Here is a 62500-nt window from a genome sequence, read left to right on the forward strand (position 1 = left end):
CACAGCTAAATCCACAAACACTTAAAGTCCTCCATCTGTAATGCAGCCAAAGAGTCTTCATTAGAGCCCTCGGCTGCTGTTCCCTGGCACTGTAGCCTCTGGTCTCAGACCAGGCCTCACACTTTCTTCCAGGCCTCTGTCACAAGATGATAAGAAGCAAAACTGCTGTCCAGGAGACATTGTGGCAAATGTGGCCTCAGGTGCATTTAAAATAACATGACAAAGGTTGAGTGGCAGGAGAAGGGAGACTAGGTACATACAAGTTATCAGTGTGAAAGCAGAGCAAACTAAAGTCTTATTGGGAACAGAGCACTCTGGGCTATAATTATTGGTCTGAAAGTCCATCAAAGCTAACACACACACACACACACACACACACACACGCGCGTGCACACACACACACAAACACACACACTCAACTTCTGCCATAGTTTCAGACTCTCCGATTTCTTTTGAATCAATACTTTCATTAGTTCTTGATTGTTTTCTATTATTTTTTTTAGAGAAATGTCAAACAAAAAGTCTTTCTAATCATTCTGGGTGTCTCTTAAATGCACATAATTAAAATGAACAAAGCAATTGAACAAAAAATGGCTTTTATATGCACTGCTGTGGAATAGAGTCTTTTACAAAAAGGTTATACAAAATAATTGCCTGAGACAGCATATTATATTTATGTAATATATCTGAAAGCACTGTCTGATTAGCTATTAGCTAGGTTAATTCAATGCTGACAGACACTTGTCAAACCAACATATCTCTACACACACACAACACACACACACACATAGAAAGAGAGAGAGAGAATAATATGTTTTCTGACAGGAGTAGAAGGATTAAATCTATTAGAGTCAGAATGGAGTCAGTCTACCACAGTATTTCCATTGTATGAGGTCATTCAATCAGGCAGCTGTCTGGATTTTGCTACACTGACTATGACCCCATCAACCTCTTGCGACAACCAATATCCCATATGATTCATCAACAGACATTCGAATGCAGTCTGCCATACATGCAGACACATACACACACAGTGTCTCACACACAGTGTCTCACACACAGTGTCTCACACACAGTGTCTCACACACAGCTTAAGTTGCCACTCTATACCCAAATCCTCTTAAAAGAATGTAAAACCCTCATTACGCCCAGATCACAGATCTGAACATCATAAGGATAAAGAAAAGCAGGAGGAAACAAAGAAAGTGAAAGACAGAAATAGGAAGAGACAGAGAGACCGGAAGAGACAGAGAGACCGGAAGAGACAGTGAGACAGAGGAAAGAGAGGGAGACAGAGGAAAGAGAGGGAGAGAGGGAAAAGTACAGAAGGACAGAGGCAGATAGAGAAGAGAGAGAGAGAGAGAGAGTCATAGTGCTAGCACATGAGCCTGAAGTGGGGTCCAAGTGGCCACTGTCACAGTGTAATAACACGGCTCCTGTTTAATCACTGAGGAAGTACAGGCAGCACGGCCATTATGCTCCTCACATCCTGCTGTCTGGGAGGAGAGAGAGAGAGCGCAATATGTACCCTGCCAATAAGTGATGCGCGCGAGTGTGTGTGTGTGTGTGTGTGCATGTGTGTGTGTGCCAGTCCCTGAATTTGTCCCTGTATTTCTTCTCCCTAGAGGTCTAAGCTTAATGTGCTCCACATGACCGACCTTTACTGTCAACAGAGTGCCACAGCATCCAAAGTAGACTAACCTCACACACACACACACACACACACACACACACACACACACACACACACACACACACACACACACACACACACCAACACACACACCAACACACACACAAATGTACACTCACACACAGATAAGCACACACAGTGTGCAAACTCACAGAAACATGTACACACACATATGCTCACACCCACAGTGCATAAACACACACATTTGCACATACACACTCTCTCTTTCTTTCTCTCATACACACACACACACACACACACGCACACACACACACACACCTCATAGGCTTAGAAAAGATTACCCTATGCAGTGTGAATTTCGAACCACTGAGAAACATGGAGAGCACCTGGGCCCTCACAACCTATTACATGAGCCTGGAAGGTCACCTACGTCTGCTGTGTTAAAGTCTCTCTCCATCTTCCTCTGCCTCATCTCCCTCCGTCATCCCTCTCTCTTCTGCTTTCTCAATCACTTACTGTATTCTTTTTTCTCACTTCATCATTCTATTTCTCCAGAGCTCAGCTCTTTTCCTCATCCCTCCCTCCATTTATCTTTCTCCACTGATCATGTTCTTTTTCCTCTTTATTTCTCTTTCATTTTCTCTTTATTGACTCTTTGTTATTTCTAATTTTTTCTTTATTGACTCTTTATTGGCTGTTTTGTAACAATATTGCTGTGAAAATGTCTATAATAGGCAGCAATAATGGCAACTTGAACAGTACTACAAGAGCAACACAATGGTGAAACCAACCAGGCCTAACAGTTAGCCTAAGGAACATGCTAGTGAGGTTTAACAGCATTGTGAGGTTTGCTCCATGGTCCTTGAGAATGCCACGGGACCTCTTTTGACATATTTTAACATTCAACATACCAACTTTCAGATGTTTTAGCCTCTGCCTTGCATTTATTTTCTATTACTTTCCTTTAGGCATTTATATGTTCCTACCAGCCTTTGCAAGCCAAGCCTCTCCTGAATACTTACTGATTTTAATTCTATTCCATTGCTACCTGCCACTCTCACCCACAGACAAGTGACCAGTAAGACCTTACGGAGCATTACAGAGCTGAAGTTGGATATATGGGATTATTTTTAATGAATTCAGAAATGTCAAGCCTAAATGAATTACTTGCTTTTATCAAGGACTTTTTGAGTAGTGAGGATTAGTCGAGTCAGAGGCTACAGCATGCAACATACCTAAATTGCTTGTTTCCAGGAGTAACGGGCTGATTTCTATAGGGCTTACTTTGATGTGTCATGTGGGACAATGACAGGGCTTAACCCCTCCCATCCCCTGGAAGTCTAATATGAAGGCTCATTCTGTACGTGGTTGACAGAGGTTTCTGCCTCTCACACAGGGCCATCAACCTAAAATGTCTGCACTTTTTAATAAGACCATTGGCTCAGGAGGATGGGATAGAATTAGAGGAAGACGTCTCCTCAACCCCCCGATTTCCCCGGGGTGAGACTCACCCTGAGCTAGGAAGTACTGGTAACCGTCTACAGGAGTTTCAATGTCTAAAATACATGGTGGATTTGCTGGTTGTCAAGGCTAAGGTATTATATTAAGGTTGTTAAAGTTTTGGATACAACTGTGTGGAATTGTAAAACTTATATAGTGTAGACGGAGACTAGAGACAACAGAACAAAGGCTGTTGCGAGGATGAATGAGGCACAACTCAATCAGCTTCACTGCTGAATGGGGACAAACTTCCTCAGGCTCTGCGTCAGCTAGAAAAATGCATATCATAACAAGAAAGTAAAGTTTGTAAACAAACTTTGAGATGAATTGACAAAGCATGTAACAGCATGAAAGCTATGGCTATGGTTAACTTAAAATCAGCATAGTAGCTCCCGGTAGTAGTTCAATAAGTACACAGCAAATGTAATTGCTCTGTCTTTACACCTGAAGCTTTTATAACATCAGTGGGTTCATATGGGAGGAAGGAGGGATGAATAAAAGGAAAGTTGGGTGAAAGATGAATGGCATCAATATGAAGTGTGTTTTGGTGCTCGGGTTCAGCTGTTGAATCCTCTAACCGAGTTTGATGTCTATGATTCTAAAATTGAGTTATAAAATCAAGGGGTTCTTATGGGTGGATGGAGGGATGAATAATAGTATAGAAGGGGCGAATAAAGGAGTGGCATCAATATGAAGTGCAGTAAGGTCAGTGACTGGGTCTGGTAGTTCAATCAGTATAGCAAATGTGCTTGTTCTTTCTATACACACGAAGGAGTTACAAAATTAATGAATTTCTATGGGAGGATGGAGGGAGGAATGAAAGGATAGCAGAGATAGATGAGTACAGTCCATATGAAACACAGTTTTGTGCTTGGTGTCGAGCTGCCGAGTCCACTCACCAAGTTTGATGGCTATAACTTGAAAATAAAGGGAATCACTAAATCAGTGGGTTCATATGGGAGGATGGAGGGATGAATGAAAATATAGAAGTGGATCGACAAACAGCATCGATATGACATGTAGTTTGAAACTTGGCCTCAGACGTTGAGTCCTTTCACCAAGTTTGATGGCTACTACTTGAAAATGAAGGGACTTGTGAAATCAATGGGTTCTTATGGGAGGATGGAGAGATGAATGGAAAGACAGAATGGGTTGATAGATGAATGCATTTAGTATGACGTGCACTTCTCCTGCCACAGAGGGCAAATAGACTCTTCAGCAGAACGCCGCACTCGTGTCCATGTGTGTTGTCGTTGTTTCTTTTATCTGACCTGCGCTGTGGTTGCTCCCATGTTGCTGTTGACGGATGAAAAGCTCCATGCTTGAATAAATGAGGATGCAATTTAAGATTCAATCCTCTCTTTTCCCAAGACCTTGAACGTGATCCTCCGCTTCACTCACTCTAAACATGTAAAAGACATTTCTTAGCGAGGAGACGGTGGAGAACTCCCTCAGGACTGAATGGTAAAAGGCAGGAAGCCCTGGGGAGATGCTGCTCACACTGTGGCTTCGGAGTGGGACTCTAAGCTCTTCTGTTCCAGGCTCAAGAACACTGAGAAGGCAGAACTCTGTACCATCTAATCCTCAGCTAGCTCATTTAAAATATGTAACACTATATATATATATAGCCAAAAATATTCGCTCACCCATCCAAATTATGAGAATCAGGTGTTCCAATCACTTCCATGGACACAGGTGTATATAAAAAAAAACCCTAAGCACCCAGGCATGCAGACAAACATTAGTGAAAGAACGGGTCACTCTCAGGAGCTCAGTGAATTCCAGCATTGAACTGTGATAGGATGCCACCTGTGCAACAAATCCAGTCGTGAAATTTCCTGACTCCTAAATATTCCAGTCAGCTGTATTATAAGAAAGTGGAAGTGTTTGGAAACAACAGCAGCTCAGCCATGAAGTGGTAGGACACGTAACTGACGGAGCGGGTCAGCGGATGCTGAAGCGCATAGTGTGAAGAGGTCACCAACTTTCTGCAGAGTCAATCACTACAGACATCTATACAACTTCATACAACTTCATGTGGCCTTCAGGTTAGCTCAAGAACAGTGCGCAGAGAGCTTCATGGAATGGGTTTCCATGGTTGAGCAGCTGCATCAAAGCCATACATCACCAAAAGTGTCGTATGCAGTGGTGTAAAGCATGCCGCCACTGGACTGTAGAGCGTTCACTGGAGTGACGAATCACACTTCTCCATCTGGCAATCTGATGGACGAGTCTAGGTTTGGCGGTTGCCAGGAGAATGGTACTTGTCTGACTGCATTGTGCCAAGTGTAACGTTTGGTGGAGGGGGGATTATGGTCCATATTGTGCACGTCTGGTTTTAATACACTTCTGGATCTTGTGAGTCCACAAAATGATAATCATGATGATACTGTTGTCACAGACGACAATCACAAATCATGACTGAATTCTTTGGTCATGACTTAAAACATGTTATCTTTGAATGTGTATTGTGTCATGCTTTAAGGATGCGACAGCCTACGGTTATCTTCCAGCAGTGTTAGAAATGTTTCTCCAAAAGCTTACAGTGTGTCCCATGCAACACACATCTAAAGACTGCCAGTGGGGAGCCCAGAATTACACAAGTGCTGACTGCATGTGTCTGATACAAATACATATCAGTATAACAGAAGTGGACATATGGAGTCAAAAGGAAAAAAAAATTAAAAACGTTTTGTAGGACTGTGGCTGCAGCAAGCACGTTTTTGTGAACTCGTCTTTTGGCAAGAAGTGACACACGAATGACATAAGCAGAATGTGGTATTTCAGGCATGGATAGTTCAGCAGTGAAGGTGTCAAACTGGTAAACAGAAGGTTGCCAGTTCAACCCCCACGTCGGGTCCCTGAGAAAGGTGCTTCACCCTCAATTAATTGAAATAGTTTGTTCATAATTGTAAGTTGCTTTGGATAAAAGTGTCTGCTAAATGCCACTTGTGCAATTTTCTAGAAATGTGGGTTTTTCACCAGAAATTGTTTATTGTATTGTCTGACTGGCTCAATCTGTCATGGAGGTTCAGGGTTTCAAAATCCTGTCCAGTGTGTCATGCAGCAAACGCGTGAGAGTGCTGAACTCCCTCAAGGCTAAGCCAGCTGAGTGCGAGTCATCACTTCAATCAATAAAACTTCATTTTATGTCACTTCATTATCTAAATATGACTTTTATTAATCCAACGGTAGAGAAAATCTACAGAAAATCTGATCATCTACAGATGTGAGATGTCTAATAGAAAATGTGTGTCTTTTCTTCAACCCCTGAATGGAATAAGCTGCCAAGTTATATCAGGCTGAAGGCTTACTATGTTAAAAATAAAGAGATATCTAAAAGGCAAGACCCCGAGGAGTGTTATTGGGAATCTGTTCAACATTTCTAAAGCCAGAATTGGTCTTGTCATCTGCCTGAATGGTCTTATGTATTTTTCTTAAATAAAGCAAATAATCTATGCAGAAGCAGCAGAAAAATTGTAAAGGTGACATGGCAGCTGAAATATTTTCTTCTTTCTTATGGCCAGATTGTTTCATCTTATGCAAAATAGGGGCTTTTTGTGGACGTAACACTGCTAGAGTCTTAGAGGGAAGCTTGTGATTCTTTTCCCTGATTCATGTTTGATGAAGTCTTCACTGATGGTTCGTTCCTTCTGGCTACCGGAGTAAAGTAGGCTACCACATCGCAATGACTGAACGCGCTTTATGTTAGGAGCTGCTACGCAGATTCACGCGTGTGACGGTGCCCGTGTGAATAGACAGGGCAGACGGGTCCATGCCAATCTGAGATGGCACAGGAGCCCTAGAGTAAACTGAACATTTGCATTTTGCAAATCACAGGGACTGTTTCCGTGACACTCGGGTAACTTATCAACAAGCATGAGTGGTGTGCACCGAATTTGCAAATTGCCAGAATCGTGTAAAACGTTCACAGCATTTCTGCATTTAGACGAAATTTAGTGTGAAACGTGGGCATGCTGTGGCCCCAGGCAAGACGATCATCAGCACACACCACGGCGGAGACAGCAGCAAGCCCAACGTTAAGGAGACAGACATGTACATGCAAAACCATTTCCCAGTTAGGAAGGAAGTGAGATACATTTAATATATTTTTTTCCCCACATCATTTAAATGTAGCTGCTGACAGAGGCACAATGCTCACCTCATTTAACAGGCCATATCTTAGTGAAAAGAGTCATAGCTATGTTAAAGGCTTGTTCTGAAGAAATGACATGAGGTTCCCTCTATGAAGGTTTTATGACATCCAACAAATTGCCAAATACTTCAGTGATGTCTTAGTGAAGCGAATTAAGGGAGAAATGTTAGAAACTGCATACTCACTGGTCCTTCTCTTCACCGTCTCTCCACCTGTCTCCTCTATGTCCCTAGTCTTCTCTGTTCGTCAGACCTGAAGGTACACTGCGGTGGAGGCTTGGCTTCCTCCTTCACCTCAGACAGTCCAGCAGGTTACACAACTGCTGCTGTGGGAACCTTGGGACGGAGCTGTCTCTCCAGACCTCACACCTAAGCTGTCCTTCTCTGCTTGAGACCCACGGTTTCCCTGGAGCCAGGCCTTTGACAAGCTAGAGATAAGAAGGGAGAGAGAGAAAGAGAGTGTCAGAGGCAGAGCGGGGAGAGAGAAGTTCCTGCACTATTAATGTTATTCGCAGTACCAAATGCAGCAAAACCCAGTTGGCTTGTTTAATTAGACTGATTGTAAATATGGCGACATGCTTGGGCCCTCAGGCAGAGGATAGAGGTAAAAATCAAACAAACTGCTGACTGTCAGACAGACAGAGAAAGAAAAAGGGAGAGAGGGAGAGAAAGAAAGAAGAATGAAAGGGAGGGGTGGCAAAAAGGAAGGACAAAAGAAAAGAGAGGGATGAAGAAAAAGCCAGCAGAGAGATACTGACACAGAGAAAATGGCAGAGAGGAGCCCAGATAAAGAGTTGGAGAGAGAGAGAGAGGAGTGTGACGAACAAGCCAGAGGAAATCTGTGTGTTGGCTGGCTAGCGCATGCGGTAATTTGACATAAATAAGAGTGCTGGCGTGGGTAGTGTATGTGTGTGTGTGTGTGTGTGTGTGTAAGAGAGAGAGAGAGAGAGAGAGAGAGAGAGAGAGAGAGAGAGAGAGAAGCAGAGAGCCAGATTTCCCATCACTCAGGGACTAATCACAGAGGCAGCTGTGACTGTAGAAGAGAGGAGAATGTGAAGGAAAAGACAGAAGACGTGGACCAAAACACGGGGGGGAGGAGTGAAGGAGCACACAGGCAGAGGGAGAGGCGCTCCAGAGACACACATGACCTGAGGGAGGCGAAAGGAAGGAACGATAGAATCAAGAGCGAGTGGAGGAGGAGAAAAAAATAAGGCCAAGATTGTGTAGGAGGGTTTGTGCTCGCCATAATGTTGTTGTCCCTGGCAACAGCCACTTTCTCCCTCTCTCTCTCTCCCTCCCTCTCTTTCTTTCTCTCTCTCTCACTCTTCATCTTTCTTCTCTTCTTCCTCCACACTCCACATGTGCTGTATTGTACAGTATCTACTGTAGTTTGCTGTGAATACGCCCTTACTTTCAACCTGCTAATGGGTTTCAAACTGTCCCCATCTCACGCGGACAACCCCCCCCCGCCCTCACCCGCCCCCACCCGCCCACACCTGCCTCCACCCGCCCCTCCACCAGCACCCACCCGCCCCCACCCGCCTCCACCCGCCTCGCCCTCTGTGACCGGCTTTCAAAACGCGGCACCTCTCACGCTCCAATAAGAACTTAATGGCCACCATGTCAAGTGTTATTCGAAATCTCAAGTATGAAAATAGACTTGAATTTGTTGTGCTATATTCTTCTGGGTGCTCTGGAGAGAATGCATGCTAGTGCTTGAAATTCAAATATGCATTTTGAAAAATGTGTCAGGTCTCTCTTTCTCTTTCACACTCTCTGTCTCTCTCTGTCTTTTTTCGATGTCTCTTTCTCATTCTCTCTTTTGCTCCCTTTACTCTCTCTCTTAGAACAGCGGGAGTAATGAGGTCTCAGTTGTCCATCAATAACAATGTGAAGATGAATAAGTATCAATCAGTGAGAATCCTGCACATGTACACTGAGTCAGAAAGTCAGTGAACAGCTCAAGAGAAGTATTGCGGTGACTTTCTCTCTCACACACACTCTCTCTCTCTCACACACACACAGACTTTGTCTCTCTCACACACAGTCAAGACAAACACACACACTTCTCTCTGCAGTCCACAGTGTCAGCTACCCTACAGCAGGTGACACTATATATTACAATAATAGGCATCTTATGCGTCTGGTCACAGAAACACTAACATGCTCAATAAACCGCAAATGAAAACCCAGCTAGGGGCCTGGAACTCGTCTGATATGCTGACCAAGACCATAATTACAAAGACACTTCTCTATGCCTGCTCTTCCTCCCACATCCGTGCCCTGTGTCATCTAGGAGAGGAATTCCATCAGACACCCTAAAGCTTCCTGGCGAAGGATTGTCTCTCGTATGTTGATCTTGTGTGGAAGTGAGCGGTTCATTGGCTCTCTGGTTAAGGGCCCCCAGCTTGCTCGGAGCTTGACAGCTTGGGTATTTTCTCGCCGTTCTCGCATGGGTGTGCGGTAGGGAGCGATCCGACTGCACTCGTACATCAGTAGCCATGACCCGGGTGTCTCGTTGCCCTGGCGACTCCGAGAGTGTCCGGGTTGGAACAGATCAAAGGGCAGCTGGACGAACGGTGCGGGGAAGTGGGATCTCACCATGACCTGCTAGTGCTGGCTTCAAGCCACAGGTTCACCACGGCTTTCATGGGCTGATCTCATTTATTATTGCCACATTTTGTCCGTTATGTGTGCTGAGACAAACAGACAAAGAAAGGGAGAGAGAGAGAGAGAGAGAGAGAGAGGAAGGAAAAAAATGCCCTGCCTCATAACAAAAACAACACATAGTATGTTTTTGCAATTCTTTTCACACACACACACACACACACACACACACACAAAGTGGCTGTGGTCAGTCTCCACATTAGTCTCTTAAAAGGCTCTTTATTCCGATCCACAACAGTCCTCATCAAGCTCAGGTCTCAGGATGGTGGGCCGTGTCTCCTGTAATTACATCAGCTCTGGTTTCCTTCGCACCTCCGCTGTTCGCTGTTTGAACTCTGTTCTCCATTCATCCACTACACTCCTTCCCGCTTGCTGTTTGCAACAAGTCTGTTTCTGCAAAACGCCGTGCCTCTGCAGTTTTGTTGGTGTTTCGAAGGTCTTGCAAGGCACAGGATTATGACATGAGCTTATCACACACACACACACAGTGAGAGAGAGAGAGAGAGAGAGAGAGAGAGAGAGAGAGAGAGAGAGAGAGAGAGAGAGAGAGAGAGAGAGAGAGAGAGAGAGAAGCTAATCAGAGCAGACTAAGTTCTCTCATCACTCACTATTTCCACTGCAGGCTGGAAACATACTTTTGACTATGAGGATCCAGCACAAATTTTTGGCTATTATTCACCAAACTCTCCATAGTGTGATATGAAAGTGCAATAAGTCATGGCACTCATCAACAATAGCGTCACTGGAGTTTCTAGCGTAGCAGACGCTAGTTGCTACAAACCAGTCTCTTGTGTAACAACCCCTAGCGTACCAATCAGTAGCGATATGTACCAGTTACAAGTAGATTAGTTACTACTTGTTACAGCAGCTAGTATACCAGTCACTAGCATAGCAAGCCCTAGAGTACCAGTTACTAGCGTAGTCTACCCGTCATTATCGTAACGCTAGTGTAACCTACAAGCAATGACTGGACTACAGAGATGTTGCTCGGACACTGCCAGTGCCCTTCACTTAAACTGCCCCTTTTCAACCACTGACTCAATGACCGGATGCAGTGTGTGTGCTTTGATTGACCCTGCCATAAATCTGCCACTCAGGTGTCATCAGGCGTTACATTTTCTTTGGTCATGGTGGTCAGTTGCCTGCACACTGCTCCAGAAGGTTGACGTGAGGAACCCCACAGAAGTCCCAAAAGGAGAGCAAACATGAAACATGAAACTTGAAATGGAAGGACCGTTTAGCATTTAAACCAAGTAAGTCATGATGAGTGGCTATTAAACCTGAAGAAACACTTAGAAAGGCAAGCTCTAAACGAACGGCGCTCATGAGATTTAACCATGCTCGTGACATCGGCTGCTGCAAAAGGCGCCACGTGAATCTGCGATTCCCTTGACAGATATTTTTTCCAGTCCTTGGTCATTCATTCATTTCTTCACCTTCAACCAGGGCAGCTTAATTAATCATGAATTTGACCTAAACCACCACTCTAGATGTTCGGGGAGTATGCCTACTGCATCTCAGTCAGGAAGGACTTTTCTATGTGGGCTGCCTACAGCTGCCTACAGTGGCATCACTTGTGGGTGTTCTGACAAATCATATCAAAGGCATTTCCACAGAGAGAAGCGTGACTACTGAAATTCAGTATCAGGTTGTTAATCCACAATGCACATACTAATCAGGATTTGTCTCTTAACTCCTGCAGTTCAGAAAGAACATTGTTTTTGTCAAGATAGATCACCATTATAGGAAAATGTCTTCCGAATGCCAGTGACATGTTTTCATCATTTAGACAGATGAAAAAATCTGTGTGTGTGTGTGTGTGTGTGTGTGTGTGTGTGTGGCGTGCGTGCGTGTATCCTCAAAATCATTTCAAACATCTCTATTTGCTAAGTAGCACCACTCTTCAAGTTGTCGCGTTTATTTCATAGTGCGCCCACTGTCACCCATTTCTGTGAGGTAGGAAACACTGTTTTGCTGTCTCACTTTCACTTTGCAGCCATACCAACAGAGCTCAAAGCATTTAGCTTCAGGGAATTAGATCTTCCACTCAGAGGCACAGCATGCTCACGAATTTTATAAGCGCACACACCAAGACAGGAAGTGACAGAGAGTGATAGTCACAGAGATAGTGAGAGAGGGGAGTGAAAAGGGAGGAGAGAGAGAGAGAGGGAGAGCAGGGTTTGTAGCAGTGGGCCCACTGTGAGGCCTGCAAGTGGAAGAGAGGTACTCAAACACGTCAGCTGTCTTTATACCTGCCACACACACACACACACACACACACACACACACACACACACACACACACACACACACACACACACACACACACACACACACACACACACACATACATACACACATGCATACATACACACTCGCATGCACACACTATGACAAAAATATTAGAAGCTGTTTCAAAGGGATGTATGCCAACTCTTTTAGTCATTGTTTTTTCCAACCGGCTCACACCCCCCCCACAACCACCACCTCCACCCCACTCTGACGCCTTATGCTCTTACAGTGACTCACTCCCTACCTGCAGAATTAACCTTGCCTGTCATCTTGACAGATAGTGAACCACAGACGAAGGTAAAAGAGGGGAAATAGAAGGAACGGGGGAAATGTAGACCACAAAGAGGCTCCCGTGAGATCCACACCTCATTACACCCAGAGGAGAGTAGCGCCATCACCTGGCATTGACCCTGTATTCTGTGTGTGTGTGTGTGTGTGTGTGTGTGTGTGTGTGTGTGTGTGTGTGTGTGTGTGTGTGTGTGTGTGTGTGTGAGAGAGAGAGAGAGGGAGGGAGAGATACAAGATGGAGAGAGATTTGAAAGAGAGAAACCTGGGATTTGAGGAGATATCATTTACGATCAATTCAAATTAATTAAAAAGAATGTAGTTTCAATCTGGGTCCAGGTGTAGGAGTAGCGTATTCAGGGGTTTTCTCTTGGTAACAACGGATAGACATTGTAACATTTCACTTGTGCGATTTTTTTTATACCAACAATGCATAAAAGGGGGGAAGCGAACTGTGTCCTACGGCTGCCTCCCTTTTCCTCGGTGTGATTTTCTTGACGTGTCCCTCCCGGGGCGTTTCAGAGGTCGTAAAGCCTCCAGGGTGCGTAAGAGTGAGTTAGTGGGCTGTAAGGTGACATCCCCTGCTGGCTCCCCCGTCACTTTATGAATCCTCGTTCTTTTAAGAAGCGTATTTCTGTCATTCAGATTCTCTGCTCGTATTTCGCAAGAACCAGCCACCATTAAATAATTTGTTATGTAACAACGAGTGCACGCCCGGAATACTAATTGGTCCGTGCAAGTAACGAACAGCGTTTGTTGAACCGTCAAATAAAAGTACAGCGCCCGCGGAGAGTAAAGGCATATTTACGCGGCACTTTCAACAACTGCTCACCATCTGGGGATGCGTGGAGTGCGGCCCTACCAAGCGAAAACCAGCGCATGTTCTCCCAAATGCATCTTTACGCAGAGGAGCGCGCACACTGCACTTTTACAGTCAGCCGATGGCTTTGCGCATCCATGGCACTGGAATACAGCCCTCCCCTTGCTTACTGCGGAACTGATTGGCAGTTTTCTATCAAATTAACCTTTAGTTTTTTTTTCTTCGTATGTACAGTAAGGGCATGGCGGTGTTATTCGGCGATTGTATACAGTTTTACCTACATATAATGGATTTCCATTATAGCACATCTTCCTGCTCTCCCATGTAGGCCCTGCAAAGCACCACAGCAAAGAGATTCAAAGCTGCACGCAACAGAGCTTCGTCAGTACCACGTGACTCGTGCAGGATAAATTAGGCACGCGTCCTGCACACTGACCATGGGGCGTGGTCATCAAGCAGAAATAAGTGTGTGCGCGCTTGTGTGTGCGCGCGTGCCTGTGTGTGCGTGTTTGAGCATAAAGGAGAAAGATATAGCATGGCTGCCTCCGGGTCTGCCTGGTTTCACTGTCCTCCATGTATATTTCAGAGTGAGGGGAACTCAGCAGAGTCACCTAAGGCTGAGATGCCGCTAGGACTCACAAACGCACGCGCCGTGTCAAAATTCAGCAGCTTGCGTGTCATCCGACGCTAAATGTGAGGATATTTCCTGTCAGACAGAGGGCAGGAGCCCAGGAAGCAGTGCCCTGCTGTAAAATCCCCTACCCATGAAACACAGAGACAACGGAGACCCATAAAGCAGGGAGTCGATCACAGAGTCCAAAAGCCCGGAAGAGAGCTGGCAGCAGGGAGCAAGGACACAGCAGTGATGCCCAGGGAGGAGAGGGGCTTTAGTACAGACACTCTAACCATGTCCACACACTGCTGCGCCCAGCTGATCACACTGTGTTGGGACCCAACACCTTGAAATAATGAACAGTCATCACCTTGAGAGATGATAATTAAAAACATAATCAGGGTTGAAAGCTCTATCAAATTTAGGTTGGTCTAAACAGAAATTCTGCTCCTCCATGATGTGGTTAAGGTTACATTGGGAAAAACTGTATACAGGCAATATGAGAGGAGGCTATATGGACAGCTTAGAATATTAATTTTGTTTTAAGTCAAAGATTTGCATTTCCTGTCAGGGTAATGCGTCACCAAACATTCAGTTTCAAATCATTCTAGTGAGACATCGTTTAAGGCCGGAGAGAGAAACCCAAGCAGCTGGGTGATGAGAGTTTATTATAGGTAGCTTTAAAAAAATTAACACCAAAGAGTGAGATGAAAGGAAAGACAGAAAGCACACAGATGATTACTCAGACAGGAAACAAATACCCAATAGGTTGGAGTGAACAGGTTGGAGTGAACAGTAGTGGAGTGGCATTAATCTGTTTGGCAGGCTGATACAAAGCACTGACAGAATAGTTCTGTGGGTTTATACGGCCCAACAGTGATTACAAACAGGTGTGTGTGTGTGTGTGTGTGTGTGTGTGTGTGTGTGTGTGTAGTATTCTGGTGATGGGAACAGTAACGTGTGAAGGGAAAAAGAGAGTGTGGTGAACTCGGTCTGTGAATGATACTGTGCTGGGGGTGTGAACACACTGCGTGTAACTGGGTGTCAGTTGGGATGGGTGGTGACTGGCAGACGCAGTTGGCTGGAATGTCACAGATCTCTTGGACAGGAGATGACAGCATTCACAGATCCAGACATCCAAAGACTGGCTGTCTGAGGCCTCTTTTGCATGATGCTAAATATCAAGATCTAAATTTGCATTCAGAGCCTAAAAACATCTTTATATTTATAAGTATCTCAAATGTTCTACTCCCACTTCTTCTCTTTCTTCCATTGATTTTCTCCTTTTTTTTACCCTACTTTGCGTTTAGCATAAATATGGCAGGTTCTTCCAGGCTTTTCTGCTCTTTATATTCCGCCACAGTCAGAAGAAGTCACAGTCAGAAGAAGTCACAGTCGACCCCGAGGCGAGAGAGCCTACATTAGGCCAGACTGCTTGGAGCCTAATTTTCTCGGGGGGGCATCCATACTGCAGTTATTGAACAGGAGTCTGTTAAACAGGTTATTCGCTTTCTATTGATGTGATTTTCGTTGTTGTTGTTCTGTTTTGGTTCATATTATTTACACGTGCCTGCGAGAAGCTGGCGCTGTGTGAGGTTAGCTGATTGACTCTGGGGTTATAACCAACTGTCAGGAAAATACACAGTGTGTTTGAATCTCAAGAAAAATTAACAGATTGAACATGCAGTGAAGCAGCAGTAATATTCCTCTAATTATGTGAATAAAAAACATCAATTAGAATTTTATGTCAAATTCTGTTCCTTAGATATGTCTTTATCTGTTTATGTATCATCTCTGTCTCCCCACACTTTGTGTTTTTCCAGCCCGACTCCTTATACTGTGTTGTATGGGTCATGGAAGAGAGTGGGTGGGTGGTGGAGAGCAGCCTGCTGTGGTCTGGAGAAGGAGAAACACACGTCCTGGTTCCAGTCCTGCGAGGCAGTATGAACTGGAGCTGGAGACGCTCCACTGGGAGGGAGGAGTTGGACCAGGAGGTCACATTACAGCTGCACCCCTCACAGACACGAAGTGCTGGAGTGAAAACGTTAAAAACGTTAGTCTGATGAGGTCTGGAGAGAGGACTGGACAAACGACTCTCTCCTTTATTCGCCCAGGTAGGCACATGTACACACACACACAAATGCCACCGTGAACACATTCACTGCCTACAGAGACATGTATGCACACTGCATCCCGTCATTCCCAACCTTCTCACTCCGCTCTCTGTGAGTCAGGATCTCACCATTGCGGTGCACTCTACGTCAGTGCTGAATCAGTATTATTGTCACAGGACATTGTTTATTTCCCTCAGTCTACCACTCTAGTCAATGTCTCCGCTTCGCTCCCTCTATAAAGCATTAGCTTTGATTTTCAGCCCACGGCGTTAGCCGGGCGGGGGCTTCCTGAGTTGTCGCAGCTGTGCGTGTTTCCGAGGACGGGTGAGAGGGCTTCAGCAGAAGCTCGGTGTTTTCTAGCTAGTTGCGTGACTACAGTGGTGGGAGGACGTGGGATTTACCGACGTCGGCCAAAAAGTCAAAATCAACACAACCAATGAACTTGCAGTCAAGTTCCTAGCTCACTTTGTCCCATCTAGATATTCTTCAGCTTTAGACTTACAAGACATAAACAGAGCTTCACCATAACCATAAGTGCTTGACTGTGAACATAGATGTTGAAGTCCATTTTTCAGCATGTGGAAACCTGAAAAGTCGTGCCACTGTTTATCGTTGTCTAGAGCACCTTCTAGAATGTTCAGCAGACCAGTCTATTTACATTTTACAGCAAACCCACAGGCCACAGATTGCAGTCAAACCCAAACTGACTGCCAACTGAAAAGACCAAGGACTATGACAACAACCACAACAATAAAACACTGATAGACCGTGAGGAAGAAGTGGGTTCTCCATAGAACCTTTGGCCAGCTCCTTCTCCACCTACCTTATAATGAAGTCACACATCTCCACCTCCTTTTAAGAGGGCTATCACATGAACTCTTCCATTGTTGAGTGACCCTCTTCTTCTCCAGCCCAGCAGTAGCTGGTACTGATCACCCACACCTCTACCTCTCGTGTGCAACCGACACGACAAAACCAAACTAAAGGCTTTGGGGTGACACCATTCATTCCAGAACCACAATAGATGAATAGTGAGAGCTTGGGATTGTGATTACAGCTTTGCCTGCCACTACCTGCTCTCCCTGTTTGTAAGACCTTCCTGCATCGACACAATTCCCCCGGAATACTCCAAACAGGCTCTCATCGCACGGGAGTCCTGTCGTCGGTGCGCGGCCCGTTTGTTAAAGTGCAAACGAGTGGGGGGGCGCTTACATCAATCCGGACGATCCTTTACAAGCTCGAGGCAGGCCGCCTTTGGCTCTTTTGTGCACCAAAAAGCAAGAGTCAAGCGATGTACTTATTAGGAGGCCCGGCGCTGGTTCGGCAGAGAATTCATTCCGGCTTCCCAACGCTGCATTTATTACGGGCCTCTCACCTGTGTTGTGCAGTGTGCCAGCCCAAGGCTCCCTCGGGAATTCATTACAGCGTGGGTAATGAAAAATCCCACCAAGCCGCCCAGCTCCAGGGAGGATGGGTGGGCCGATCCTTTTTCTTCTTTCTTCGTCTTCTCCTTGCACGTCTGCGCTTCCACCTTTATAAAAGCTCCATTAGATGTAGCAGACAGAAAATGCCCAATTACCGTTTAATAAAGGTGAGCCTTTACCAGAGTGGGACTTTAATAGCCTGGACATCCTGGATCTGAGCCTGGGACCAAGAACCACAACCGCGAGGAACACCTGGAGATCAGGCTCAGATGCAAACAGAAGACAGACGGAGTGCAGAGTGGCCTGTTTATCTTATCTCTTCTAGTGCAGCCTTGACTGAGTAGAACCCATGAGGCTATATTTAGGCTTGATGTGATCATCTGATAAGTGTTTCAGTGAGCATTCTGTTGATGGGAAGTGCATTCAGAATGGTAAAAATATATATATATATATATATATGAATTATGAGAGTATTGAGCAAGCATGCTGCATCACTGGTGGTCACTGGTAATCTCTGGTCATCACTGGTCATCACTGATGCACGTGTGGCCTGTGGTGTAAATGCCTTTGCCTTGCCATACACTGCCACTGTTATGTGTATCTTTGTATCTCACCACGGAAAATTATGCATGCGTTTATCCTGGAATGTCAAAGCAAATATCTCTTGGTTTGAAGAAACATGTGTGTGTGTGTGTGTGTGTGTGTGTGTGTGTGTGTGTGTGTGTGTGTGTGTGTGTGTGTGTGTGTGTGTGTGTGTGTGAGGCGTAAGCAATGTAGGGCGCCAATGCCAAAACTAAAGCAGGACAGGGCAGGAACCCCCAGCAGAGTTTCTCTCACACCCACAAGGTATGTCAGTATGTGTGGCATATCACCACTCTCTGTGTGACAATCACCTTTTAATTGAAAGAGGTGATGAGAGGAAGAGGGAAGAGAGAAGCATCAAAATGTTACTCCCTCTCTCCCTCTCTCTCTCTCTCTTTTGTATTCCTCACACTCACCAGTGGATGATTGGGGGAAAACGGTGTTGGCACGGTGTGCTGCTGATGGCAGATGGTGGCCTTCTCTCTTGTGCAGAGTCTCTCACACATTCGCAGACACAAAGCCCCCTGCATGGTCTCTCTTATTCTAGCACATTCTCTCACTTACTCCCTGTCTATACATCCCAAACACCATAATCTTCATGCGCTTCACTGTTATGGACCTTGGCCTGTGCTACTTGTCTGACACTGAAGCAGCAGTTGGCCTCTTAGTCAGTAAGGGGTCTGTAGGGTGTGTGTGTGTGTGTGTGTGTGTGTGTGTGTGTGTGTGTGTGTGTGTGTGTGTGTGTGTGTGTGTGTGTGTGTGTGTGTGTGTGTGATGGGTAACACAGCTAGACCTCCTCAGTGCTCCTCCCTCACCATGCCCACATCTGCACCAGCACACAGCCAGGCCTGTCTCAGATGGGCACACCTCCTTCCCATTACCTCCCTCTCTCTCTCTCTCTCTCTCTCTCCCTCTCTCCCTCTCTCTTCCCCCTCTCTGCCCCTCTGTCTGCCTCTCTCTCTCTCTCTCTCTCCCTCTCTCACTCTCTTCCCCCTCTCTGCCCCTCTGTCTCCCTCTCTCTCTCCTTTCTCTCTCTTCTCCTCTCTTGCCCCCCATTTCCCTCTCTCCCTCCCTCTCTCCCTCCCTCTCTTTCCTCTGATGGCCTGACCTCTCTCCACAGTCACTCTATTTCTATAATCATAATGACCTCTCCATAAACCGCACAGCTAGTGTCGAGAGCCCACACAAGAAAGGAAGAGAAAGAGGATATTTATGATGTCACCCTTGAAAAGAGGCACAAATAATGTATTTAGTTCCAGGTCATAGAGCTCAGACATTTACACATTTTATTTTCTTTTGCTCATGTTCAGAACAGCATGAACATCTGAAATATCCAATCCACCTATTACAGCAAAATATGTTAAAATGGCAACAAGACAGGAACATTTTTACAAATGTTCTAGAACAAGACATATGAGCTCTCAGGATTTACAGTGTCTAAAACGCTCTATTAACCACATTTGAATGCAATGACAATGAATTTCAATTGTGCAGCGCTTGTCTCCACCCCCCGCACCTGTCTGTCTGCCTGTCTCACCCCCGTTGTTCTCAGGAGAGACTCGGGAAAGAATGGCTCAAGGCCCGGGCTGATCTGAGAGACACCACCAGTGCTGGATATAAACACTCGATCATCTGTACTCTGAGCAAGCCACATTTACTCAGTGAAGAATAGTGCGTCTAGGGTTAAACCGGTGGACCTCTGAATTTGAACTGCTCTTTCCACATTTTAAAGCTTTGCCACAGCTCTGTCAGAGGTGCTAGGCTGCCATTTAGGCCACTCAAAAGTATACGTGTGTGTGTGTGTGTGTGTGTGTGTGTGTGTGTGTGTGTGTGTGTGTGTGTGTGTGTGTGTGTGTGTGTGTGTGTGTGTGTGTGTTCGTTCTGACATTTCATTCTAGATGTGAGGATATCACTACAACCAAGCCGCGGAAGTAACGATGCCACAGGGGCCCTTAGAGCGGGAAAACTGTAACTGATTAATTCCTTCATTACTCAACAAGTTTTATTCAACATTATTATTGTAAAATACTGCTGAATTACTTCCTGAGATTTGTTTGCACTGAGCCTATGTGGTATGAGGTCAGCCTGTTTTTCAAGTGCCTATGTAGAAGTGCCCAGAAATCACACACCTATCAGTCCAGTTGAAATGTCAGAAGAAAGAGGGAGAAAAGAAAGAGAGAAACTGAAGTAAGACAGAAAGAGAGAAACTGAAGTAAGACTGAGGGAGAGAATGAGAGAGACAGAAAGAGAGAGAGACTGAGGTAAGACTGAGGAAGAGAAGGAGAGAGACTGAGGTAAGACAGAGGGAGAGAAAGAGAAAAACTGAGGTAAGAGAGGGAAAGAAAGATAGAAAGAGACTGAGGTAAGACTCTGAAATATAGAGTCTGAAGTATGACAGAGAGAGAGAAAGAAAGAGAGAAATAGAGACTGAGGTAAGACAGAGGGAGAGGTAGAAAGAGAGAAATAGAGAGAGGTAGAAGTAAGACAGAGGGAGAGAGAGAAAAAAATAGAGAGAGAGACTCAGAGCGAAGACATAGCAGTGTCAAAATCTGAAGCTGTATGTTATGGGAATATTAATCAAATCATCTTCCATGCTCCAGCCCCTCTGCGCAGTCACGGCTCGACTCTTTCAGTCCTTCACACAGCTCCGAGATCTCCATCTGATAGAGATGGAGCAGTCAGGAGCACCAGGCCCTCTCTGAGCTCACGGACAACACACAAACCCACACTTTAGATCCTGTAAGACACCAGCTAATTAGTCCTCCGCACTCATATAGAGGTATGCAGAGAATGATGAATGCCGAACACTACAGGCGCTGTTGCTAACGGGCTCAGGCGGGTTGGTACTGTTCTACCCCTAAACACTCTCATCAGTTCATGTACACTCGCAACACATAAAGTCTGATTACAGACAGCAATGGCAAAGGGTTTATTATGGCATGGACTTGCCACACTGCTCTGCAATGCACACACGCGTGTTCACAGAGCCTTCAGTAAGTTAATTGAAAGAGCCCTTGTGGGGGCATTGTGGGTAATTAGCCCCTTTTTGCTAGGCGCTGGGGACTGAGAGTAAGGTAAACAGGTAAGCCTCGTTAAGCTATCACAAGCCTCTGTAATGATGACAAACACCACCATCACAGTCGGCTCGGCCCGGTAGCCCACACCCGCCCTGCCATGACCGTGCGCAGTGGTGAGGAGAGAGAGGGCTGGAACTCCTCCCCTCTGTGCTGGAACTCCTCCCCTCTGTGCTGGAACTCCTCCCCTCTTTGCTGGAACTCCTCCTCTCTGTGGTGGAACTCCTCCCCTCTGTGGTGCGAGCACCAGGGACATGGACGCGATGGACTGCGCAAGAGTTCTGGTGTGAGTGTTTTTATAAACTCAGTTTATCACAGCAACGAGGATTGCAGAAGGAAGAGAACTGTGCTATTCAAATGCACACACACACACACACACACACACATTGATGTGTGCTGGGAGTTCACGTCTCGTGCTGGGTGTGTCGTTCCCTCTCGCAGGCACTGAGTGATGGAGAACGCAAATAAAAGTGTCGCTAAAAGTAGAAAATTCAAGAGTGTGCTTAAAACACCAGGTCGTAGCCCCAAGCTGAACTAGGACTGTTATAAGGCAAGCCAGCGTCATTACTATGAAATGTGCCATATTTTGTCAATTGTGATTTTTACACCCCAATCGAAATTTGTCCTCCGCTTTTAACCCATCTGTGCAGTCAGAACACACACACACACACACTAGTGATTACTAGGGGGCTGTGGATCACACGTGCCCAGAGCGGTGGGCAGCCCTAGAGCGGTGGGCAGCCCTAGCCCAGCGCCCGGGGAGCGGTTAGGGTTAGGTGCCTTGCTCAAGGGCACCTCAGTCATGGCCTGTCTGGGAATTGAACCAACGACCCTCCGGTCACAAGACCAGTTTCCTAACCGCCAGGCCATGACTGCCCATCAACATCAGTGCTGACATCATAGTCATCATCTTCATTGCAATTACACTTAAAAGCAATGATTTTACATCTAATGGAATCAAGAAAAAGTTTAAACACACCACAAAGTGCATCAAAGTGTACACACAGTTTATGAACAAGCACTCCCCACCCACACACACACACACCCCACCCACCCACACAAACATACACACCCCACCCACCCACACAAACACACACACACACACACACACACACACACCCCACACACACACACCCCACTCACCCACACAAACACACACACACACACACTCACACACACACACACACACACACACACACACACACACAAAGCATGTCAAACCCACTGTCAACTTCATCCAATCAGAAGAATATGCAAGATTATGCAAACCCATGAAAAATATTCACCTCAGGCTGTAACAACACAACAGACTGCTAATATGCTCTCGTGAGCCTTCTAGACCTCCAAATCTACTCAGTGTCTTCATTATTAAATTAAAGTTATTACTTATTGATAAAAGACTAATGATAAAAGAACATTCCCTCACCCCCAAGACTGCGCATCTCTCCCGTGAGCTCTGGTTTCCCCTACACCCTTATTTGCACATTAATATTTGCCTCCATTTCTTATTCTGGAACTCAATCCTACATTCTAGAACGCGTACCTCACTACCTCACTGCTCCCTATCCTCCTTATGTCATTATAGGGCCCTAATTGAAAGGCGCACTGGGAATCCACAGGGATTCACTCTTTAGGGATGTAGCTAACGAGTCTAGAAGCAGTTCGACTTGGCAACTGAGCCGCTGCCTTTTAATGTGGCAGTGAAAAGAGGGTCTTAATAACAATGCATGTCCATTCTCTCCATTACAGCTATTTAAAAATCACTCCTAACCAAATGTGCAAATGAATCAAGGCCCCCAAAAGGTGGACCAAGCCAAGGTCTTGAGTCCTCCAAGCCATCGAAACACTCCATCTGGCCCAGAATGAAAGCCCCGGACCTCCAGGTCTCTCAGGGAGATGGTGTGGGGTAGATGTGAGGTTTGGGTCAGCTGTGAGGTGTGGGGTATCTGTGAGATGTGGGGTAGCTTAACCCAAACAGGGCTTGTGTGGAATTAACAGTGAGCCAACTGTTAACATTTGCAAACAATTATTATTTGAACAAATCATCATCTTTGCTTATATAAGACTGAAATGCGACTGTAAGATGCATTGCAAAATTAGCTAGAACATATAAGAAATAAAGGCTCGAATTGTAGGCCGACACGTGTTGATGAAACAATGCAGGACTTTATTAAAGCACTACCGCGTGTGGTGCCGTGTAATATGGGTTTTTACTAACACTGTCAAGCGAGACACCCTGCGGTTTACGTGTCATTCTGTCTTATAGGAAGCATTAATCATAATTCACACCGTGGAACGTCTACACGCACGCGCGCCAGCACGTACACACACACGCACACACACAAACAAGTACACACTCACTCTCACTATATCACTCTCTCACACGCACGCACAGAGAGAGAGAGAGAGAGAGGGAGATAGAAAGAGAGTTGAGTAGCACACACTAGGTTATGTGATTCTGCACGAGAGTTCACTGAGACGCAATGCTTACTAGCAATTCCACTTATCAACACAAATCACGCATATCGCATTAAAGAGCGAAAGGCTAGTGCACGACGCAGCTTCTATGGAAGAAAATCTGGTTCAATTCTAGCCAACAAACCCCTGTCGAGTTTTTTCTCCCCCCAAATCCCCTCCACGCATCTGTCAGTGGCGATCTGATGGTGTACGGTCCTCCACCCTCCTCCGCCTCCCTAACGGTTACTCACAGCATCGGAACTCTGCGCACACAAAACCATACGCGCTCCTGGAAATAATGCAATATCACATAATATAACAGCATTAAAACTGCACTGCACTTCACTATTAAGGATTTTTCAAATCGATAGTGCACCTTTAGAGGAGCCGATGATAACTGCAGACGCAGTGATGGAGAAACCTTGCCGAAAGGCACAATAATGATCATTTCGGAGCGACTTGGCTACACTCTCTTCTCTGGGCAGGTGGCTGTTTAACGACGGACTGCGCAGTCACCGTTCCCAGCTATATTATGGACAAGACATGCATACGTCTGGTGTGAAGGACTTCACAAAAATGAACACTGTAAATTGGGGAGAATATATCCTTTAAATAAGCCTACCTCTTACGGTCGCAGTGGTGAAAAGGTTCCGTTAGAAGCGTATGACTGGATTTTCCTATCCGCTTTGCTATACCACGGGATCAGTGTGAGAGAGAGGGAGAGAGAGAGGGAGGAGGAGAGGAGGAGAGGAGGGGGTGATGGGGGGGGGGGGGGGCTTCGTGTCGGGGTAGACCTATGCAGGGAGAAGATGCTGCTCTCGCCTGTGCTCCTGTTGAACCCCCGATTAGAATCGATGGCGCTGTCAATTTTCAGAGCTCACGTTCTCCAGACTATTACTGTTGATTTAACGGATTTTCCACCTTTCTTTGGTATGTCAACTTCTCAACGGAAAGCAGAAGGAAACTGTTTTTCCAGGCGAATTTAATGACTATGGTTTCCACCTGTGACATCCCGAGGGAAATCAAAGTGAAGTATAATCCCACACACCTGTGAAGCGCTTATAGTGTAAAGGTAGGCTTCTCTTGACATAACAAAAACTTTAAAGTTGTTCAGTGAGCTTTTTTCTTAGACATTATTTTTGAAAGCTTTTCTTTCTTGGGACCTGATTCTTATTTATTATTTCACTACACAGAGCACAATCTTGGCTGTATATAAAGGTTTCACGAGACGTCAGAGTTTTGGATAAAGGCAAAAAGGTTAAAGTTAAAGAACTTTGTTCAGTGAAGTGAACGGAGTAGAACATTTGTGGATTAATACATTGTGAGAAAGAAAGAAGAAAGAGGGAGAGAGACAGAGTGGGGGCGGGAAATGATGGAGACAGAGAGAGAGAGAGAGAGAGAGAGCAGCGTGTGTGTGATTGGTTGGTGGACGTTAACGTTAAAGACATCTCGGAGTCCAGTGAGGAGACAGGAGCGCTACTGCACCAGTGAGCTGATGCTGCTTCAGTGCGGAGCGTCAGTCAGCACAAGCATCAAGTCTCGGGGCAACACCAAACGGGCAATTTGCTTCTGCCATTGAGTCATATGCCGTAACCACAGTGAGCACTGGCCCTGTCACGTAACCTGCTCAAACCAATGAGGCACTGTGAGCGTGTTTACTAAATAGCAACCTCTAGACTTCCTGAACGCACGACTCGGGTGCTGCAGCTGGGTTCCCATGGCAACAAGCCACAGAAATGAGACAAGCAATGAGCCAAGGTGGAGTGAAAAGACACACTGGTCTGAGTGCTTATAACACACACACACACACATACACGCACACACACACACGCGCGCGCGCGCACACACACACACACACACACACACGCTCTTCCTCTCCCTTTCCCTCATCCTCTCCCCCTGTCTTCCCACCATTCAGTTAGTCCACACAGATTTGTCTGTGGTGGACAGCGAGCAGCTCCAAACTGCACTAACGGGCCCAGGAGAACAGGGGCGGAACGGCCCAGGTGCCCCGGGTGGACACGAGGCGCGGGGGGGGGGGCAGCCTCACAGACGAGGAAGACGCTCCCTGGGACTCTTCTTCTCCAAACGTCTGAAATTCCCTTTGAAAAACAAAGAGCGCCAGAGAGAAGGATGAATGAATAAATGATGCCGTTAATAAATGAGCACGTGAGCTGTTGCTAGAGCAGCGAGGCCACTCTCCCCTCGCAGCCCACACCCCACACCCAGCAGCTCCACCAGCGCTCTTCCTGGCCCTATGTTACACACATTGGACATTCTTTGACATCCACGGCAAATCTAACTGCTTTAAAAGCATTTTAAAAACAACTGAATTGACCCTGAATTATATTTAAGGATCGCAGTCGCACACGGTGCTGTAGTTTAAACGAGTGAGCAGGTGCAGTTGACTGATATTATTCCATCACACACTCATTTTGTTTCTCTGTTTGAGCATCGGCACGTCTGTGCAAGAGGATGTCCGTGCGCAGCCTGGGCAAAGAGTTGAAAAGGACCGGTATGTTTGAACGGACTACATCGACCAGCGTTAGCACATATTTAAGCTGCAGAAAATGTGAGGTTTATATGGTTGGGTAAGTAGGACGGATGCACCTGAACCAGAAAATGGGCATGTTATAACCGAATTACTATACATTCTCTAGATCTCCTGAGGACTTGTAAATGAAAAAATGAGTCACTGAACATCGACAGACATGATTTTCTCTTTGATGCAGTACTGTGTCAGGACGGTTAAACATGGTATGTAAAATATTCTCTATTATCACATTGCTTGCTTCTGTTCGTTTTCGTGTATACGCGCATTTGTGCAGTCAAACATTTACCTAGTGCTGCCACCAAGTGGTGAAAGACACTCTATGCATCGTGTCTGCAGATGCGTCTGCTTCTGGCCCTGAGGAATCGATCTCCTTCTTAGCTCCTGCCATCTGGCAGTGGGAGCTCCACTTCTCACCTCTGCACAATCCCAGTTCAAGCTGGGAGTTCATTATGTTCGTCAATTTCCAGGAGTAAATGCCACAATAGGCCGCGCGCTGCCAGCTGCGATAAATTCGCGTTCAATAATTGGTCTCTCCAAAAATGAAAAGACTATAAATGTGTGTGAAATGAAGAAATTAATGTGTGTGTGTATGTGTGATTGTTTTATACGTGCTATCTCCCAAGGATGATACAGCTATGTGTTTAACGCATAAACCGTGCCTTCTTCGCCTTTTGAAAAATGCAGCCATAAGGCCTGTTGAAAGTGGAGCCTTGCGCTTTATAATAAAACTACCACTAGATGGCAGGGTATGTTCATATTTTTCATAATTTTGAAAAGCCTGAAGTTGTACAGTACAAAATTTTATGTAAATCAAAATCAATCAATTTGACACATTTTTAAAAGTCATTTCTCAATTTTGCGACAAATTAAAGAATTACTTTCTTTTGTTCTGGTCTGATGAATATGTGTGCAGAGTCCATGGAGAGGACAGATGGATTGATCAGATAATCTAAACTATCAAGGATGACACAGGATGAAATCCTATGAAAGTGAAATTCAGGTATGTATAATATACATTCATCTGAATTAATTACTGAAATAATATTTATTTTGTAATACCATGTTTACAGATTGATTGCAGGTAACCTGCATAGTATTTAAAGTCTCATCTTGCCACTGACATTAAATTTAGCATTTAGCAATTTAGCATCAGTAATTATGCACCCGTTGCCTATGAAGCACACTCATTTGCTCTTTCTCTCTTTTCTTCTTCTTCTCTCTCTCCCTTTCTGTCTCATTCTCTGCTTGTCATTCTTCCAGTCCACGCTTTTGTCTGTGGTGAAATCCTCCTAGACTACAGCGAAGTGTCACATACGTACAAATATACATACGAAATCAGCCACCCTACACCTGTTTCTCCATGTTGTCTTTAAGGCATATTTGATTGAATAATCCACACCAAGGATGTGAGAAGAATGAATGAGCTCCACTTATGTCTCTAATGCTTCTCATGGTATTCCAGCTGCCTTTTCTAATAATTACACCCAGTCTCCTTGTGATTGGCACTGTACGTGCAAAACAGTCATGACGTTCAGCCTTGCTGTAGAGGATCTGAAAAGCAAACTGGTACATTTTGAGAACACAGGATATTGTTCATGTCAGCATCACTGATATGAGGAACAGATATCCATGCTACGTACTGTATATAGACACCCACACTCACCCACTGGTGTTATAGTCATTACACCACAGAGGTTCAAATGTTGTTTGAAAAGCTCTCCAGGGCAGAGAATTGCAGCTACTTAAGGAGACCTGCCATTCATTCACTTGTATTTGTATAGCGCTGTTCACAGTGGACATTGTCACAAAGCAGCTTTTCAGGCAGGAATCTGAGTCCAGGTCCCTAAAGTGCAACCAGAGGGTGACAGTGGCAAGTAAATACCCCTGAGATACCATTAAAAAAAACAGAGAAGCCCAGAGAAACTCCCCCACTTGTCTGTGATAGCCCTCCACTATAGTTAAGTCATATTCAGTGATTACATTTACACTATTTAAAAATAACCCAAAGCATAGAGCACAAAAATCTACATGATAAACCAGTGACACGTGGTAAAAATGTAGGAGTTCTATTTAGGAGGTATTACTGAATGAGACGCCAGGAATGCAGTGTAGGACGTAAGGAATTTTGGCACGTGGCAGAGAAGAATTTCAGTATGGGAGCGTGACACATTTAAAAGATGATGGGAGTTTATGAGGCATTTAAATGGCAGTTCATGGATATGTTTACGACAAATGAAATTCTGCTCTGTCAATGTATTCAGTGCCCTGTTCAGTATTCTAAAGGGAAGCCCAAATCAGCGTTATAAGTACTTCAAATGTGAGTGTTTCCTTCCTCTCACTGATGCGGAGTTTCATATATAAAAGAGGAACTCCAGCCACGTGTGTTGCACGAGGAGAAGAGTAAAAACTACGAAAGTCATCCTTCTAGCAGGCATGCCTTTCGTAGTCATGCTTGTGTTGTCATTGTACAGATAACGAACATGGAAAAGTTTTTTTTTGTGGAAGAAACGTAGGATACAAAGTTAACCTCAGCACCGTACCAGCATAGGAATAACAATCTGGCAACCCAGCAATTCACGCTCTCCATCTCGTTGGTACGGAAGCTCGGTGGCGGTAGCTTTAAGACTGAAAAATGCGATTGGAAATTAGGTTATCCGGGGTAACGTAAGGACACCTAACGGGTCATTTTAAGGCACGCTCTGTTTTTCAACCTATGATCAAGGACAAAAAGACACGAGAGCTGCATTGAGGTGTGAATTTTGAAAAAAAAATACAATGAATTACTTGACAATATGGTGAGTTAATTATTTGATTACTACAAAGATCATGTTTTACTGCTTTAACGACGCATACTTTGTAATTCCCCATACTTTTCTACGTCGATTGTACTTAATGAGCTCATTTTTGCAAACATAACGTCACGACGTGGTCCGTGAAACGCACGAGCCGTCGGTATAACAGCTACACCGAGGATCTAATGTTAAATTGTCAGCAGACTATAGACGCAACATGTTTCTATGGAGTGCTCGCAAGTAATTGTTCGAAAGCCCTCGCAATAAACTGGCCGTCCCGTCTATGATGTTTATTCTAACGCCGTGCTCGGTCCCGTGCGCGTGCACGTCGCGTGCCCCTGGCCTACTTTTTTTGGCGCACGTATGGAAACGAGGCGTCGTCCGTGATGCTGTTGCCGTGCAGCCTATGCGCAAACACGAGCGCGGCGCGGGATGGGTCTCCTGGCACTGAGGCTGCGCCTGCAAACATCATGCCATGGAGTGACGACTCACGTCTAGTCTGTGCACGATCGGTGATTCTGCACTCCGCATCCCACTGGATAAAAAAAAAAAAAAAAAAAAGAGAGAGAGAGAGAGAGTTTGCACTCGATCGCTCCGGGATCGACTTCGCCGCCTTTGCCCACAATGAATGGCTGTTTCTAACGAGGGGATAGAGCGAGAGAGTGTGTCGGACTCCTCCATTGAAACACTTTGTAACGGCCTCGAGCGAAAAGGGGGTGAGTGTCGTCCGGCGCGCGAGCCCTGGCGCGAGGGCTCGTGTAAGGTCGCGAGCACGGGGGGGTTTTACGGGCAGAGCTCTTTATCGGGATGTGTTGGCGTTTCCGCGGATATCCGATCGGTTTTTACGGTTTTCGGGGGCATTGTTTTGGGGAAGGTGTGCAGTGGGGGGATGGGCGCAGACGAACGGTACCAACAAAAAAAGTTTAACCACTTCACGGACCTTAGCATCATGGCCGAACACTCGTGCCTGACAGCTGTTGCGGGGTCCGCGGTGGCGAATAAAAACATTTAAACGCTCGGAATGGTCTTTTTGTTTAGGTGTGGGTAGTGTATTTTCAAGTCAAACTTAAAAAATGTGTTTCGTCGTGGTTTAAAGCGCTGTGGTGACATGGTTAAATGGTTTTCTCGCCGGTGATATGTAGCGAACCCCCCTCCCGTGGGCGCTGGTTTGGTCCGGCTCGCCCCCGGGTCCTGCGTTTGTCCCGGGATGACCTGTTGATGTCTGTAAAATAACACACGGTGGGATCATATTTACTAATAATTATAATATATAATCAACTCGGATCATTTAGTTTTAGCTGATTTGATTTGATTTTTCCAAATTCTGCGTTGGACGCTTTTGTTTTTGTTAAATAAACACACAAAATGCGAGCGGTGCCGGATTTTAGCCCGAATTCTTGAACGCTGCACTTACTGCTGTTGTAATTAAGCGGGGTGGACCGGCGGGGCCGAGCGGAACCGGGCCCGTGTGGGCCGGAGCGGGCCGGTGTGCTGCAGTGGCGGGGACGGGGCAGATGTGCACCGTCTGGACTAACGTGGGTTTTTGCCATCGCCCATTCGGTCCGATGGCGAGTAGGTGCAGCATTTCTGAGTGTGGGGTCATATCTGCCCCCCCGAACCGGACCGGGCAGGTCCGACCGACACACGACGGGCTCGACGAGCCTCCGCCGTAGCCCCGCGATACCAAACGCAGCTCCGGTGGTACCGGGTCTGAGTTTTAACGTCGTTGAGCGGCGTGTGTCGGTGGTTAAAGTCGTGCTGGTTGATGCTGGACCGACACATCTCACTCTTATTCCAGCCAGCTGGGCCGGTTCCTGTGGTCGGTACCGTGTTCCTCCCGTCACCCGAACCGCCCCACGGCTTCAGGAGAGCGGGCTCGTCTTTATTTTACCGACTTGAAGCAGGAGAACGTTAATATAGTTGGCTGAGGGAGTTGGCCACCATTACTATTGGCTTGTGAAGTATTAACGCCTCGGACGTTCATTCGCACATTAGTGGAGTATGTAATTATAGTGTACTTCGTCGTGTGTCCTACATGTATTCATTGGTAACTGCTGTAAGAACCTTTGGCTGCTGTTAAATGAAATAACATTAAGTGTCCTGCTGTGTGGCTGTGCTTGAACTTTGAGATTCTTGTCTCTGCCTTCCCCACTTTGCGTCTTGGACGTCCCCTCTCTCCTCTGTCTCCTCTCTCTCTCCTCTGTCTCCTCTATCTCTCCCCTCTCTCTGTCCTCTCTCTCCTCTGTCTCCTCTATCTCCTCCCTCTCTCTGCCCTCTCTCTCCTCCCTCTCTCCTCTCCCTCCTCTCTCTCCCCTCTGCTCTCCACCCTCCTCCCCACGGGTAAAACTTCGTAAATAAACGCTGGCCCTCTCGGTGTGTGTGTCTGCCATGATTCTGGCCAACTGTAAACAAGCTGTTTTGTCTGATGTGTGTGACATGTCCTCTGTGTGTGTGTGTGTATCTGTGGTGGGGGGTGGTTAAAGAGAGTGAGACAAAGAGGACACTTCTTTTACCAGACAAGTTCCATTACCCCGGAGTAGCGGGTTTGATTTCTGATTTTCCCCTTATCAAAGTGTGCTGCATCTTCCTGTAATGAATTACCTCTTGTTTCCAGCCCGTATTGCCTTGACCTGGTTAGGTGAAAATTATTTGTTTAACCAGTCAGCATTGTCCTGTCTTAATTGATGAAACTAAAGTTTTAGGTCCAAACCAAGTTGAGCTGTGGACCAGATGTGTCCTGTTTGGCGTTCCTGTGGAACAGACTAAGACGGGGTGCCCACCATCTGTCCGACCCTGATCCATCAACCTGCTTAGCTGATCTGTGTTCTGGTGCAGAAACGTAACGTTTTTTCATCAGTGTGAGGAGTTTGTGTAGGCTTGTGAATGTCTTGGATACAAAGGATGCTGAAAGTGATTTGGTGCTGATTGGCCAAATAATAAATGTCAATTTTCCTTCCTTTAGATTCCAAGAGCCGCATTAGATTCATCCTGAACATGTAATTATATTTCAGGTTTCATCTTCATTCGTTTCTTCTTTTAAAAAATAAAATGCAGTTCTAGACCGAAGTATTGATTCTTTAGGGTTTTGTATTCGAGGGTTAACAGAGTTCATGTGTCAAACAGTCATGTTCAACTGTGACCTCAAACACTCGGAGACTCCATCAGGATCCTGCTCTGCAGACAGCTGAAAGTGCCATTTTATCTCTTCACGGTGGCTCTCCGTCATGTTCGGAGTGACATCTCGTCCTCCTGATTTCAGACGAGCCTCTCTCGTTCGTCTGCGCCCTACCTTTGCTCTGTTGCGTTGGCTACCATCTTAAAAGATCGGCCTATTGAATGTTGACGGTTTTGTCCTTGGGACCATATATGGTTGGCTCGTCGCGAGCTGTATCAGCATCTCGGCCTTTGTGTCGCGTGGAAGGCTTTGTTTTTGTGCGACCTCGCTCATAAAAACAGTAGACTATAAGTGGGATGTAACGAGTCCCCAGAGATCGCTATTCTTCTGTTCCCAAATGTTGCTGACAAAGTTCTTCCTCTCTCCCGTCTCTTCTCCTGGCCGGTGTCCCTCTCAGATTTCTCTGGTGGTGCTGGCCGTAGCGCCATGGCTCAGACCCTTCAGATGGCGATCCCGAATTTCGGCAATAACGTCTTGGAGTGTCTGAACGAGCAGCGGCTGCAGGGCCTGTACTGCGACGTGTCCGTGGTGGTGAAGGGCCACGCCTTCAAGGCGCACCGCGCCGTTCTGGCGGCCAGCAGCTCCTACTTCCGCGACCTGTTCAACAGCGGCGGGGCCGGCGGGAAGACGCCGGCGGTGGTGGAGCTCCCCCCGGCCGTCCAGCCTCAGAGCTTCCAACAGATCCTGGCCTTCTGCTACACGGGGAGGCTGAGCATGAACGTGGGCGACCAGTTCCTCCTCATGTACACGGCCGGCTTCCTGCAGATCCAGCAGATCATGGAGAAGGGAACGGAGTTCTTCCTGAAGGTCAGCTCGCCCAGCTGCGACTCGCAGGGCCTCCACGCCGAGGAGACGCCGCCGTCCGAGCCACAGAGCCCCGTCACTCAGACGGCCACCGGGGCGGCCGCTGCGGGTCCCACGGCCAACGGGGCCGCGGCCGGCCGGCCCGCCTCCTCCCTGACGCCCCTGCCGCTGGTGTCCCGGGTGAAGACGGAGCAGCCCGAGGCCTCGCCCTACTCCGTGGTCTGCACGCCCGTGGCCAAGCGCCTCTGGGAAGGGGGCAACCGAGAGGGCGGGGGTGGGGCGGGAGGGTCCGGGGGGGGTGGCATCCGCAAGGCGGCCCGCTTCTCCCAGGAGGCGGCGAGGGGCAGCGCCGTCCAGCCGCAGGGACTGGCCACCGGCTTAGGGGTGGCGGCAGGTGGCAGTGCCAACGGAACCAGCGGTGCCACCCCTGAGGGTACGAGCCCGGGCACCATGAGTGCCTATGCCAGCGACTCGCCAATCTCCTACCACGACGATGAGGAGGAGGAAGAGGCGGCGGACGACGGCGCAGAAGAGCAGTACAGACAGATCTGTAATATGTACACCATGTACAGCATGCTCAACATGGGGGCTGCAGGTGAGGCCACGCCCCACAGAACACACTCCACCCAAACACCACGCATGCCCTGCTGTGGCAGGCACCGCTCTAATAGCATGTAGCAACAGTGGGGAACGGTCAGGGCCCTCTACGCCCTCTCAGAGGGTCTAAAATATTCTTAAAACATTATATATATAATATATAATATAACATTATATATATACAATTTTATTTTATCTACTTACAGTTTTGCAATCGACATCTAAACAATTACAAAAATATAAGCAAATAAATTATTCAGCCGTGTCTATTCAATCTGTGTTGGAAGGTGAGGGGTTAAGTGGAAGCCTGTGAGCCTGTGTCTCCCCCTATCAGGACTGTGATGCCCGCTGTTCGTTTACAGAGGGCCTGGCCGTTATAATTCAGCGCAAAACCAGTTTCAAATGACAGTAAAACTGACCAATCATATCTTCCCTCTTAGTGGGCGGGCTTAACTGTATGATAATTTCCGCCCGCTGTGGTGACGCTAGCTGCCGTTAGCGTACCACCACTAGCTAGTTTCGATTCGGCCCTTTGACGTCCTCATTTACATATTCCGCTTCCGAGAACCACGGAGCTGTGAAACCTTATTTTGTTTGGAAACTTATTTTGCTTAACAAGTTATCTAAAAAAAAATTTGCGGGGGGGGGTGTAGCGGGCCCAGGTTTAATGGTCACGGTTCGCTAGCACCTAGCATTAGCCCAGGGCTAACACAGGAGAATGGAGACCAGTGGTGGGAGGCTGGACTCCTGCACGTTTTGGTTATTTCCCTGCTCAAAAACACGTTTGATTTGACTCATCGGTGGCTCAGCGGGTTCAGAAGAGGTGTTGGGGCAGGGAAATCACCAGACTGTGCAGGGCTCCCACTCTCCAGAACTCCTGAAATCATCACAGTTTTTGCTAAAGAGTTAAAACAGCTCATTATGTTTTTGTTAAGAACATTTTCTGTTGATTGTCAGACATTAAATACTGTTTTACAACCTTTAAAGTTTAATAATTTTTAAATGATAATTTAGCCAGTGTTGATTTATTTATTTATTTATTTACTTCTTATCTTGTGATTTTGCAGTCTGCAAGATTTGTTTTAATTATTTATTAATTTTTAGCTTGAACCGTTCAGAAGACATGAATATTTAATGAGAGGCCCTGCTCATCATCTCTGTGGGAACGCTAGATGTGTTCAGAGCATCTTAGATCTCTGCCGTTCTAATAGTCTTAGCTTCAAGCAATTTTTTTCAAAGGCTATGAAAATATGAAACTTGATTACTAGTAGACTAGTAGTTCTTCACGGGGGGCTTGGTGCACGGTCTTAAGGGAGTTGTGTCATCGTTAAACTATACAGCACTGTTGTATAACTTTGAGAGCTCCGCAATTAGTAGTAATGAACTCTGGCACCTGTGTTGGGACTTGTGTTGCTTTAAGGGAAAAGCATTATGGGAATTTATCTTATCGGTGTACTCAAGTTTCAGTTCATTGTGGTGATGGAGAGCTAAGATGGTCCTTGGTGACAGAACTAATTTTTTTTCTTGTGCAAAAGTCACTCTTAGATTTTCCTAGAATGAGATTCCCAGATTTAGAATGAGAAGGTTTTGAATGTTTGGAAGGTTTGCCAAATAGTTTTATTTTAAATAGTTCTTCTTGCTAATTCATTTCTAAATTCAGGTATATGTGGTGTAACTGTAGTATTTGCACTGAATATGAAACTGAATGTGCTGCTTTAAGATAAACTTCTGCCTCTGAACATCTGGTCTAGGCAATATGTCGATGAATATCTTGCTTCTCTTTCTCCTTTCTTGCCCTTTCCCCCTCTCCGTCTCCACCTCCAGCGGCGGAGCGGGTGGAGGCGCTGCCCGATCACTCTGAGACCCGCAGCCGGATGCGTGGGAGGCAGGACCTGGCCTCTTTGCCTGCTGAGCTGATCGCCCAGATCGGCAACCGATGCCACCCCAAGCTGTACGAGGAGGGTGACCCCGCGGAGAAGCTCGAGCTCGTGACAGGTCAGCGGCCCACCATCGTGGCATCCTCCATACCCACCGTACCCACCATCCTCCATACCCACCACCCACCGTACCCACCATCCTCCATACCCACCACCCACCGTACCCACCATCCTCCATACCCACCACCCACCGTACCCACCATCCTCCATACCCACCATCCTCCATACCCACCGTACCCACCATCCTCCATACCCACCATACCCACCATCCACTGTACCCACCATCCTCCATACCCACCATCCACCGTACCCACCGTACCCACCATCCTCCATACCCACCATCCTCCATACCCACCATCCTCCATACCCACCATCCTCCATACCCACCGTACCCACCATCCTCCATACCCACCATCCTCCATACCCACCGTACCCACCATCCTCCATACCCACCGTACCCACCATACTCCATATCCACCGTACCCACCATCCACCGTACCCACCATCCACCGTACCCACCATCCTCCATACCCACCATCCTCCATACCCACCATACCCACCATCCACCGTACCCACCATCCACCGTACCCACCATCCACCGTACCCACCATACCCTCCGTACCCACCATCCTCTCTGCCCACTACCCGGTCCATACCCACCGTACCCACCGTCCAAGAATGACGACTTAATCTCGTTAACGAGTTACCAACGTGCCGTCGTTTTATAGCGATGACATGGCCCTGGCTTTACATTGGTGTAGCGGGGTGGTTTGCTGTTTAAACGAGCATGTGTGTGCTTGTGTGCGCTTGTGTATGTGTGTGTGCGAGAGCGAGCGCTGGAGACGTGCCTCGGTCGTCCTGTCGTGTTCGCATCATTACAATCGAAACCGTAGGCAAACTGCCGCTCAGCCATAGCACTCCACAGAGACCAAGGACACGGAGCTGATGAAACATGTATTTTTTTTGTGTGTGTTTTTTTATGCATAGATGTGAGGGGTAAGGTTACAATCATAATATCCCATGAGTCATGTGCAGTCGCCCGTGAACGCACTCCCTCCCTATTCCTCTTTGAGATGGATGAGTTAACATTGTGTGGACAGGCTGCGTCTTGGCATTGTGTGAAGAACAGGTTTTGTCGAATGCCTGTAAGGTAAGGGGAAGCGGATGCGTGGACGGGTTCTTCGCTGCTTGGCGCGACCTGGTCCGTCCCTGAGACGGCCAGCGTCTGCTCCGAGTGCCCACGTGGAGGCTGTCAGTCACGGGGACCCACGTTCCACCTCCTCCCCCACTAACAGTTTAGGGTCTTCCCAGTATTTACTAGCGATCAGCTCAACGGGCCTGCTGGCACTGCTGTTTGTTTCCTTGACTTTGTCTTCAGGGTTTTGGACTAAAGATAACACAAAGGTGAAGCATTAGCATGCAAGCTTCAGTGTAAAATATCTAGACCAAGTATAAAAGGACAGTTTGTTCACAGTTGCCCGTTTTAGAGCAGCAGATAAGTTTGAGCAGCCCTTTACAGGGAGGAAGTGGAGTTCAATGCTTGGTTTCATGCACCTTGCTTTTCAAAGCGTCCTGAAGTGTGTGGTGTGACTTTCCTGTTGATGCTCCCCTGTGTGTCAGCTGTAGAAGCATCTGTAGTTCCTGAAGACTGAGGGTGGAGTTTATCTTTATCTTGAGCATATGTGGTTCCCGTGGAGTCCTGAGAGGTGTGCTCGGGCCTGCTCCGCTCTTCTCCTGGAGGAGAGCTAAAGCCTTCACGGTTTCGTCCCCGTGCACGTTTCTTGATTAGCCACGCCCCTCGGGGTCGTACGGCTCCAAAAAAGGTTCGGCTCACGCGGATGAGGCGCGTTTCGGAGCGTGCGAGCGTTTTAACTCCGTTCGCTTGTGTGCAGGTACCGGCGTGTACATTTCGCGAGCCCAGCTGATGAACTGCCACGTGAGCGCAGGAACCAGACACAAAGTCTTGCTGCGCAGGCTGCTCGCGGCTTTCTTCGACAGGTGAGGTGACGGGCTCGTCCACAATGGTTCCACGTGGACCCGCGCGCTTGTGCAACTCTTGAGCGTGGGGTTTCTTCACGCCACGGTACCAAACCTCACCCCTCTCTCTCTCTCTCTCTCCCTCCACCCCTCCGTGCGGTGACAGGAGCACCCTCGCCAACAGCTGCGGTACAGGCATCCGCTCCTCCACCAACGACCCCAGCCGCAAACCTCTGGACAGCCGCGTCCTGCACGCCGTCAAGTGTGAGTGAGCCCATCGGGCTTCGCTAGCCCTTCACATTGTGCAGGCGTTGATCAGTGCTCGGTAATGTTTCTGGAAGTGACTACACCTCCGTTCCAGAAGTCAGGGTAGGATTTCAGGCCATGTTAATATAGCCACAAAATAAACTTCTCGTTTTAACTTTAATACCTGTACCACTTGCCAGTGGCAACTCGATGAACAGTTTAAAGGAGAATCAAGAGAAGTTATAGAAGGAAATGTGTTGGAACATGGCTTAGCTAATGTGCCTATATGTTTGGATGTACCTCCTGAAGATATTTAGGAAACACCCCCCCCCAAATCTACATGCAGTCATGTGTCTTGTCATATGTGTCGACAGTTTACTGCCAGAACTTTGCGACCAGCTTCAAGGAGAGCGAGATGAACGCCATCGCGGCGGACATGTGCACCAACGCCCGCCGCGTGGTCCGTAAGAGCTGGATCCCCAAGCTGAAGCTCCTGATGGCGGAGAGCGACGCCTACGCCAGCCTCCTCCCCGACAGCATCAAGATGGAGGCCGACGCCCTGGGCGCCGAGCCTGCCTTCGAGACCGACGCCCTGGAAGGCTCCGCCTCCGTCGACACGGCAGCCTCCTCCGGCGAATCGCTGCAGGGCGTGGGTGGAGACGGCACCGCTCTGTTCCCGTGAGCGGGCCCGAATGGGAAAAAAAAAAAAAAAAAAGAAATTCGCCCCACCCCACCCACCCCGTTCCGCCTACCCCATCCAACGCCCCGCCTACCCGCCGCGTGACTCTGGGCTCCGCTGCTTCTGCCTGGGATGGAGGAGGGGGTTGGGAGGGTGGGGGTTGTTAATGGTCTGAAGACGCTAATGTACAGAGCAGTAGGTGGAGTTTAGGAGGAGGTGGGGGAGCATTTTTTCTTTTAAATCTTTTTTATTTTTCCCCCTTTTTTCTATATTCCTTTTTTGTTTGTTTTTTTTTTTTTTTTTTTTTTACTGAATAACCTCTCTTTTGCACAGAAGCCCCCTGCCTCCTCGCTTTGCAAATATGTATATTGTGACACCTTTTTCTTTTCCCATTAGTAGTTCAGATCAGACAAAGGCCTCCCACATCTTTCTCACACGCAAAAAATGTGCGCGCCCTCCGAGTACGAGGGGGGGGGGGGGGGGTGTCGAGCTTCCCTGATCCGCACCCTAACAGCTTTTGTGAATGTATGCATCAAGCGCGCCTGGCTGCGCGAGACAAGCCGATTGTATTTGGCCACGGGAGACGTAGCCGCTGTAGCGCTGTGGGAGAGGTGGAGAGGTGGAGAGGTGGTGGTTGGGTGCCCTGGCACCGTCTCCAGATCGGAAAGAATTTAATTCCCTCATCTACTCGTATTCTTCCTCAAACAATCTGGTATCTTAACCAGAAGGAGAAGATAACACATCGAATCCCTTGTTAAACTGTGTCTTAGTTTTTATATGACCTTTTCCCCTTGTTTCTCTATGTGTAATATGGATCCAGAAATGATGTTAGTTAGGCCTGTGAAGAGAAGGGAGACAGGAAGATTAGTCATATTTTAAAAATATATTTATCTACTTGCACCTTTAGCGTGTGTGTACTGAGAAAGAAAGGGATTGTTTAAAATCTCTTTTTGTGTGTGGATTTTTTAATTTTATTTTTTATTGGGGTTTTTTTTTTGGATATCCTTTTTTTAAACCTAAGTGTTTGTTAAGAGACATCTTGATATGGAATTTTAAAAGGAAATGGAGAGGAAAAAAAAATATTTTTGCATACTGATATCTTTTAAAGGTCGGTGCTTAGCTCATACCTGACTGGCTGTGAGAAAAGTTGGACCTCCCTTGTAGCTCAGTCCTTAGTCAGTGCTCTTGAATTTGATTGGCCTTTCAGTGTGTCCGTCACACTGATTTGTGACTTGATATGTGGATTGGTGCCATTGTAACTGTAATAGTGTTATGGTACTTTAAAAGTTTGACTTGACTATTCTGCAGTTGGATGTGTGGAGGGACCGTTTCACCAGGAGTGTGTCTCTGTGACGGATCACTCCGCCGAGTACTCAGTAGTGCCATGGTTTTGTATTCCTGCCTGTGGAAGTAGTGCATGTGGAAGCGCACACAAGGCCGGGGGTTGGGGTGAGCTGTCTCCTATTGTTCTGGTCACCTTACTGTCTGAGAGACGCTGTGTGTTTGGATGGGTGTGTGGTGGAGAGGGGGAGGGTTTTCATTGCCTGTGTCCTGGGGAAGAGAAGGCCAGCATGCCCCTGTTTGGGCAGCTGTGTGTGTGGGTTTGTGTGTGTGTGCGTATGCACTTGCATGCTTCGGCAGGCATGTCTGTGTCTGTGTACGTAACCATCTGTGTACATTCCTTGCACATAGTTGGCCCTGCGTGCTCGCATGTGGGTGATGCCTTGATTGAGATTTAAGGTGTGTTTGTTTCTCTTGTTCCATATGTGTGTGTGTGTGTGTGTGTGTGTGTGTGTGTGTGTGTGTGTGTGTGTGTGTGTGTGTGAGTTTAGATGTCTGGGTAGGGCTTTTTGGAAGCTTCAGAGGCTAAAGCTGTCTTTGCTTTACTAAAACCCAGGAAGTTTTGCATACCACTGCTTGCTGAAATTTCCATTCAGATTAGAATAGAGCTGCTCGGTCATGATGTGCCCTCACACATCCTCTATGGTGCTGCTTTATTCTTCCTTCTTTCCTCATCCATGTTGAAGATCTTCAGCAATTTTGTAGAGTCTGATAAAAAGCAGAGCTGTGTGGGGGGGGGGGGGACCCTCCTCCTCCTCCTCCTCCTCCTCCTCCCTCCCTCCGTTGCATGGCCAGGGTTTGGCTGTGTTTGCTTTTTTTTTTTTTTTTGAACCACCAGCCATGTAGTGTAGCCACGGCCTCCGGCGTGCTTTGTAGAAAATAATGAAGCCTTGTGCCTACCGTGCGTCCCTTGTTGAAGGAGAGAGATGGCCGTGTGATGGAGACACGGCCAAGCAGTTCGACCTCAACCGCGGTAAACGTTATGGAAGCGAGGGACATCCAGATGTGTGAGGATAATCAGTGTGTGGAGGGTGTGGGTGAAGACACGTGCACACATTAAGGACCATCCAGCAACTCCTTGAACACATTCTAGCTTGACGTCTGCAGCTTTTCCAGTAGAGGTCACCGGAGCCTCTTTGCACCTTTTCGTAGACTGAACTAGTGCTTTTGCACCTTTTTTTGTAGAGGAGACTAGTGGATTGTGCACCTTTTTTTTTTTTTGTAAAGAACGGTGTGTGTGTGTGTGTGTGTGTGTGTGTGTGTGTGTGTGTCAGCGCGGGGAACAGTGCAGGCTGCACCCATCTTGGTGAGCAGCAGGCTCCTCCCCCCCTCCGCCTCACCCAATGGCTGGTCCCTGATGTAAATATCGATGAGACTGTTGAACATTTTTACATTTTTTTTCCCACGTTCGTGACCTTGCTTTTAATAATAATAGTAATAATGATAACAATAATAACAATAGTCTATTGTTACTGATATTATTGTTATTATTATTACAGGATGTTGTTCACACTCACAGTTGACCTTTCACCCTCTGTTTGAGCAGCTGTCCTTTCTCTACTTCATTTGCATAAGCGAGTTTGCTCTTCCAGGTCGTGGGGCACACGTGAGCGGTCGTGCGGGTGCAGGAGAGTTTCTGAGCGCGCTCGCCCTCCAGGCCGGGCCAGCCTGGGCGTGTTCACGTCTGTGACACCGTTTTACATCCCAGAGCCGACATTATGTGACACGCATCCAATAGCTTTCTCTTTCGTCTCCTTTTTTAAAGTCACATAGAATAGCACATATTCATTTTGTTTTGGTTTTCTGAATTAACAAAAAAAAATCATATGTGTACTGTACTGATCTTAAAAATACTACTAATTCAAGGTGAAAGAGTTGACTTGCCAAGTCTTTTTTTTTTTTGTAAGAATAGGATAAATGGATACAATATAGAACTGTATGACTGATGATACAAATACTGGGTATTTTTTTTATTTCTTTGTATGGATTAAAGTACTGGGATAGTGGGGATTTTAGGAACGTCCTGGTGCTATGGATGCATGGTGCTCTGTAGACGCTGACCTGTTGGGGCACTGGTGCCTTGTGAGGAGGTTTGCGGGACTCTGACTGAAGGTCTGCCTGTCTCGGGCTCCTCGCTGCTTGGCAGCGACAGTATTGCTTCGTCCTCCATTTTGATGGCACAGATCCCATATGCTGCGTGTGTAGTGCGAGAGGCAGCGCCGCCTCTTAATGCCACCTGCTGTATACACGGTGTTACTGCAGCCTACATGCACTACATGCAGTCGACACCAGATGGCGCCGCACCCGGCTTTGGTTGTTGACGTCAAGTCTTTCTAAGACTGAAATTTGAGGGCCTTTCATCTACCAATGTTAAGTGTGGGGGGGGGGGGGGGGGGGGGACAGTTACTTTACCCTTGTTTACGTTATTTTATGAAAAACCTCGATGCCTGATGGTTTGTTTGTACAATTTTTGCCTAAAGAGAGTGTTTTTGTACGAAAGAAGGGACCAGAGTTGTACTAAGAGAACAGACTACATATTGCTCTGCCTGTCTGCCTGATCTCCGTGCTCAAGATAAGCACCTTCACTGGGGTTTCGCGCTGGCGAACCCGCACTGTGGCACCTTGGATAGAGTCGAGTCTCACTGAGCTCACAGACCTGACAGACAGCAGACCGTTGTGTGGGCGGGACAAGAGAGGGAGAATTCACTTGCCCGTAAGTGTCGGTTGTGTTTCTGCACCCCCACGCCCACCCCATCTCCTGATGCATTCTCTCGGGGTGCTGTGCACTGCGGAACATTCTGGACCAGTGATCAAGGCACACGGGAGCGAACCGACTGGCGTCTGGTGTCGTTTTTCAGTCCGGTCCAGATATGCAGTGTAGCCTCATTTGTTCTGAGAACTAGTGAAGCTACACACAGACTCTCTTTCTCTCTGTGCATGCCTGCCCGTACCTCTTCTGTTTCGTTGTACCTTGACAACCTGCCTTCACCCTATTTCCCAGTGTGTGGCCATTGTGAAACAACCTAATTTGCTGATTTTTTTGTAAAAATAAATAAATAAATGTAAAAAATTAATAAAAGGAAAAAGAAATACATGCAAAAATGTGGCCAACATCTACATCATGTACAGATAGAGTAACAAAAAATATATATATCCTGAAAAATGCAGTCGATGGATGTGGGATCAGAATAGCTCACGTTAAAGAAACCAGGGGTGTAAATTTATTAATTCTTTTTTTTTATGATGCAACATTTCCGCTTGTGTTATGGGGTCAGCAGGCCCCATTTTCACTTTCTATGACTATATACATACACCGCATATAAAGATATATACTGAATATTGTATAGAAGCACTAATGAAATTTGATTGTTAGTTGTGCACTCTGAGCATGAGTCGTAACCCAGCTGCTTCTGTGGGCAGCGCGAGGTGCGTCCCAGCCCCATGCCCTGGTCGTGCCCACGTGGTCATGTGGGGTGCGTCCCAGCCCCATGCCCTGGTCGTGCCCACGTGGTCATGTGGGGTGCGTCCCAGCCCCATGCCCTGGTCGTGCCCACCTGGTCATGTGGGGTGCGTCCCAGCCCCATGCCCTAGCTGTGCCCACCTGGTCATGTGGGGTGCGTCCCAGCCCCACGCCCTAGCTGTGCCCACCTGGTCATGTGGGGTGCGTCCCAGCCCCACGCCCTAACCGTGCCCATGTGGTCACCGACACACCCGTGCCCTTCCAATCCATTCAGTCTGTGTTCAAAGTGCCAATAACTTTGTGAATCCCTAACTGTGACCCAATATTATCAAAAAAATGTAATTGCACATTAACTACTGTAAAGGAAAAAAACGAAAGAAAGCAAAGTCGAAGAATACATCTGGAAATCTTAATAAAGAGGTTTGTAACAAATGTTTAAGACTGGGTGTGTTGCTCTTTGACTCTTTTAATCAGTGTTTTGGGGATTTTGTGTATTGGTTCTATTTCATTGGGTTATTTAGAAATGCGTATTTACATGAGTTTGTTGGGGAAAAAAGTGCAAGGTAAATACGCATGTGCTGACTTGCATTACAATTATTATAAAATCTGATCCGTTGGGGACTTTTTGTCCTGCTTTGTCGCCGTGAAAAGTAGGTTGATATGACCTGAGATTTATCTTCGGTATTGCGCCGAATTCCCTCACAAAAAGATGTTCACACCCTGTTCAGACAGTATCGGCGCTCACTTCCAGCAGGTCTCGGAGTCACGGATAACTTCCTCATGGCCGTGTGCTGCTTCTGGATGTGGAACAACGTCCTGGAGGCAGCAGGAAGCCCCGCCCACTCGGGAGCTGTAGTGTGTACACTAGCTCCCTCACGGAGCTGTAGTGTGTACACTAGCTCCCTCACAGAGCTGTAGTGTGTACACTAGCTCCCTCACAGAGCTGTAGTGTGTACACTAGCTCCCTCACGGTGCTGTAGTGTGTACACTAGCTCCCTCACGGTGCTGTAGTGTGTACACTAGCTCCCTCACGGTGCTGTAGTGTGTACACTAGCTCCCTCACGGAGCTGTAGTGTGTACACTAGCTCCCTCACGGAGCTGTAGTGTGTACACTAGCTCCCTCACGGAGCTGTAGTGTGTACACTAGCTCCCTCACGGAGCTGTAGTGTGTACACTAGCTCCCTCACGGAGCTGTAGTGTGTACACTAGCTCCCTCACAGAGCTGTAGTGTGTACACTAGCTCCCTCACAGAGCTGTAGTGTGTACACTAGCTCCCTCACGGTGCTGTAGTGTGTACACTAGCTCCCTCACGGTGCTGTAGTGTGTACACTAGCTCCCTCACGGTGCTGTAGTGTGTACACTAGCTCCCTCACGGAGCTGTAGTGTGTACACTAGCTCCCTCACGGAGCTGTAGTGTGTACACTAGCTCCCTCACGGAGCTGTAGTGTGTACACTAGCTCCCTCACGGAGCTGTAGTGTGTACACTAGCTCCCTCACGGTGCTGTAGTGTGTACACTAGCTCCCTCACGGTGCTGTAGTGTGTACACTAGCTCCCTCACGGTGCTATAGTGTGTACACTAGCTCCCTCACGGTGCTGTAGTGTGTACACTAGCTCCCTCACGGTGCTGTAGTGTGTACACTAGCTCCCTCACGGAGCTGTAGTGTGTACACTAGCTCCCTCACGGAGCTGTAGTGTGTACACTAGCTCCCTCACGGAGCTGTAGTGTGTACACTAGCTCCCTCACGGTGCTGTAGTGTGTACACTAGCTCCCTCACGGTGCTGTAGTGTGTACACTAGCTCCCTCACGGTGCTGTAGTGTGTACACTAGCTCCCTCACGGAGCTGTAGTGTGTACACTAGCTCCCTCACGGTGCTGTAGTGTGTACACTAGCTCCCTCACGGTGCTGTAGTGTGTACACTAGCTCCCTCACGGTGCTGTAGTGTGTACACTAGCTCCCTCACGGTGCTGTAGTGTGTACACTAGCTCCCTCACGGAGCTGTAGTGTGTACACTAGCTCCCTCACGGAGCTGTAGTGTGTACACTAGCTCCCTCACGGTGCTGTAGTGTGTACACTAGCTCCCTCACGGTGCTGTAGTGTGTACACTAGCTCCCTCACGGAGCTGTAGTGTGTACACTAGCTCCCTCACGGAGCTGTAGTGTGTACACTAGCTCCCTCACAGAGCTGTAGTGTGTACACTAGCTCCCTCACGGTGCTGTAGTGTGTACACTAGCTCCCTCACGGTGCTGTAGTGTGTACACTAGCTCCCTCACGGTGCTGTAGTGTGTACACTAGCTCCCTCACGGTGCTATAGTGTGTACACTAGCTCCCTCACGGTGCTATAGTGTGTACACTAGCTCCCTCACGGTGCTGTAGTGTGTACACTAGCTCCCTCACGGTGCTGTAGTGTGTACACTAGCTCCCTCACGGTGCTGTAGTGTGTACACTAGCTCCCTCACGGTGCTGTAGTGTGTACACTAGCTCCCTCACGGAGCTGTAGTGTGTACACTAGCTCCCTCACGGAGCTGTAGTGTGTACACTAGCTCCCTCACAGAGCTGTAGTGTGTACACTAGCTCCCTCACGGTGCTGTAGTGTGTACACTAGCTCCCTCACGGTGCTGTAGTGTGTACACTAGCTCCCTCACGGTGCTGTAGTGTGTACACTAGCTCCCTCACGGTGCTATAGTGTGTACACTAGCTCCCTCACGGTGCTATAGTGTGTACACTAGCTCCCTCACGGTGCTGTAGTGTGTACACTAGCTCCCTCACGGTGCTGTAGTGTGTACACTAGCTCCCTCACGGTGCTGTAGTGTGTACACTAGCTCCCTCACGGAGCTGTAGTGTGTACACTAGCTCCCTCACGGAGCTGTAGTGTGTACACTAGCTCCCTCACGGTGCTTTAGTGTGTACACTAGCTCCCTCACGGTGCTGTAGTGTGTACACTAGCTCCCTCACGGTGCTTATTGTGTACACTAGCTCCCTCACATTGCTGTAGTGTGTACACTAGCTCCCTCACAGTGCTTATTGGACTTCACCCCAGTCGCCTAGGCTCGGCAGTCCTCTCCAGGAACATCGAGGACGTGCTACGTCGGGCCTGACCAGCCACAACAAACCACGCAAATCAGCTAAGTAGAACTTACTTCCCTAACTACCAAACCATTGAGACTGTGTCTGTTAGCCGTGGCAGGTATAAGAATAACAGGGCGATATGTTTTAAAAATCTAATTAAAATTAAATTAAGTAATCAACATGAAGTGAGCAGCAATATTAAGCTAAGGCTAGGACTTTTAAACATTAGATCACTTGCATCAAAAGCTGTGATAGTAAACGAAATAATCTCAGATAACAGACTAAATGCACTCTGTTTAACAGAAACATGGGCTAGAGTAGGCGAATATGTAAGTTTTAATGAAGCAGCTCCTCCTGGATACAGTTATGTTCATCAGCCCCGTATCACAGGGCGTGGAGGTGGAGTAGCCACAATATATGACACAGACATAGGTTTTACTGTAAAACCAACCACCTCTATTAACTCATTCGAGGCTTTGATAGGTGAAATAGGCAATAATCGTATAGGCAATAAAACAAAGCTTAAATTAGTGACCATCTATCGACCGCCGGGTCCCTACTCAGAATTTCTTCAGGAATTTGCTGAGTTTCTTTCGGAACTAGTCTTAACCATCGAGAGATTTGTAATTGTGGGTGATTTCAACATTCATTATGAAAATGAATCAGACCCACTGAAAATTGCGTTCGACTCCATACTAGATTCAGTAGGTATAGCCCAAAATGTGACAGGGCCTACCCACCGCTGTAAACACACCTTAGACTTAATACTTACTTACGGATTAAACATAGAACATCTGGCAGTCATCCCCCAAAATGACGCCATTTCAGATCATTTCTTACTAATATATGAAATGACTTTATACAATGTACATCAGATGCGCCATACAAAAACCACGCGCACTATTACATCCGACACTGCAGCAACATTTATAAACTTACTGCCAGAGCTACCGAACACTATGCCACTGCAGCCCAATGAATTGGAACAGGCAACACAACAGTTTTATTCCACACTCAGCAATACCTTAGACAGTGTAGCTCCAATTAAAACAAAATTAATTAGGGAGAAAAAGCTTACACCATGGTATGACGAACACACTCGTCTTCTAAAACAGGCAGCTCGAGCAGCGGAGCGAAAATGGAAATCCACCTCACTAGAAGTGTTTAGAATCACATGGAAAGACGCCATAGTCAAATATAAACATGCCCTAATAAAAGCTAGAGCCGCATACTATTCGACACTAATAGAAAACAACAAGAATAACCCTAGATTTCTCTTCGCGACGGTATCTAAACTAACAAGAAATATCAACGACACTAGTTCTAACACAGCACTTACACACACTAGCGATGAATTTTTAAACTTTTTCAATAATAAAATAGATAATATCCGACTACAGAGTCATAATACATTGCAGCCTAACCTCCAATCCAACCCCAGTAGTTCAGCTATTAGTAACTATGCATCCAAAAATATTACTGAGCTAAATATCTTCAATCCTATATCGCAAAAAGAGCTCACAACATTGATTAATTCGTCTAAGCCTACATCATGTATATTTGACCCAGTTCCAACCCGTCTATTTAAAGACCTACTCCCAGCCACTGCAGGGCCCTTACTTAATATGATTAACTCCTCCCTTAACCTAGGTTACATGCCCAAACAATTAAAATGCGCCGTAATTAGACCCTTGATTAAAAAACAGAATCTCGATCCGCAGATTTTAGCCAACTATAGACCCATTTCTAATCTCCCATTTATCTCTAAAATTTTAGAAAAAGCAGTTTCCAATCAGTTAAACCACTATCTCCAATCAAATAGTATCCATGAAAAGTTCCAATCAGGATTTAGACCAAACCACAGCACTGAAACAGCTTTACTCAGGGTAGTGAATGATCTACTAATATCGGCCGATAATGGGCTCGTCTCGTTCCTTATACTGTTGGATCTTAGTGCAGCTTTTGATACTGTAGACCACAACATTTTGCTGGATAGACTAGAAAACACAGTAGGTATTAAAGGAGTCGCACTCTCCTGGTTTAGATCATATTTAACTGACCGCTTCCAATGTGTAAGTGTTAATAATAAAACCTCTAAATCTGTGCAGGTTAAATATGGTGTCCCACAAGGGACAGTCCTAGGACCACTTCTATTCACACTGTACATGTTACCCTTAGGCGAAATTATGCATAAGCATGACATCAGTTTCCATTCCTACGCAGACGACACTCAGCTATATTTATCGGCAAAACCCGATGATTTAGGCGCAAACAGTAAGATTGAGAAATGTGTAGAAGAGATAAAACATTGGATGGCATGTAATTTTCTAGCACTAAATGCCGATAAAACAGAATTGATAATAGTTGGGTCTAGGGCTGCGAGAGACAAGATACATAATGCAGCATTGAATCTACATTCTTTTACTATAACCCCCAGCGCAGAGGTAAAGAACTTGGGCGTCACAATAGACCCAGATCTCTCGTTCGATACACATATTAATAATATAACTAGGGTAGCGTTCTTTCACTTGCGCAACATTGCCAAAATTAGAAACATATTAAATATTAGTGATGCAGAAAAACTAATCCATGCATTCATATCCTCTCGTTTAGATTATTGCAACAGTCTCCTAGCTGGATGTTCTGGTAAATCGATAAACAAACTCCAGCTGGTTCAGAACGCAGCAGCACGAGTTTTAACAAAAACTAAAAAGTTTGATCACATTAGTCCCGTACTATCGTCATTACACTGGCTGCCAATTAGATTCCGTATTGACTATAAAATACTTTTATTAACATATAAAACGCTGCATGGCTTAGCTCCAGACTATCTTAGTGAACTTATTGAACAATATAACCCAGCGCGTTCACTTCGCTCGCAGGACGCAGGGTTATTAACTGTTCCTAGGATCAAAAAGATCACAGCAGGTGGAAGAGCCTTTTCTTTTAAAGCTCCACAATTGTGGAATAATCTTCCTGCCTCTATTCGGGACTCAGACACAGTCTCAATGTTTAAAACTCGATTAAAGACTCATCTGTTTAGTTTGGCCTTTGATTAATCTGTTACATATTTACTACATCTCGTATCTTTTCTCCGAGGTTCACCTGGAGAGTAACATTGCAGTCGGAGCCTACAATACCAGCATCGCTGCTCCGACACGGAATGAAAGCCTGGCGTTCATCAACAGACATTTACAGTGACAATATCATAACCCAGAACTTTCATTTTTACCTTTACTTAGTCTGATTGTGTGATTTGTGTGTGACTTGTGTATTTGTCTGTATTTTGTGTAATCTGTGTGTTAACGGGCCGCCCAATGGAGGATGGGTTCCCTTTTGAGTCTTGGTTCTCCCGAGGTTTCTTCCTATTCCCCACTATCTTAGGGAGTTTTTCCTCGCCACTGTCGCCCTTGGCTTGCTCATTAGGGTTCTGGACCCGTAGTATTGTTAACCTTTTAAATCCTGTAAGGCGCTTTGTGACAACATGTGTTGTGAAAAGCGCTATACAAATAAACTTTGATTGATTGATTGATATTGTGTACACTAGCTCCCTCACGGAGCTGTAGTGTGTACACTAGCTCCCTCACGGTGCTGTAGTGTGTACACTAGCTCCCTCACATTGCTGTAGTGTGTACACTAGCTCCCTCACTGTGCTTATTGTGTACACTAGCTCCCTCACAGTGCTTATTGTGTACACTAGCTCCCTCACGGAGCTGTAGTGTGTACACTAGCTCCCTCACGGAGTTGTAGTGTGTACACTAGCTCCCTCACACACAACAGGACGCTTTAGGGCTACTCCGCAGGGTATGAGGGCACTCTTCTCCAGATCCACGGTTTGTTTTTTATGACTGCGGAACAGTCATAAACCAAAACAACACTGAAGGGTAAAACAGTTGTTATTGAGTTGTAATTATTAAATAATTTATTAAATTACGTATTGAACAACCCATTGATCCCTCAAATTGCGGTTAAACGATTTTGTGAATGGGCTAGTTTAATTAAGGCATTATGTTTTAGTAGTTTTTGTTTTTCTTTTGTTGTTGTTCTCATATGACATTTGTTTGAAAGGCTGTAAATTTGGGAACTTTTGTGTACTCCGATTTACATTTGATTAAAATTGCATGTTCAGCTATTTTTTTGTTTGTTTTATACTTTAACGCAAATCACATGCATGTATCAATGCTTACGTAAACACGCACTACTGGGACCCTCTCCAAAGAGAGGCTGGATGAAATAGTTGGATATTCCGCTAAAACAGCTGGATCTTCTCCGTAAAGGGCACAGGAAGCTTGACGCAGGTTTCAAACACCATATAAGGAAGTTGCCTGTGACGACATTCTTGCTCTAAATATGGTAACAGGAAGTGAACCCTCCTACGCATCATGGGTTTTCCACCGAACTGGGCCAAACACCGGATGTTCCTAATATGGGCATTAAAAACTGCGAGAAACTAAAAAAACACCTCCAGGACTAACAGTCCGACATGGGGTTACCCAGGTAGTTCACTGGTCAAAAATATTTCCATCAAGTATACCAGTGTAGAAAACAAAATATTAGATGCATATACAGGATGACGACTTTTATATGTTAAACTACCAAAAATCTATTTCATATTAGTGCCAATATGTATGTAATTTTATTTTATTTTATTTTATTTGCACTGTGCTTTAATTTAGTATATTAAAAATATGTAAGAAAACGTTTAGGAACGAAAGGTTGCAGGAGACTGCACAGTCTGCTGTCTGCTACACGCTTGGGCAGGAAGCAAGAAAGGGGAGGAGCTCGGCTGTCAATCACAAGCCTTGCGTCACTAAAACTATATAAAGCTACCCTGTAGTGGACTTATGTTTGATTCGGTGAATGTTCCGCATGGGTAAGAAGTGACAAGTCACAGATTATAAACAAACTGTATTTGGTGTTCGAACTTGGAGCAGATGGACATCAGTGGTCAAGCCAAGCGGATTATGGTCCAGGCTTTGAGTAAAATGTACAGTTCGCGCACACAGCGCGGTGGGCTTGGACTTCACCGGAGCCTGTTGCTGACGCTTGTAATGAAATCCGCCAGGGACATATACCACTCGGCCCGACTGGCAGGCGAACAGGAGGAACAGTCCGCCAGGCTGGTTGCTACCACAAAGGACTTGGCACAGAAAGAGGAGTCGATGGACCCGTCCGGCACCGAGGCGCCCGAGACGCCCGAGACCGTCCGTGCGCTCGCGCCACGGTCGAGTGAGGGCGTCCACGGTTCCGAACGTGAGAGCGACCCGGCCGTACAGCACGCCCGGGTCGACAAAGAGAACCGCGACCCACGCAAGCTCGACCGGCACTCCAGGAAACGGCGAGGAAACGCAGCCGCCGAGCCCGACTTCCTGCCGTGCAAAAAAGCAAAAATGGACTCGGGTGAAGTGAAGCGGGTTCTTCACGGTACCACACGGAGTAACTGTGTGAACTGCGGGAGAGACACGGACACTCTGTCCGCCGCACACCTGCCCAGGACGGTCGTCGCATGCTGATGGGACTTTTAATACTTTAAGAAGTGTTGGTGTTAACCTTTCAAAGTCTTTAAAGGGGAAAGCGCGTAAACTGGACCCGGGGCAGAGCGCCGCGGTGCCACGAACACGTCAAACGGCACCGCGGTGTCACTTTCACCGTAAACTCTCCATGGGTGGCTGGGTGAACACTGGCCCGAGAGACCTATGGATCTGAACACTGGCCCGAGAGACCTATGGGTCTGAACACTGGCCCGAGAGACCTATGGGTCTGAAAGTTTCTGGAGCTGTTCGTGACGTGACGGCTGATTCATCAACAGCAGGGCTGTTCTGGGAACTCCAGATAACCCAGCAGGAAGTGGCCTGGTGACGGAGATGTGACTAATGGTGGTGGAGCAGATGGAGGATCAGAACCTCCCGACTATGAATTTCTTATGAACACGCCACGATATGGTTAATGTGATGTGCATATCACGAGACATGCACGACGTTTGTATATTGAATATACCTCTGGTTCCTCTTGTCCATTATCAGTGTTATTTATTTGCCAGTACTTTATTGTATTTTATCCAACCTCTTCTGATCCTTGTGCGACTTGTATAGTCGATGAAATCAACTTTGATTGCATTCCCAAGCTGCTAAATCGGGTCGTTCCGTGTCAACTACCTCATTTTGTATAATAAAACGTATAAAAGAAAACCCGTGCACCTGGTTTGCCTTGTTTTTTGGAGTGGGTTGGGTTTGTTGAAGCACTGCCGAGCACTAAACACCGGATGACTGACGCAAGGGTTTCGCGGAAGGAAGGCCCGTGAGATCTGGCATACCCAGACTGACAGGGCAATAGAGTCGCACTAAACCGCAGTTTTACAATGTATCGGCATATTTACAGAAGGGAAGTAAATGGTAGATTCTATATCCTGCTATTACTTCCTCCAGTCGTCAATTACCGCTTAGTAAAGCGGTTGTAAATTTTATGACCGGTGTGGAGTTGACTGTACAATCCCAGGAGCAACATCTGAAATCAGGGCTCTAAACTTGAGAATTACTCCACACGTGAGTCCATATAATGCAGAATATCTGCTCAATACCGACTTCCTAAAAACTCGAATGCACTTCAGTTAAGTCCCAGAGTCATCACATGAAATAAAACGTTGTTGAGGCTCTAAGGAGAATGAATGCGAAGAGGAGCGACTGTTGGACCTCTTTTCCCTATAGCACGGTGGGGAGGGGCAGGAAGCCAGGCGGGCTGGGAGAGGAATGTGTGCGGGATTATTTATAGACGGGCCGGAAGGGTAACGGCACCCTTCGTACTTCCGTTCATCTGCTTAGCACACCGGGGGAAGGGTGCCCGATTACTGTGGCTACTCAATTGTCCTGCAAATTTTCTCCCCTCCAAAACGAAACCCTTACAGTACTGAAACCCACAGCAACGGTACCGCTCAAACGCGAGGACCAGGCGCCACTAGTCCATTCGGAAGCTGGACTGTTTATGAACTGTAGGCTACTCGTATACTTGCTCTCTGCACAATGGACTCCAACCACAAAGACCTTAAAAGCGCATTCAAGCACAGGAAACCCACCCAAGTTCTTTGTGCATTCATATACACACAGTATAGAATAATAACAGAATAATACAAAACGCAATAGGGAATATAAATTACTTAGTAAGTTACTTCCTGACAGATAACCATCACCGCATGTGGATCTACTGATTCATAATAACACGTGGGACGACAGGCCATAAACTCATGATTGAATATGTTTGAAACTCATCACTGCAACATGCCACACGCAGAATGCAGAGAAAATGCTTGCATGATACAGCCAATTTGGCTTACTAAAATATTTGTTCTTAAACCGAAAAGAACATGCACGCTTACAGAGTTGTAGGGGAAAGAATAAGCAAGGTGTGTGTGTGTGTGTGTGTGTGTGTGTTTGAGAGAGAGAGAGAGAGAAGCTGTAGAGCATAAGATGCCTTTATATTTATTGCTTAATAAATATATGCCCTGTGTATAGTGTCTCCCGACTCTGGCAGTCTCAGCGCTCTGCTTTCTTTAGACATGAGCAGTTGTGTGAGCCACACTGGATAAGCACATCTGCCTAATACTAAAATAATGTAAATGTAAAATGTAAAATGCAGGTAGATTCTGGGTCAACTCAACAGGGAGGTTTTCCACATCTTTTTTATTTCTTTTTGTTGACAGAAGTTACTCTGACGTGTCCTGAACATAGTGTAGAAGTGTCTCAAAAAAAAAAAAAAGAAACAGAAACAAACCAACTGCAATTTGCACCAAAGTTGTTTGGCTATTTAGAATATTTTGGGTAATTTTTCAGTGTCTTTTTTGTTTTGTTTTAAAAAATAGAAGGAACAGAAACATGTTGCTGTTAAAAACATTTATCTATACTTAGGTTTTTCGATAATACTAGTCTTTTTTAAATCCTGAAGATGAAGTTCCACGCGTCGGCATGCACATAGCACATGCAGTTCTGAAAGTAAATACTTTCTTTCTATTTTTTTGTTCAGAAAACATTATTTTCTTTTTATGTTTCTGCATTTCTTTTCCCACGGTGGGTCCTACATTGCTGGTTAGCATTGTGTAGATATTTGTCTGATGTAATCTTAGCAGGGTTTGTGGTGTAGTAGAGTGTTATGATGAGTGTGAGAAGGAAAATGGAAAATACCTATCCATACTGCTTTACACACCCACACACACACCCTCTCTCTCTCAAACCAAACACACACACACACACACACACACACACACACACACACACACACACACACACACACACACACACACACACACACACACACACACACACACACACACACACACACACGCACATGCACACGCACACACGATGAATGGGTTACATGCAAAAGCCACGTATATATAAATATAATTGGCTCTTGCATGCAATCATGCAATATACATAAATAAAATAAATAATTACATTCACACAGTGAAGTTGGCCTCTCTCTTACACAAGGTCATACACACACACACACACACACACACACTCCTGCGTGCTACAAATATTGGCTCCCACTTGCCTAGCTATCTTGCACATGGTGTATTGCATATAGAGGCCTTTGTCTCTTGATTTAAGTTTGGCCAGTAATACCATAAAACCTTTTTACATTCAAAACTAGACAGAGTTAAAGTGGATCACACATATATACACACGACAAACAGGGAGGTGGAAGTCCTATAGATTCTGGGTTGGTAAACAAAATAATGGAAACATAACAAATCAGTGTGGCTCTGTTCCAAATGTAGAAAAAAAGGATGGAAAAGTGACTTATCCACGGCAGCTACATTTTACCCAGTTCTAAACTAAGACGATGATTTTCTAACAAACACTTTAGTTTCAGTGCCCTCAGTCAAAAGCTTTGAATCAAGTCCGTTTTATGATGCAGTCCTATCATGGTTTTAAGCCCATGTATTTTTGTTGACATAGATCGGATGTTTAACTTGTTTGGTAGGTTTTGAGCAGCTGCTCTGTTAATGTATACCTAGCCAATTGTTTCCAAAGTCTATGTACTTCCATCAACAATTACATAATAAGATACTAGACAATTATGCATTTTGATGGCAGTCTACTGGCAATTTGAGAACTTCCTTAAAAAAATTTTTCACATCATACAGCTTCAGAAGGACATACAATGAATTTCGGATTTTAAAAACATGACTAAAATAAAAAAGTGGTATTTTAATTGTATATAAATATAGAATATTGGTAGATTTCTATGCAACTGCAATTTGGTCTTATCAACATAACCTTTTCATTCTTTTGTATACTTCCGACAGATAGACATATAGATAGACATATAGATAGATCGAACGATCAATCAATAGATAGATAGATAGACGTTGAATCATGGTGAATAAGGCACTGAGCAACTAAGTCAGTGATACATTTCTAGACACTCAAATCTTTCAAGCTTTAAATGTCAAGAGGATTTAACTATACTAAACTAGCAAGGGGAGCCTTAGTCCCTTTTTAATCTGAAAAAATCTAGTGTTAGTCACAGATTACACAAGTGATACTCACCCATGATTTGTTAAATTCAGTAACATAAATAGGTACTGTGTAAAAATAAATGCTTGCTTTCTCACACACACACACAACAGACACACACACTCACCCACACACGCTTATCATTACAGACAGGCATTGTTCACTATAAAACTTGACCATGAGTGGTTATGCATGTTAGTACTGAATGCTACATATATAATGATTGCAATGTCCTTTAGGACAATACCATTTGGCAGTGTATCTGTGTACTAAAGTCTGATATCAGAATTTTCTTTGCGAATTAGAAGAAAATGGTGATTATATTTGGGCCATAGGAACACAAAGATCAGTGGGACACAAGAGACAAGAGTTTTTGGCAGAAAAGGCCCGGTCATTGTTTTGCCCATGCAATTTGATTGGCTGTGTTACATGTTCCTGTGCAGTTTGATTGGCTGTGTTACATGTCCTGAACACAGAATGTGCACCATTGGTGACAGACATTTAAGTCCTACAACCCAGTGTACAGATCATTGACATAAACATGGAACAGAGAGAGAGTGACAAGAGTGCATGTCTGGAACACAGGCTAGTACTGTGTGGAGCACAGTGCCATCTACTGATCATCTTGAGGTAGTGGAGCTCTGTTTCTTTCATCAGATTGCTCTAACTTGAAACCGCCCCTACTTGTTCCTATTAGAAAATTCAAAAATGGAGTAACTATAAAAAAAGAAACTGCTATGGGATGAACCCAAATGGGCGGACACTGCTTTCTTTTCTAAGGAAAAGGAGATGAAAGAAGACACTGCCTTGAACAGTGTGGGAGGGGCTTTCCACAACAAGTATTGATCTGTGCGAGTCTCTCATCTCATACAGGTAGTTCTTTCTTGAGTCAATTATTAGATAAGATGTTCTGGGCAATCAAGGGCACATTAGCCATGAGAATATAATAAGGATCACTAACCATCAGCAACTTTTATGATCTTAATAATAAAAAATATCATATTAATGTAGATTTGAGCTCATGTTAATTAAAATGATTAATTATGTACATTTGCATTGATTCACAATTAATACATAAATTACTTAGCATACATTATAATTTGATTTTACATCTAGGAAAATAGCTTTTTTCAATACCCAGGACAGTATGCATCATTCTGAGGACTAAATTGGGGACATGGCTCCATATTAACTACCCATGTCATATGTGAGAAGTAGATAAGCCAGAGGTGAGAGGTGAGTCTACCATGGCCCACAATGCATCACTGCCACAGAGCTCCACATACCACACAAACAGAAACACACCGAAAACAAACATGGCGATACAAAGAGCACAGCTGATTCATCATCATCATCATCATCATCATCATCATCATCATTATCATCATTGTTGTCATTCTGTAGGTATAAACATCACTTTTAATAACAAATCTAATAGAAAAATGAAGGGGTTCTCTCTCTTCCCTCCTCCACCGCTCCCTTCTCACTCTATCACACCCTGGAAGACTGGAGTAGGGGGAAAGAGTCCACATATAGTGTGTATAGTGTCCACATATAGTGTTTATGCACATGGAAGTGGCCTGGCGCTACTGTGAGAGTCTGTGTGTTTATGAGAGTATGAATGTGAGAGTCTGTGTGTCTATGAGTGTATGGATGTGAGAGTCTGTGTGTTTATGAGTGTATGGATGTGAGAGTGTGTGTTTATGAGTGTATGAATGTGAGAGTCTGTGTGTTTATGAGAGTATGGATGTGAGAGTCTGTGTTTATGAGAGTATGGATGTGAGAGTCTGTGTGTTTATGAGTGTATGCAGGGCCGGAGTGGGACACTTTTTCAGCCCGGGAGTTTCATGTCCAAATCCGGCCCAAAATTATTTTTCCCTCCCAATCGGCCCAAACTAGAGACTGACATGAGCCGGCCCATCGGGAATCCTCCCGAATCTCCCGATTAGCCACTCCGGCTCTGAGTGTATGGATGTGAGAGTCTGTGTGTTTATGAGTGTATGGATGTGAGAGTGTGTGTTTATGAGAGTATGAATGTGAGAGTCTGTGTGTTTATGAGAGTATGGATGTGAGAGTCTGTGTGTTTATGAGAGTATGGATGTGAGAGTCTGTGTGTTTATGAGTGTATGGATGTGAGAGTCTGTGTGTTTATGAGAGTATGGATGTGAGAGTCTGTGTTTATGAGTGTATGGATGTGAGAGTCTGTGTGTTTATGAGAGTATGGATGTGAGAGTCTGTGTTTATGAGTGTATGGATGTGAGAGTCTGTGTGTTTATGAGTGTATGGATGTGAGAGTCTGTATGTTTATGAGAGTATGGATGTGAGAGTCTGTGTGTTTATGAGTGTATGGATGTGAGAGTCTGTGTGTCTATGAGAGTATGAATGTGAGAGTCTGTGTGTCTATGAGAGTATGAATGTGAGAGTCTGTGTGTCTATGAGTGTATGGATGTGAGAGTCTGTGTGTTTATGAGAGTATGAATGTGAGAGTCTGTGTGTTTATGAGTGTATGGATGTGAGAGTCTGTGTGTTTATGAGAGTATGGATGTGAGAGTCTGTGTGTTTATGAGAGTATGGATGTGAGAGTCTGTGTTTATGAGTGTATGGATGTGAGAGTCTGTGTGTTTATGAGTGTATGGATGTGAGAGTCTGTATGTTTATGAGAGTATGGATGTGAGAGTCTGTGTGTTTATGAGTGTATGGATGTGAGAGTCTGTGTGTCTATGAGAGTATGAATGTGAGAGTCTGTGTGTCTATGAGTGTATGGATGTGAGAGTCTGTGTGTTTATGAGAGTATGAATGTGAGAGTCTGTGTGTTTATGAGTGTATGGATGTGAGAGTCTGTGTGTTTATGAGAGTATGGGTGTGAGAGTCTGTGTGTTTATGAGTGTATGGATGTGAGAGTCTGTGTGTTTATGAGTGTATGGATGTGAGAGTCTGTGTGTTTATGAGTGTATGGATGTGAGAGTCTGTGTGTTTATGAGAGTATGGATGTGAGAGTCTGTGTGTTTATGAGTGTATGGATGTGAGAGTCTGTGTGTTTATGAGTGTATGGATGTGAGAGTCTGTGTGTTTATGAGAGTATGGATGTGAGAGTCTGTGTGTTTATGAGAGTATGGATGTGAGAGTCTGTGTGTTTATGAGTGTATGGATGTGAGAGTCTGTGTGTTTATGAGAGTATGGATGTGAGAGTCTGTGTGTTTATGAGTGTATGGATGTGAGAGTCTGTGTGTTGGCACTTTTGTGCAAGTGAGCAATGTATTAATGTGTGTGGTATAATCTAAACCCAAAGGTTACAAAATGCCCTTTCTTGTTTAGCTTTAACATAATTGCACAATAAAAGTAATGTGGCAATCATGGTAGTGACACTAATTATTTGGCAAAGGACCCATTATAAAACAGCTTTGGGAAGCTCTTCCAGAGAATGTAGAATGAAGCTTAAAGGTTTTAAGTGGTGAGCGTTGGGCTCTTGCCCCCTGTGTGCCATCCCTAAAAGAATGAGGGATGAGTTCAGAGAAGAATGAAAGAGAGGGAGGCAGGAGTGGAGAGAGAGAACTTCACAGACAAAAATGACATGACCAATCCCCCCCCCCAATCCATTCAGTTTCTTTTGTTTCATTTTTTTTCTTTTGTTATTGTTTCAATCATGCAGGATTTCCAATGGATTTTTTTTATTCTAGGAGTTCAAACAAAGCTGAGCAGTGCAACAGAAGAATCAAGCTCCAATGTTTCTGACAAGAAGTAGAAGAAGAAGCCATAGTAGAAGAAAGAGTGAAGACCATTTTGTTTTGTTTTCCCTCCCCTCTGCGTTTGTATTAATCTTCTCTCTGGAGTTGGGGTTTCCATAGCAATGAGGGGTTGGGGTTCCCACAGGCAGCCAGGGTGTGCGTGCCCCTGCCCGACCTGACCTTTTAGGCAAAACCCTCCCTCATACACACACAAACACGTATACACACACACACACACACACACACACACACACACACACACACACACACACACACACTCACACACACTCACGCACACAAGCGGCCAGTGGCCTCACCTTACTGAAATAATTATTAACAGTAAACATAGATGATAAAACTCATCGATATTGCCCAACATGTGGGCGGATTTTTGCAATAGACGGAGCTCCGATCAAGTTGTGTAAAGCAAGTAGTGATTCTCCACGTTCAGACTGTGAGTATCTCCACTTCTGTGTTCTGGTCACCGTGACTGTGGTCACCTGTCACTTTGACGAGTAAATGCATGATATGTCCAGAAAAAGAGAGCACACTTTCCTCCTGTGTATTCAAATATACTAGTTCTTTTCTTTCTTATTCCAATATTGAGTCTCAGACCGACTTTTCGCACCCGCTGAACACCCCTTATCCTTCTAGTCACTTAAAGCAGTACGCCCATCAGCAGGGAACCACTAGGCAGCAGGGGAATAGAAAAGAGAACGTAAATAACAGAAAGGAGAGAATCATGCCTTGAATTCCCCTGCGGCCTCTTAAGCACTTCCTGGTGCCTCCCTGGAGCATGCAGACTGAGGGGCCGGGCTGCCTCTCCTGTGAGAGCGTTTGGCCTCTGGTGTGGTCTCCTCAGCGGCAGTGTCCCATTGCAGTGGCTGCTGAAGTGCTCCCTCCCTCGTTCCCTCCCTCGCTCCCTCCCTTGCTCCCTCGCTCGCTCCCTCCCCTCTCCCCAGAGGCTAGCACCAGTCATCCTCGTCAGTCTCACTGTAGGGTTCATGCAAGCCTTTCCTGGGCCCTCTGGGGTGCGGGGGCTTGTGGGGTGCGGGGTGGGGGGGGGCGTGGTGGTGCGGGGAGGGCGAGGACGAGCGGTAACCGTTGGGCATGCGGCGAGGGGGTGGCTGGTTCTGCTGGAGGGCTCCGTGACGGGAAGTCCTGGGGGATCGTGGGTGCGGAGAGCTGTGCGAATGAGGGTTGCCCTGCGTGGGGCTCTGCTCGTAGGCCGGAGGCGCGTGACGCTCAAACCCGTAGTCCCGGTCGTCGTAGAAGCCGTCGCCCGCTGCGCCCTCGGGGGGGCCCGGGCCCCAGCGGGAGTGTCGGGCAGAGCGGGGTGAGTCGTGGTGGGAAGGGGGAGGGTGGTGGTGGGGCAACGCAGGAGGCTCGGGGCCAGGCGGAGAGAAGCGGCGAGGGGTGGGGGTGGGGAGGCGGCTTGGCGGCCCGGGTGGGGGCGTGCCGACGGGCTTACGGACCACGGGTGAATAGGTGACGTGGGGCCGGGGGGTGGAGGGGGTCTGGGGTAGCTGGCGTCGCCCTCGGCGAGGCGTGCTGGTCCCGGATGTCGAGGGGACGGGGCTGCCACTCACCGAACTACTACCCTACATGAAAATGGAACAAGGCAAATAAAAAAGAACAACAAAATTATCCACAAAACGAGAGAGGGGAAGAGAGAGAGGGAGGGAGAGAAATAGAGGACACCAACACAACAGCAGTAAGGGGGAAGAAGTGTAGTCATGAAGGATTGAGAAGGAAAAGAGTGTGAAAGAGATAGATAGAAAGAGAGAGAGGAGTAAAGAGACACCGAGAAGCAGGAGAGCAGTGTGACCAACGAAAAGAAAAGGATGAGAGAAACGAGCCAACGGTGAGAAGCAACACGCGACAGAGAGAGGACACAGAAAAAAGAAACACATACAGGAGAAAACAAATGAAGAAGAGTTGAATACCATTGGAAGGGTGAAAAACCCAGTTTAGTCATTAGTCACCTCACACTCAAACCCAGTTTAGTCATTAGTCACCTCACACTCAAACCCAGTTTAGTCATTAGTCACCTCACACTCAAACCCAGTTTAGTCATTAGCAGAGGTGGGGACTCGAGTCACATGACTTGGACTCGAGTCAGACTCGAGTCATTAATATTAAGACTTTTGACTTGACTTGAAAAAATATTCAGAGACTTAGACTTGACTTGGACTTTTACACCAATAACTTGGGACTTGAATTGGACTTGAACCTGTTTACTTGCAAAGACTTGATTTTTTTTACCCCAAATCTAAATTTTAAAACGCATATTAATATTTATAAAGTGCGCCCCATTAATTTCATTTCCGTCCTTCTGACGCAGACCGGTGTTACACCAGATTCTGTGACCGTCGAGTTTTGTGACCACAGGGGGCGCTATTTCACAGTTTCTGTTCAGAGGCACAAACGCTTTACGAATGCTACGTAAACTATGCTGATGCACTTTCTTTACTCGTTTTGTTAGTGTCCACGAGCCAAAATATGACAGATGTTTATATTTACATTTATCGTCTCTTAATTACATAAATGTACTTAAACAAGATTTACCATCCCCTCACCATTGCAGCCAACAAAGAAATCATGAATGGGATGTACAGGTGAGCCTTTTTAACTGGGGTCACCAATTCTGACGGCAGCCATCAGAATATGTGACCCCACTGAATGTCCAGGTAACAATAGTAGCCTACACCGTGACCCCACAATAACAGAAAACAATGAAAAAATAACCCTAACCTTTTATTAGTCTATATTTAAACATTTTATCCAAATGTTTAGAATAACCATTCGTAATGACAGCATCTTGCTTACGATGAAGCTTGCTATTTTCGTGTAAAATGATGTAATGAAACATTCTTGTTTAAGTACATTTATGTAATTAAGAGAAGATAAAATGTAAATGATCTGTCATCTTTTGGCTGGCGGACACCAACAAAACGAGTAAAGAAACGCATCAGCGTAGCATTCGTAAAGCGTTG

General features: G+C 46.1%; 3 protein-coding genes and 1 long non-coding RNA gene across 16 annotated transcripts in view; 2 read left to right on the top strand and 2 right to left on the bottom strand.

Annotated features, from left to right (window-relative positions):
• Positions 1-27267: 27267 nt before the first annotated feature.
• LOC143483606 (uncharacterized) lies at positions 27268-30571 on the bottom strand. 2 transcript variants are annotated; one of them, XR_013122511.1, is made up of 3 exons: positions 30398-30571; positions 28732-30205; positions 27268-28034 (listed from the first exon to the last, which is right to left on the bottom strand). It is a non-coding gene; the product is annotated as an uncharacterized LOC143483606 (long non-coding RNA). The 2 variants fall into 2 exon arrangements; XR_013122512.1 differs by having other exon boundaries at positions 27268-27754; positions 27855-30205.
• nacc1a (nucleus accumbens associated 1, BEN and BTB (POZ) domain containing a) lies at positions 28853-38520 on the top strand. 4 transcript variants are annotated; one of them, XM_076982309.1, is made up of 6 exons: positions 28853-28986; positions 32556-33557; positions 35384-35554; positions 37389-37494; positions 37640-37737; positions 38094-38520. In XM_076982309.1, the coding sequence occupies exons 2-6, from the start codon at positions 32585-32587 to the stop codon at positions 38399-38401; spliced, it is 1656 nt and encodes a 551-aa protein (XP_076838424.1). In that variant the 5' UTR covers positions 28853-28986; positions 32556-32584; the 3' UTR covers positions 38402-38520. The 4 variants fall into 4 exon arrangements, with proteins under 4 accessions (XP_076838424.1, XP_076838423.1, XP_076838425.1 ...); XM_076982308.1 differs by lacking the exon at positions 28853-28986 and adding an exon at positions 29577-29699; XM_076982310.1 differs by lacking the exon at positions 28853-28986 and adding an exon at positions 30148-30222.
• Positions 38521-51103: 12583 nt separating this feature from the next.
• On the top strand, positions 51104-52460 carry ier2a (immediate early response 2a). The gene has a single exon (XM_076982314.1). The coding sequence runs from the start codon at positions 51202-51204 to the stop codon at positions 51778-51780; it is 579 nt and encodes a 192-aa protein (XP_076838429.1). The 5' UTR covers positions 51104-51201; the 3' UTR covers positions 51781-52460.
• A 1514-nt stretch (positions 52461-53974) lies between these two features.
• The window catches only part of cacna1aa (calcium channel, voltage-dependent, P/Q type, alpha 1A subunit, a), an 88386-nt gene continuing 79860 nt past the window's right edge, over positions 53975-62500 (bottom strand). For all 9 annotated transcript variants that reach the window (XM_076982325.1, XM_076982324.1, XM_076982322.1 and 6 more), the window contains one exon: positions 53975-61105. In XM_076982325.1, coding sequence (XP_076838440.1) covers positions 60470-61105 — 636 coding nt within the window. In that variant the 3' untranslated portion in view covers positions 53975-60469. The remainder of the gene's footprint in view (positions 61106-62500) is intronic.

Source organism: Brachyhypopomus gauderio, chromosome 2 (assembly GCF_052324685.1).
Source record: "Brachyhypopomus gauderio isolate BG-103 chromosome 2, BGAUD_0.2, whole genome shotgun sequence".
NCBI lineage: Eukaryota > Metazoa > Chordata > Actinopteri > Gymnotiformes > Hypopomidae > Brachyhypopomus > Brachyhypopomus gauderio.

Excerpts from the sequence above, each read along its gene's own strand:
- ier2a (XM_076982314.1), top strand. The coding sequence starts at position 51,202 with ATGGACATCAGTGGTCAAGCCAAGCGGATTATGGTCCAGGCTTTGAGT.
- nacc1a (XM_076982308.1), top strand. The coding sequence starts at position 29,612 with ATGGCTGTTTCTAACGAGGGGATAGAGCGAGAGAGTGTGTCGGACTCC. Across the intron at positions 29,700-32,555 it reads CGGCCTCGAGCGAAAAGGGG|ATTTCTCTGGTGGTGCTGGC; the intron begins GTGAGTGTCGTC and ends TGTCCCTCTCAG. Across the intron at positions 37,738-38,093 it reads CGTCCTGCACGCCGTCAAGT|TTTACTGCCAGAACTTTGCG; the intron begins GTGAGTGAGCCC and ends ATGTGTCGACAG.